Below are 69,514 nucleotides of genomic sequence, written 5' to 3' on the forward strand. Positions count from 1 at the left end.
TGTTCCAAGTGTTGGGGATACATTATAGTTCAAAAACAAACTCATAGAGAAAGAAATCTGATTTGTGGTTACCAGTGATGGGGGAGGAGGGAGAATTGGATGAAGATACAAACTTATAAGATAAATAAGTACTAGGGATGTAATGTATCGCATGATAAACTCACCCTGCTGTATGCTATATATGAAAGTTTTTAAGAGGGTAAATCCTAAGAGTTCTCATCACATACAAAATTTTTTTTTGTTTTAAATTTCTTTAATTTTGTACTTATATGAAAGGATGGATGTTCACTAAACTTTTCGTGATAATCGCTTCACACATACACAGAGCAAATCATTACGCTGTATATCTTATACAATGCTACATGTCAATTGTTTCAACAAAAATGTAATTTTTAAAAATTACTAGGAATACAGCAGTGAAAAAGACAGACACATTCTCTAATCTAATGGAATTTATTTTCTAGAGGTCGAGAGACAAATGAACGGCTTTCAAAATGCACAGGATGTGTGGGGTAGAGAGTTTGAATAGGGGCTAGGGAAGATCAGGAGATGTGGATGCAGAAGTAAGGCTACTTGGTGAAGGTCTTCAGCTGGGTTAAAGGGTAATGGGTAAAGGGTTCCTTGGGGTTGTTTCTTTGTTCCGAGGTTAGAAAGGGAAGTGATCACTGCTTTTTATTACTATTATTTTTTTTAATAGTTGAGGAATTTGAGGCATAGGGAGGCAATGTCTCTTGTCTAAGGACACACAAGTGTAAGATCAGGCAGGCTTGTTTGTCAAAGTCCGAGTTAGAAGCCCTTGACGCCTTCCACTCTTTTCCAGCAGCGCTGCGGAAGAAGAGCAGGGTGTCCGGGGACCCAGGAGAGATGGGCGCCACGCTCAGAGACAGCTCTGCGGAAAGATCGTGGAGGGAAGGACCCCGGGGCGACCGGATCGCGGGACAGTCATAGGTACCCTGCAGAGGATTTGTCCCGGCCGGAAGGCAGCGCAACTTGTTCCGGGGCGCCTAGCCGCAGCGGGTTCACCCTGAGGGCACACCTGGGCTGAGGTTAGGGCAGCTGTGTTCTGCCCGTCGATTTCCCCCCCGTCCGTCAGTGGTTCGTTCCGAACACCCCTCTCTGCGCTGCGGGTGCCGTGGTCCGCCCTGCTTCCGGTTGTTGCCGGGCCCTATATCCGGTGTCCGCCCGCCCTCGGCTCCGCCGCCGCCGCCGCGATGCTGTCCCGGTCCCGCTGCGTGTCCCGGGCGTTCAGCCGTTCGCTTTCCGCCTTTCAGAAGGTACGGTCCGGCCGGGCTGGGGCCCCGGCGGGTGAAAAATCCCCGGCAGGCAGACGGGCGGCTCGGGGTCAGGGGCGTGGCCCGCCGGCGAGGCCGGGCACCAAGGGCATCGGGACGCGGAGGCCGCGGGCTGGGTGGCCGAGAGCCGCTGTTGCTCTCGGGTTCTTTTGCGGAGCCCAGTAGCCCCTCGCCTGCCCGAGGCAGGCGGCGCCTGGTCCCTTGCTGTACCCCACCCTCCGCGCGGGGCGGAGGAGCCGCGCCCGCTCCGACACGAGACTCAAGAGTTGGGGAGGAGGCGCCACGGAATGCTCCGACGGGATCCAAGGGCCCGTTTCCTCTCTGTTAAAATCAGTGGGTATCAGCCCCGTTGGAAAGTTGAGATAGTTTGGCAGGCCCAGCGTGCTGACGGACTGAGAGCACGCCTAGGCTGTTGCCATTAGCTTTCGGCGTCATGAGATTTCACCTGTCACCAGCACCGGGACAGCTTTGAGTCTGTATTTAAGAGAGAAAGCTGTTTCTTTCGTCTGGGTGACGTCGATAATGTCTTCTTTCTCCACAGGGGAACTGCCCTCTAGGGAGACGTTCCCTGCCTGGTAAGTTCTGCCCTTGCTGTCACCTAAAAATGCTCTCCTCCTGGGCAGAGCCGTATGTGAGGAAATGGGGGTGCCTGTGTTTCTCCGCATGGTGTTCAGATAGATAGGAATGAAACAAGATGCTATTTAATAACAAACATCATTTATTCATTTAGCACGTAGTTACTCAGTATCCGCAATGTGTCAGGCACAGTGCTAGGCACTCATTAGGGATCCAGCAGTGAGTGGTTCTCCTTGTACTAGACCGTAGACCATACAGTCTAGTGGGAAGGACATGGTGTAAATTGTTAAACAAATGAACTATCATGAATCTTGGTTAAATGCTGAGAAGGAAACAAATGAAGCAGGACACTAAAGCTGTGACCCACAGGATGTGACAGAGGCCAGGGTGATGAAGAGCAGGAGAGGGAAAAGGAATAGCATGTGCAGAGTCCCTGAGGAAGGAAAGACCTTGGCAGTATTTTGTTACTGGAAAAAAAAAGGTGATTTGACCAGAGCATTTTGGTTAAGGGAGAGAGTGCCACGAGGTAGAGTGCCACGAGGTATCGAGACTAGGAGAAAGAATTTAGGTTTTATCCCAGTGGTTTTTTATACACATGATACAAATATTTGTTGAATGAGTTGATCGTATTATGGGCATTCTGTGTGCCAAGCATTGTTCTGAGTGCTTTCTGTACTTTTTTTCAGTTAATCATTAAAAAACAGTAAAAGAGAAATTTTCTTTATTTTACACATGTATCATTCAAGGCTAAGAGAGGTTAAGTGCTTTGACCAAGGTCACTTGGACAACTACTGGTCAAGCCAGGCCTACCTACTCTTCAGCTTGAACCCCTAACCCACCAGGTTATCATTTACTCATGCACTGCATAAATTATTTATTAAAATGTCACTGCATGCCAGGCACTGTCCTAGGTGACAGGGATATAGATGGTCTCTACCCTCCAGGATCTTATGGGCTACCAGGAGAGACAACAAATATATGTTTATGCATATGGAAGGACATAATTACATTGTAACTACTATGAAAGAGAAGTGGAGTGTAATGAGAGGGTGGGATGAAGTAGCCAGCTTGGGAGCGTGGAGAGTGCAGTGGTAGTATCAGCAAAGGCTTCCCCCACAGGAGTGACATTTAAGCCAAGTCTTGAAGAATCCATAGGAGTTGGCTGAGAGAACGATATTCTAGGCAAAGGGGATTGCTTGTGCAGAGGTTCAGGCAGGAAGACTTGACTCGTCATAGAGATGGAAAGGAAGCCTGTCTGGGAGGGCTGGGCAGGAATGTGTAAAGTTTTTGGACTTTATTCTAAGAGTCATGAGGTCATAGGCACCTGGCATAATGTTAGCTCAGGACTCTCAGTAATAAACTTTTTAGTTTGGAATCCTGAAAAATGTCAGTAAAGGTTTTCTCCATTTTAGAGACTAGCAGGACAATGGGAAGAGCTTTGTATTTGGGGTTTACATTGTGGTTCAGCACTTCTCCTTGGGCTCGTCACTTAACCTCCAGAAGCCTTTCTTGTGTATGAAATGGGGATCATGGCAGATGGTTGTTCCGCTTCAGGGAGCTGTGAGGCGAAAATCAAAATGAGGTCATTATCTGAAGGATTTTTATCAACTCCAAAGCACTGTACAAATGAAACTTGCTATAAGATGAATTCTGAGTTGGACTTAGGATTCCAGAAGTTGGTATGGGCTGGCTGTTCTAGCTCAAAAATACATGCTATGCTTGGGGTTTTTACTGCGTAGTCATTGGCTACTGGTCATGGAGGTGGGCACAAGAGAGAATTGTCTCCCGTTCAATGGCTCCTGTGCCCATGGTTCAGAAAGAGTTATTAATAGATCTGAAAAGGTAAGACCCAGGAGAGAATATATTCAGGTGAAGCAGATAGAGTGATTAGTTATTGAGGAAATGCAGTCATCCGTGCTAAGGACAGTTGGTGGGGCAGAAAGGAGCTCCCACCTTGTTGAGTGTGACCAAAGTGGAAGGTCTCAGGGAGGGGGGAAGACAAAACACTGAAAGAAGGGATAATGATTTGCTCAGTCCTAGAACCAGCTGGAGTCCTTGGGCCTAAAGTAGCCCAGTCTTTGCTGCTGAGGTACAGGCAACAAGACTTCCAGCTCAGTGTATTTTAAATAACCAGGGAAACAAACTCAGATCAAACATTTCCACTGCTTCTCTGATTAGGCTGTGTCTTCACAAGATAAGCCATCATGTGTTTTTCTTAAGCTTCAGTTGTATTTGAAGACTTGCAGAGTAGAGGCCCTTTATTATGAAAACATGTAGGGATAATGAAAGTTTATGAATTTTAAGGTAAATAAGATGATAGAATTCTCCCCTTTCTTCCTCAAACACCTTCCCACCCACAGTCCCACATACCTGTTCTCTGCCATTACAGTTACTTTGGTGGAAAAGTTTTAAGAAGCAGGACTTTCTGATAAAGATGCTATTGTTGCTTGCCGTTGATCCTGCTCTATCTCAGTTAGGGGGTGAACAGACGTCTTTTCCATTCCCAGCAGGTATCCTGTGTAAGATAAAGAGTTGGTTAAGAGTTGTTTTGTTTCTTGCAGGGATCTCCTTATGTCAGGGACCAGGTTACCCTGACAGCAGGAAGATTGTGTAAGTATCACTGGGGAGCATAGATATGTGGACACGGGGTATTTAAAGACATCAGTTTGACCGTCTGCTTTCTTCATTGACTTTCAAACCTAGAAATCAGACTGTTTGTGTTGAGTCCCTAGATCTAACCTTGATGTTAATTCATGACATGTGCTTGAGCTTCAGCTCCATGTTAAGTGCTGGACCAGGAGTGTGCCTGTCCTCAGGTGTTTAGATTATAATGAAGGTGAAGCTGGAACCCTCTTTTTATGAGAATAGATGTAGTGGGGTGCTCCTAAATATTCTGGTTGGATACAAGTGAAGCTGAAAAGCTGGAGGTTACATTTATTGCGGCGATTAAGAGCATCTTTTTGGTTGCATAGTTACTCCCTTTAAAAACAGTAAAAGCAAAGAGTCTTGCTAATTATAATTCTATTATTGCATAATGCAAGGTTTGGAGAAAGGCCACCCATGCGCGTTTGAGGTTAACTTCTGCTTATGAGTGTTGCTTAATGCATTCCAAGTGTTTTCAGGGTGGTGCTAAGAGGATGCTCTCTAGCACTGTCAAGCTACTTTCTCTACAGGGGGAATCTTCAAAATGAAGGGTCAGCAGATTAGCGCCTTCTTCACTGTGCATTACAGTGTTTGGTCTTTTGGTTTTTTAATTGAGAAACTGATGCACACACTACTAGAAGTATGAGTTCCTGTGTTATTTTTGGAGTGCAGTTTGGCATTCATAAGTATTTGAACTGAGTGAACCTTTTGATATAGCAATTCCATTTTTAGGAGTCTATACTGAAGAATGCCCAGCATACCCACATTTCTCTTAAAATGGCCAAATAACAGGGGATTGGTTAAGCTTTATTCATTCTATAGATGGGAAAAAGCAGGTTATAAAATGGTTCTCTTTTCTACCGTATGGTATAATCCCATTGTAAATGTTCTTTTTGCTGTTTCTAAGTGTCATACTGTGAACATCTACTGTGAGATTACTTTTATAATTTAAAAATTATTCAGGGAGATTCACAATATTACTCATCTGCAATTTAAATGAAAATTGGAGCAACCACAAATCTCCGAACAATAATAAACACAACAAATAACCATTTTAAAGTAAATTATTTTTAAAAACCCCTAAACTTTGAGGGATAAGGATTACACCTTGGATGAGAGTATTACTCTAATAACAGTTTTATGTTGTTCATTGTCTCTTTTCTGTGAATAAGATACTCATTTTACTTAAACCAAAAAAAAATTTTTTTTTTTAGGGGCACACCCGTGGCATATGGAAGTTCTCAGGCTAGGGATTAAATTGGGGCTACAGCTGCCAGCCTACACCACAGTCACAGCAACTCCAGATCTGAGCCACATCTGCGACCTACACCACAGCTCACGGCAATGCTGGATCCTTAACCTGCTAAGTGAGACCAGAGATCGAACCCACATCCTCACCGAGAGTAGTTGGGTTCATTACCACTGAGCCGCAATGGGAACACCCAAATACAGTTTTACAATAAAAGATTTTTATGTGTTTATTTATAGCTTACATGATTCAAAAGTAAAGAGTATCCATGGGAAGATTTTATCCTTGTTCTGTGGTGCCACCAAGTACCTCCTCCTGGGGACAGCCAGGACTGCATGTTCTCGAGTGTCCTCAAAGAGCAGTCTCTGCATTTACATGTTACCTGTTAGTTCTTGCCCTGAAACGTACCTATGTATGGTTTTGAACTTTACACAATACTTTGTACTCCTTTTTTTTTTTTTTTGCTGCCACTTGCAGAAGTTCCTGGGCTAGGAATTAACCTTTGCTACGCAGTGACAGTGTGACAATGCTAGATCCTTAACCCACTGAGCTATCAGGGAACTCCTATAATTTTTAATAACATACGTTTTTTTCCTTTGATTTTTACATAGACTTTATAGTTATTTTGATGTTAGAAAAGTAAAAATAATCAAAAGGCAACTTTTGGTAGAATGTTCAAACAACCTTGAAGTGTAGAAGGTGAAAGTCTCCATCAGATCAAATTACTTTTCCAAAATGCATGTGTATGTAACAGATAACCATAGGTGCCATATATTATCTGCGTCTGCCACTCTCCAGTGATAACCACTATTAATGGTTTTTCTTGGTGTTTTTGTTTGTTTGTGGGGGGTTTTGTTTGTTTTGTGCATAACACCTTTTTACTTGTTAACTGGCTTATCTTGCTGTCCTGTCTGATCTAAATCTGTAATCCTCCGGACAAAAATTCTTGTGTATGTGACAACTGGTGTGTACCCTGAGGGCACAATGTATTTTACTTGGATTTAAGTTAAGAAAAACCAGTCAGGAAGCTTAAGTCCTTTTGGTAGGTATGCAAAGGACTAAGATGGCTATCTTCATCTTCAAAGACCCAAACGTAAGTCTGCTCTGTGAGAGCTGGCATTTCACTGCAGCACAGGCTCTTGATCTTACCCAAGGAACTCACTGTTTAAGGCACCCAAGTCATCCAGGCTTTGTGCTAGACCCTCTGAGTCAGAATCTCTGGGAATGGGGCTGGATGTGTGTGCTTTGAAAAAGTTCCTCCAGGCAACACTGATGGGCACTCCTAGTCAGGAATCACTGATGTAAAGAGGGAAGGTGACGTGGGTTCCCATTGTGATGCAGCGGAAAAGAATCCAACTAGTATCCATGAGGTTGTGGGTTCGATTCCTGGCCCCGCTCAGTGGGTTAAGGATCCGGTGTTGCCGTGAGCTGTGGTGTAGGTTGCAGACGTGGCTCAGATCCTGTGTTGCTATGGCGTTGGCTGGCAACTTTAGCTCCGATTTGACCCCTAGCCTGGGAACCTCCATATGTCATGGGTGCTGCCCTAAAAAGCAAAAATAAAACAAAGAGGGAAGGTGACCCAAGGTGCCTTATCTAGACTGAAATATCACCCGCTAAAGTTTACTTTTATTTTTGTTTTGTAGCATTAGCAACAGTAGTGTCTTGAATGTTCGATTCTTCAGAACTACAGCTGTGTGCAGTAAGTATCTGCCTTCAGCTCCCTGCTTCTTGGGAATGGAGTTTTAATGGGAAGAACTATAATTGACTGAATTTAATTCAAGAAAAATTGAAAAGAAATATGGACTGTGTGTGATTTTTTTGTTTTGTTTTGTTTTGTTTTTAACCTCTTTTCCTAGAGGATGATGTGATAACAGTCAAAACCCCAGCATTTGCAGAATCTGTCACAGAAGGAGATGTCAGGTGGGAGAAAGGTAAGACTTAGTGTCCTCTCACTTCTTTAGGTTTAAATACCTTTGAAATGTCCCTTTTACGTCCCCTACCCTCACAGTAATCAGTGGAACCTATTGCTCCCCTCTTTACATGCAGCGACCTTCTCCTGGCCTGTAGGAAAGGGGTCTTGTAACATACCTGCCAGAAAGGATTTTGGAGCATCTCACTCCCCCCTGCCCTAATAGGTAGCCTTTGCCTGTCATTTCAGCTGTTGGAGACACGGTTGCAGAAGATGAAGTGGTTTGTGAGATTGAAACTGACAAGGTAGGCTTGTGCTATATTACTGCCAACTTTTCATGGTCTTCCTTTGGTTTCTTAACCTAATAGAAGGAACAGGGACTTAACTGTTAAATTTAAAAATAATTTTTGAGGAGTTCCTGTTTTGGCTCAGTGGGTTAAAAACCCAGCTAGTATCCATGAGGATGTGGGTTAAAGATCTGGCATTGCCCGCAAGCTGAGGCATTGGTTGCAGATGGCCTTGGGTCTGGTGTGGCTGTGGCATAGGCCGTCAGCTGCAGCTCTCATTCAGCCCCTAGCCTGGGAACTGCCATATGGCACAGTTGTGGCCCTGAAAAGAAAAAAGGAAAAAAAAAGAGCCCCCTCCCCAAATAATTTTTGACTGCTTCAGTTGTAAAAGTGTTTGAAGAGCTTATTAAAAAGAAAAAGCATTAGGAGTTCCTGTCATGGCTCAGCAGTAATGAACCTGACTAGTATCCATGAGGATGCAGGTTCGATCCCTAGCCTTACTCGGTGGGTTAAGGATCCGGCATTGCTGTGAGCTGAGGTGTAGGTCACAGATGTGACTGGGATCCCATGTTGCTGTGGCTGTGGTGTAGACTGGCAGCTATAGCTCTGATTCGACCCCTGGCCTGGGAACTTCAATATGCCACACCTCCGGCCCTAAAAAGACAAAAAAAGAAAAAGCATTAAAGTTTAATTTTAGATTGTTCTAGGTATATGTATTATACTTTATAGTACTTTAGTAACTTTAGTTTTATAGCTTTTGTGTGTGGGTGTGTGAGCTGTTTCCAGTTGTTTTTCGTGTATCACTTGGAAACACATTAACTGAATCTTGTTTTAATGTTTCTGAGAAAGGGCAGAAGGGTGAATCTTCACAGTAGTGTTGACTTGTCATTACTCTTACTCTGAAAGTGTGACCTCAGTGTTTCTATATGCAGGGTCTTGTACATCTGTTGCAACTCTTGTGACATGTTTGAGATTCTATACAATTAATTTGCTAATGCTGAGTAAAAATTTGGACTCTTTCTCCATCTGTCTTCCTTTTCAAGACATCTGTGCAGGTTCCATCACCAGCAAATGGCGTGATTGAAGCTCTTTTGGTACCCGATGGGGGAAAAGTAGAAGGAGGCACTCCTCTTTTCACACTCAGGAAAACTGGCGGTAAAGAAGTTCTCCTGGTTGTCAAGGTCTCCAGTGTTCCCCCTTGGAATTGGGGCTGAGCATAATATTCTAATTCCTTGGTACCTCAAAGACCATTTGGCATTCCCTCTGCATTTAGTGAGGCAGTAAGAGGGGAAACATTCATATAGAGTGAACTTTAAACGTCACGTTCTAGAAGAAAAGGGTATTAAAAAGATAAACCTCATAATTCTCTGCATTTTCGTGGGACTTTTTCTTAAATAGAAATGAAGATTCTAAGGACAATGATTTACATCCCCTCCCCCCCCCAGCCTGGCATCCGAGTCACATGGGGGCCTTAAAAATAATACAAGCGCCTAGACTCTGTGTCCCAGGAGTTCTGATATGTTAAATCTGGGGCTATCAGATCCTGGTTATCTTAGCGCCTTTTTTTTTTTTTTTTTTAAATGCTCTCCAAATGATTCTTATACACAGCCAGGGCTGGAAGCCACTATTCTCAAGTGAGAAGAAGCAATATTTCTTCCTATCTGTTATGGAGAATTTGGTGTTTTTTTCCACATCTGTTCTCTCATAACATTTTTGGGGAAGGTTGAAATAAGGAAATGAATTTGTGCTGGATCTTTTAGTCAGTATTAGAAATTAGAAAAGAAAATAACTTTGGTTCTCAAAGCTGTAACTGCAAAAAAGTCTGTTTCTTTCTCGTTGTTAACATAGTTAAGCAGAGAGATGGTAGATTGCATCATTAAGATTGATCTGGGTGAGACCAAAAACCCAGGATGGAAAGAACATGGAGCTGAAGGCAAGGGAGTAAGATTGATTGTTCTAGGGGGAGAGTTTCACCCTCTGAGCGTTCCTTAAGAGAACGTTATTTGAATTTCAGTATAAACCCAGATGTGATATCCTAATGGGTAAATCAAAATAAATATTTAAAGTTGTGAATTGATTGCTTGACTAACTCTTTGGTTTGTGAGAGTTATCCTAGAGGAAGTGCTTTGAAGTCTTAATTCTAAATGTGTCCTCAGAACTTATATTTTTTAATAGTTAAGAGTATTCTTCCACATGTGATGTTAAAATTGAAGAGATGCTCAGTATTACTGTAATCAGAAATGTGTTGCTTCTATGTATTTGTTTCAACATCTTAAATTGCCTGGGTTCCTTTTGTTTTGAAGTTTACTTTACCATGAACTTGGTGCTTAGAAAGTACTTCCTGAATTTGATCAATAGATATTTGTGAACCCGGGAAGGCAGCTGAATTAAGTCAGTTGCCTAATGTAGGACATCTAGAAGCCCTGAGGAATAGGAGGATAGAGCCTTGTATCAGTCTGTGTATCTCTTAGCCTTACATATATAGCAAGTACTCAGGAAGCATTTGTTAATTGATTAGAGATAGAGCTTTTGCTGCTAAATGCTGCATGGTGCCTGCAATATGGTTGCTTTCCTTTCCAGATAGTGCCAATGGCATCTCTTTTTCTTGTTTTCCAGCTGCTCCTGCTAAGGCCAAGCCAGCTGAAGCTCCTGCTGCTGCAGCCCCAAAAGCAGAACCTGCAGTGTCAGCGGTTCCTCCTCCCCCTGCAGCATCTATCCCCACTCAGATGCCACCAGTGCCCTCGCCCCCACAACCTCTTACTAGCAAACCTGGTAAGCCTCCGCCTCCATGTGTCTTTATGTGAGAGAAGGACATCTCTGATGTCATGTTCCCTCACAGGGCAAAATCATGGCTCTAAACAGGCTCCATTTGCTACTTTGTAGAAAGAAGGCTAGACTTAGTATCAGAAGACCTGGATTTGCATCCCAGCTTTCTGTTTATAGCACCGTGACTTTAGGCTAGTTATTTAACTTCTGGGAGCAAGTTGCTCATTTGTAAGGTGGCAATGATACTGGTACACATCAGCGTCTCTTGAAGATTAAGAGACAGTACTGTATGAAAGCAGCGGCATGTACTCATGTGTTTGTGTCTCATTTTCTGATGCAGTGTACCCTGTCTTCATTTTCAGTGTCTGCAGTAAAACCCACTGCTGCCCCTCCAGTAGCTGAGCCCGGAGCTGTCAAGGGTCTGCGTTCAGAACATCGGGTAAGCCTCTGAGGACCACTTCCTAGAAAGAGGCTGAGCGATGGTGCTGAGCTGAATGGAATGTAGGTATGCTGTGCCTCCCTTTGAATGGCCGGCAGCTGACTCTCTGGGCCTTGACAAGGAAATTGAGTTTAGGAAGTGACTTCTTCGGTCACGTAACTGTCAAATGATAGGACCAGAACCTGAGGTCTTATGAACACCTGTCCGTTGGTTTTTCTCACCGTTATGCTACTACTTAGATGCCGGGGGCGAGTAGATATATGCAGGGGATGGTAGCCTAGTAACACATCCCTTCCCTCCCAGGATAACACACACTTCGGAGAGGTGGTTTAGTGAATTCTGTTCCTGTACTTCCAGGATACTTAGCTGAGGGCTGTACAGTGGCAGACAGGGGCAGACATAAAACCTCAAGGAAGTATGGTCAAGAGTGTGGGTTCCTCTGCCTGAGAAAACACCCCCTGAAAATACTATCGCCTCCAAAGTTTGTTGCCTGTGAGTTGCCATTGCACGAGTACATCCCAAGTAGATATTCTCACGCAAGTCTTTAGTATCAGAAACTGCTTTTCTGTAATGACTCTTGCACTGGCTAGCTCTTCCTTTCCATAAACTGGTTTTGGTTTTTAAATCAAACCATTTCCTGGGCCTCTATTCTTGGTCAAACTTTAGGCACATCTGAGTAGTTTTTGTCTGCATTTCCTTGTTCTTGCTCAGAGGAGCAAGGCCACCACAGGAAAGAGGAAACATGGAGCTCCTGTATTTAGATACTGTAGTTCTTAATTATCCCCTCCGGGCAAGCCTAGTGCTCCCTCACATGATGTAGGAACGGCTAGGTCCAAAGACCAGGTTGTCAGTACCTGTCCCACTTTCCCTTTCAGGAGAAAATGAACAGGATGCGGCAGCGCATTGCTCAGCGTCTGAAGGAGGCCCAGAACACCTGCGCGATGCTCACCACTTTCAATGAGATTGACATGAGGTGAGAACTCTCATCCTTCTCCCAGTGCCCTTTTTCTTGGAGAACACGTGAACTTGCCCAAGTCCTTACTTTGTGCTGATTCCACCACTAACTAGCCAACAGGAAAGAAGTACTTCTTTGCACTGCTCAGTGACTTCACAGAGGGACCCGTTGGTTTCATTTCCTCATTGACTTTCCTAATGCTATGTCTTCCTCCTCTGTGACTTAAAAGACTTAGCCTTTTAAACTCGTATACCCAAATCTTGTGATTTCTGACCAGCGAGGCTGGTAATAGTCTTAAACTCAAATGATTACTGTCAAGTTGGCAACTAGAGATATGGCCACCAGGCCAACAAAGGCTCCCTCTAGGGATGGAGACTTGATAGCATTCCCAGGGGCAGGGTACCGCCCCTGCGTTCTCACTGTGCCTGCTCCTTATGTGTGTTCCCAAGCGACTCACAATGGGCTGGTCATATCGTTCGCCTTTCTCAGCTTTGGAAATGGAATGGAAAGCAAGTTGAACTTTTAAAGAAAAACCTTAGAATATTAACCAAAGGGGCTAATTGAGTATACCCATTTCTATAGTGAACTAACTGTTGCCTGACTTATCTTCTTTAAGACTTTGATGTTATAGGTATCAGCAATTGTAGGGAAGAGAATGTAGTTAAAGTCAACAAGTGTTTTTTGAGTACTCACTGTGTACAAGATACTCTATTCGAAGGGAGATGCAAAGATGAGTGAGAAAGAACCCCCCCTCCCTCCTAAGGCTACCGTCTGGTTTGGATAAATACAAAATCTAGAAAAATAGGAGTTCTCTCATGGCTCAGTGGGTTAAGAACCCAACTGGTATCCATGAGGGTGTGGGTTCGATCCCTGGCCTTGCTCAGTGGGTCAAAGATCCGTCATTGCTGTGAGCTATGGCATAGTTTGCAGATGTGTGTGGCTCGGTTCTGGTGTGGCTGTGGCCGGCATCTGCAGCTTGGTTTCAACCCCTTGCCTAGGAATTTTCATATGCCGCGAGTGTAGTCCTACAAAAGACAAAATCTAGAAAAATACGTATCAGAAGGATACAAAAAGTATGACGTGGAGGAGAGAATTAGATCATTTGTTTTTGAGGTGATGAGGCGCATAGATGGGGAGGGTGGGGTCAGGAAAGGCTTCCTGGAGGAAAGAGATTATTAACAGGCCTTTTATTAAATTTTTTTCCCTTTTCTTGGCCACCCCATGACATAAGGAGTTTCTGAGCCAGAGATCAGATCCCAGCCACACTTGCCACCTAAGCTGCAGGTTACAGCAATGCCAGATTCTTAACCCACGGTGCCAGGCTGGGGATGGAACCTGCATCCCAGTGCTCTCGTGACGCTGTTGATCCCATTGTGCCACGGCGGGGATTTCTAATAGGCCCTAAAGAATGACCAGCATTTTGACGTAGTCAGAAAGGCTGTTCTGAAGCTGTTAACAGTATGAACCTGGCACAGATAGGAAAATACAAGACGCATTTGAGAAGTAACCGACATGAAGAATAAGTGTAGGAAAGAATGGTAAAGAAAGTTGGATCTATATTTCAGAGTGTTTTAAGTGCCAGGGTAAGAGTTCATATTTAGTACAGGACGTAAAATCAAGTCTTTAGGTCATCTCTTTGCTTCCTTTGTCCCAGGTGTTCAATGTGCTAAGAATCTACGTTGCATTAGGGAAATTGGTTTCCTTTGGCAGGGGTCTGAAAAGTATAGATACGGGAATGGTTTCTGTGGCATTGTTCACAGTAGGGTTCTATGGCCCATTTCACTAGATGTCTTACGTTCTATTGGGAAGCTTCCTGAAGACTGGATGTCATTCAAGCTGACCATTTCTTTCCTATCCATAGGATGTAGAGAAAGACCTTGACTAATGAACCACAAAGACTGCAGCTTATGTTTCAGTGCATTAGGGCCAAATTGTACACAAATTGAATTGGGCTTTGAAATTCTACCCAATTCCTTAAGACAAAACATGTAAATATTTGTGCCTTGAAAGATGCAGTTGGTCCAGCAGCTTTGATTGGAAGGAAAGTGCAATAGCTGGATCTCCTTTCAGCAGCTAATCGAAGTGTCACTTAATGATGGCCTGGGGTCTCGCTGCAGTCAGTAATCTGGTTTAGATTGAGTGCCCTTTGGGTCTTGTGCTGATCAGCTAACCCATAAGGGACCTTTCTGAGACCTTCTCCTCTTCCCTGTTGTCCCAGCCTCTGCCTCCAAGGGCAGAGCTCTGAAATAGAAACTACTTAATGACCAGACAATAGCATTTGGGCAGTTTTGAGAGCAGAGATGTTTATCACTTCTCTTTCCCCCTTCTGCAGCTCTTGTGTCTTGGGAACCAGTAATGTCTTTAGGGTGGTAATCCTAGCACTAAATGAGGTTAGACTCAGGAAAACAAACATTTTAAACTCAGTCAGTCCCCCTAGGAAAACTTCCTTTTTCAAAAACAAAAGGTCTAAAGGGGGGAGTTAAAGTTATAGCATCTTATCTTTCGTGCTAATGTCAAATTAGGCCATTATAGGGAGAAAGGGAGAACCGAGCATTTGGGCCTGAGATAAAGTTAAATTCAATTTCCATCACGGAACTGTATTCCCATAAATACAGAGGTTTCTGCAGCAGAATGCTGGGAAAGCCATTTCCCACTAAGTCTGCAGTACATATGTTGTATGTATGTGAAAAACCAGCCCCAAAGAGCAAAGGCTGTTCTTATTGCAAAGGCTTCTCAGAGGCTTTGGCTGCTTGTACTTCAAAAGCTCAGGTCCGCACATGGTCAGTTTTCTAAGTACTGGGGAAACCACATGCATCAAACTAATCTTAAGGGCAAGAACTATATCTTTTATTATCTTTGTATCTTGGTGCCCTGCTCTGACTCCCACTTGTGATGGGTGTTAGTACCTGTTTGAAGGAACAAGTGGCTAGAAGTGCTAACTCTGGGGAGATGAATGAATCTACTGACTGTCTCATGAGCCTGAAATAACACTGGAGTCTACCCATCCATAAAGAGTCAGGACTGCTTTTGCTCACATGAAACCCATACGCCTGTAGGGTTTGGGGGTTTTATTTGGTTGTCTTTTGTCTTGGGTGTTTTGTTTTGTCTTCACTAGTCAGGAGTAAGGTCACAAGGAAGTCATAATCAGGTTTGGTGGTATTTTGAAAATAAATGAAACAAGAAATAAACAGAATAGTGTTTATTTTGTGGACTTTGTTTATGCTTAAAAACAATTTTTTTTTTCAGGGTAGATGCTCATGGTTTTAGTGTAGCTAGGAGTATCTTTGTTACCCAGGGTGAGGATGTTGGTGTGATCTCCTGTTCATATTGTCTACGAAATCTGTGACTTCTGGAAGGTCACAGTCTACTTTAAAGACGGACTGGGTCTCATTCCTTTGGATCCAGATTTTGTAAAGGAATAAAGTTATTGATTGTGTTGACCTCTAGTGGTCAAAACTTGAACTTGAACTTAGGTGGATGGTCCAGAGTAAGGGAAAAAAGCTTTCTCAGTTGTGTACATGGCGTTAGGAACCAGTATGAAAATCAAAATTAGGGCTTCGTTTCGTGGTCAGTTTGTTTTGTAATGTGTTTTTGCAGTAACATCCAGGACATGAGGGCTCGGCACAAAGAAGCTTTTCTGAAGAAACATAACCTCAAACTAGGCTTCATGTCGGCATTTGTGAAGGCCTCAGCCTTCGCCTTGCAGGAGCAGCCTGTTGTAAATGCAGGTGAGTTTGGGGTGGCCAGAATCCCAGAGCTCCTGGGAGGTATGTGTATCAACACAGATCTGCTCCCACACATGCAGCCACAAAGATGGAGGTCAGCAGACTAAGGCTTCTTATTTCATACGTGTGAAAACTGAGTACCTTCCCAGGAATTTCTTTTCTTTTTTTTATTTTTTTTTCTTTTTTCTGTCTTTTTGCTATTTCTTGGGCCACTCCCGAAGCATATGGAGGTTCCCAGGCTAGGGGTCGAATCGGAGTTGTAGCCACCGGCCTACGCCAGAGCCACAGCAACGAGGGATCCGAGCCACATCTGCGACCTACACCACAGCTCACGGCAACGCCGGATCCTTAACCCACTGAGCAAGGCCAGGGATCGAACCCGCAACCTCATGGTTCCTAGTCGGATCCGTTAACCACTGCGCCAGGACGGGAACTCCAGGAATTTCTTTTCTTTCTTTTTTTGCTTTTTTTTTTTTTTTTTTTTTTTTTTTTTTTGCTTTTTAGGGCCACATCTGTGGTATATGAAAGTTCCCAGTCTAGGGGTCGAATCAGGGCTACAGCTGCCAGCCTACACCTCAGCCACAGCACTGTGGGATCTGAGCCTCGTCTTCGACCTAACCACAGCTCATGGCAATGCGGGATCCTTAACCCACCGAGCGAGGCCAGGGATCAAACCCGCATCCTCACGTATACTAGTTGGATTTGTTTCCGCTGCTCCACAACAGGAACTCCATCCTCAGGGATTTCTTGGCTCACCTCTGAATGGGCATCATGATGGCTCTCTCCCTGCTAGCTGTACAGAACAGGCTCTCTTCTCAGTGCGTAGCTTGGCAGCTGCTCTGGCAACAGGCAGTTTTGAGCCAGCCCAGCTCTCCAGGCCTCTCATGTCAGAGTGGAAACTCATGTTCTGGCTGCTACCCGCCCTCCCACGAGCCCTGTTATCTTGGGTCCTGACTTCCACACTTAGCATAGCTCCAGGATGACCTTTGATTTCTGGTCAGTGGATCTCATTTGTGAGGCCTTGGCTTGGCCCGTCTATCATGGATTTGGTGCTCGTTTTCCTTACTTTTTGCTCACATACGTCATTGAAATGTTGACCTAACAAGGAGTTCTCTTTCCTATTGAGACAGTTCTCTGTTCCCTGGAAGATTAGAGGACTGTGGCACCTCTGCAGCCTTTAGCAGGGCAGGGCCCCTAAAGATCTAGAAATAGAAATCCCAGTCCCTTCCATCAGGTGGTGTGCCGTCGGTAGGTAGAAAGGCCGTCTTTGTCTCACCAAACGCAGACCTCCTTATTGCCTCCATTCTTCCTACGCTTCCCGATGACTCTCTCCATCTCTCTGCCTTCCCACACATGTAGGCATTTCTCAGACTTCCCTTGGCTTCCTTCTCACTTTACATACTTTTCAGGGGTGTCTTATCTGAATATAATATAGACTTTCTATGGAAGAGATTCCCAAGCCTGTGTTTTCTCATGACCACCAGAGCTAAATTTTCAGCGGCTGGTTTGCTCTCTCAGGCTAACATATTAAAGCCAGCTCACCCTGCTTCTGCCTGAGTTTTCTAGAAAGAGGCTTCCCTCACCCCTTGTTGAGAGTAGGCAGCAGAATGGGTGGCATCCCACCCCCCCCACCAACTTCCTTTACCAACTTGCTCTTTTTTGAGCACTTTTTAAGCCTAGCTGAGGGAGGGCTGGGGTAGAGCTAGCTAGCAAGAACCTGGGCACATGACTTTTCTCTGTCAGCCAGTGCATTGATCCTTCTGGAGGCTGCCATGGAAATGGATGCTCTATACTGGTGCTTAGCCAGGACACTTGGGAGAAGTTATGATTGGTTGGCATGGGAGTAAGTGGAGTGCCAGCTAGGTCTTCATGCTGGTTGATCAGCCCACACTGTACCAAGCACTGTGGATTTTTACTCCACTAATGCAGCTGTTTCCTCATTAGCCTGGGCCTGGGGAGTTGTATGTAATGTGTGTTTTCTCTCTCATAGTGATTGATGATACAACCAAAGAGGTGGTGTATAGGGACTATATTGACATCAGCGTCGCAGTGGCCACCCCTCGGGTATGTTGGGGCAGGAAGTGGGGAGCTCTGGTCTTTGACTCTCACCTGTGTGAGGAAGCAGACACGCAGGAGACATCATTTCTGTAATTCTGTCTTTTTAGAAGGCCGGTACTCGAAGAGTAACGTGTTTTTGACCACACCACATTCTCCAATCTTAATGTCAAGCCTAAATATCTTGGACTCTGTTAATCACATTGGGTGATTAAGATATTCTGGGAAGGGGAAACCATTGGCTTGAACTAAGGGAGTTATAACTGTAAAGGGTACTTACTATTTGCAACTGAAAACAGCTTTTCACCCTCATCAGGGTCTGGTGGTTCCCGTCATCAGGAATGTGGAAACTATGAATTACGCCGATATTGAGCGAACCATCAGTGAACTGGGAGAGAAGGTAAAGTAGAAAGAAAGATGTGTAGGAGCTGCTGGTCACGTCAGGGAGGAGAGCCTGGGGAGGCTGGGCCAGTGAGCGGCGCCCAGGGAGCTGGAGCCTCTGTTTATTCTGCAAGGAGCACCTGGCCCTTGAGAACACCCGTCACAAGCGAGAGCCAAAGCACTGATAACTGGTGGAGCTTTTCGTGCTCTTGTGACTGCAGATCTCATGAGATGAAATCTACTCAGAAAAGAAAAGGTCCTGGAGTCCTTTCCTCTGGTGGAGCATTAGTCCCAGGCATCTCAGCTGACCGCTTTCATGTTACAGCCAGAACTTGGACTGTTGACCTCAGATCCTTCTGGACTTCTTTTGGGTAAAGAAAGCTGTGCTGACCTTATCTTTCAATTATAAAATCTCTTTTAGGCCAGAAAGAATGAACTTGCTATTGAAGATATGGATGGTGGCACTTTCACCATCAGCAATGGAGGTGTTTTCGGCTCCCTCTTTGGAACGCCCATCATCAACCCCCCCGCAGTCTGCCATCCTGGGCATGCACGCCATTGTTGATAGGCCAGTGGCCGTGGGCGGCAAGGTAAGGACCATCACTGTTAAGGTCCTGGCAGTTAGGCGATGAGCAGAGGGAAGTCTAACTAAATGCTCATTATAAAAGAGTCATTATAATTTCAGGCATAGATTGCATCTCTTATAGTTTGTAATTAATAGCTAAGGCACTGATTCTCAAATTGTGCATGGAGCAGCAGCATCTGGGAACTTGTTAGAAATGCAAATTCTTGGATCCCTTCCCCAGACCTAGGGAAGCAGAAGGTACAGATGAGTCTTGTTTTTCTTTCTTATGATTTTTTTTGTCCATTACAGCTGGTTGAGTGTTCTGTCAGTTTCTGCTGTACAGCAAAGTGACCCAGCCATGCATAGATATGTATATTCTTTTGTTCACATTATCCTCCATCAGGTTCCATCCCAAGGGACTAGATCTAGTTCCCGGGGCTATACAGCAGAAATGATTCTGATGTATGTTAACGTTTGAGAGCCATTGAGCTGAGAAAAGCCTGCTCCTTCATCTGGGACCAGTCAACAAGCTTCATTCTCTAGGTGCTGTAGGGAGTGGGGGACGCAGTTTAAGACGTGCTCCTTGCCCCTGGGAAACAGCACAGCAATGCAGAGCTGTCTATAAGCTGCTAAGTTGTATGATAAGGCTTAGAGGTTTTCTGGAAGCTCAGGGAATGATGTCAAAGGGTCTTGAGCCTGCCCTGGAAGATTCGTTGGTAGGATAATGTTTCTGGGACCTCTGTGTCTAGAACCTTTTTGGTTTTTTTGTGTTTTGTTTGTTTGTTTTTTTTTATTTTTGTTTTTGTTTTTTTTTTTTTTTTGCTTTTCAGGGCTGCACCCATGGCATATGGAGGTTCCCAGGCTAGGGGTCCAATTGGAGCTACAGCCGCCAGCCTACGCCACAGCCATAGCAATGCCAGATCCAAGTCATGCCTGTGACCTACACCACAGCTCATGGCAACGCCCGATCCCCAACCCACTGAGCAAGGCCAGGGATGGAACCCGCAACCTCATGGTTCCTAGTTGAATTCGTTTCTGCTGTGCCACAACAGGAACTCCTAGAACCTTTTCGGATCTCTCCTTTTTGAACCCAAAATCATAGCTCTCCCCTGAAAATAGTCATATACCCAACTTGGCATACAGTTTGAGAGAATCTGTGGATCCCAGGTTTAGAAAAAAAATTTTTTTATATTATAACCCTAAAGAAGAAATTGCAGGCAGCAGAACTGAAGAGGAACTTTCCCTGTAGGGAGCAGACAACAGAAAGTGCAGAGCATGTTGTCTTTTTTTTTTTTTTTTAAGGCAGATCTAAGGAGACTCCTATTTTCCTGGATTAAGCTTTGTTTTTGAGTGTGGGAGCTTTGCTCTAAGCTAGGGCTTGCTCCCTCTGCTTGGTCATCCCTGCTGCGGGGCTGTCTCTGCCCTGCTGCAGACAGACCTGTCAACCTCTCTTCTCTGTAGGTGGAGATACGGCCCATGATGTACGTGGCCCTGACGTATGATCACCGGCTGATCGACGGTAGAGAGGCCGTAACTTTCCTCCGCAAAATCAAGGCAGCAGTAGAGGATCCCAGAGTCCTCCTACTGGACCTTTAGGAGGAAGCCATGCGCCCTACATGTCAACCACGCAGGAACTGAAAACCAGTCTTCTCCCTGTCCCCTCATGGCCCCAGGTTAGCCTGATGACAGACAGGCATATGCTGTTGGCCTCAAGCAAGGAAACCAGGGCACTATGTAACCAGCAGTCACAGGCCTCTTCTTGGTGTCTCCTGCCGGGCTCTCTCCCTCTCTGCACCCTTCTCTTACGCTCGAATATCTTATTTCCTTAGGCTTGAGGGAGAGAGAGAGCCTTAACAGATGCCGTTAATATTTCCGCCTTTCCTTCATTAGCCCTCCGCAGAGATGATTTTGTTTCTCCCCGGCGCCAGTATACTGGAGAGAAACTGCCAGGGAGGGACCATGTGACTAAGTTTCTGTCTTTTTAAAGTCTGTTCTCGAGACTCCCAGGAGGGAGCTGTGTCTCCCAGGCTCAGAGCAGCCTCTGTCCTGGCTGTGCACGTCCTCCCTCGGTTCCCCCTGGGTGGAGGTATTGACCACAGGCAAGAGGTGCTGCTTTGCTTCCTAAATGGCACCGCGTTCTCAACTGGCATTGACTTCAGGCTGCCTCTACTACCTCTTCCGGGAAGCACAGCCCAGGGGACCTGGTGGGGGGAGGGATGGGTAGGCAGTGTTGAGAGGGGAAGAGGGCAGATTCTGAGGTCCTATTTTGTAAATGAGACAGGAGCAGAATGGAGGCTTGCCCTCACATCCTGACTTTGCACCAGGAAAGACCCATTTTGGCACAGACACACACGGCTGTGGCTGCACCACCCTTTCTAGGCTGCTAGCTAGGAACCATCCTACCACATTGTTCTCATTTAGAGCAGATTCTAGCACATCTTGGCAGTGAGACAAAACATGTCACCACCAAAGGCTGGATGGTGCCTGGTAGAGATTGGAGTGAAGGAGGCTTCCTGTGAACTGGCTCAGATTGACTTGAGCTTTTAAATTCCATTGGTGTAGCCCGTGGGCTAAAGAGGCAGTTCTGTTCTTGCATCGTAGCCCTTGGGTAGTGGGGCCTCAGCCCTTCCTCTCCAGAACACAGGTCTGGGGAAGGATGGATGGTGGTGGAAACCAGCTCCCAAGATGCTAGTACACAGTGGGGAAATGACCAGTGTCACCTCGGAGGTCTGGGCACAGTCATTGGAATTCCTCGGAGCATGGGTAAATGCACACACCTTGTGGAAGTTCCTGGGTTTCGTGGCTTTGTATGCACTTGCATCCAGGCCTGAGGCTGCCAGCCTTGACACTGGGAGCCATTTATTCAGTGTAGTGTCTGTTTGTATCTCGAGCAAAGATGCAAGACCTGGGGGTTGGGGTGGGGGGAATGGATGGGAGCCAGTACTGAGTGCCTGCAGCATCTACTATGTCTTCACTATTCAGAACTTGTAACTAAAATATTTAAAGAAACTGATTTTAAATGCAAATTAAAGGGCAAATGTTCGCAAACAGGGTTCCTGCTTCTGTACTGCTTTTGGTCACTGACGTTGTGCAAGTTTCCAGCCCTGTGATTGTCATTAGTATTGAAAGCCATAGAATGTCCCCAGCCAACCAGGGAAGCGCCCCAGCTTCCTCCAGTGAGCCCCTCAAGCCTGGCAGGCTGCACTTCTGGAGAAATTGGCCCTACCCGTGGGAAGCCTGTTCAGACACCAACAGACACCTGCATTTTTGTGGGGGGCTTGTATTATTTCTGGAATGGACTGGGGAGAGGTGGGACGACTCTTAAAATTTCAGGTTTTGCACTTGATGGGCCACATGGGTATGCGATGCCCGAGGTTGGTCAGAACAGATGAGGTCTCCTCCTAGGAACAGGGGTCTGTGAGGGTGAGTGGGCAGAGCTGGGTGCTAGTATGCCCTGGCTCCTGGTGACAGGCCTGATGCCGCCCAGGCCGAAACTCAGCCTGCTTTTTCTGCACATAGTCCCTGCCTGGTGCTGCTCCTGTCAGTGATGCTGTTTTTGTACGAAGGTGTGTCCCGGGAACTTCTGGCTTCCAGAGGGTGGGAAAAGCTTGGGGCCAATGAAAGGAAGAATTTTAGAATGATCAGATCTGGGGCATGGGGCCCGAAGCTTTAATTTCTCTAGTAAACCTACAAATGAAGTATGTTTAGCCCTGTTTTTTATCAAATGGACTATAAGCCCCTCAAGGGCTGGGACCACAGTATTCTAGACTCACAGTTCCAGATGTGCAATGTTTATTGCACGAGTGAGGCCCCGAGGTTCCAAAAGCAGCTTGCACTTTGTATGGCAGTTGGAGGTGGTCTGGCCTAACTTAGCAAGTGTAGTGGCCAGGTCCTGTCATTTACCTCTTGGAATTCCAGTTTTCTCAGGAGCCACCATCTATCTGTTCAGGGGGTCACTGTGAGGATTATATTCCCCCCGCCAGGCACCAGGACCCCCTTCCATGACTCCTCTTCCCATTTCCCACAGAGCCTGGTGTCCCCTGCATGTGGGCTCCCAGCTGTTCTACAGGGTACAGGTTGCCCTGCTTCCAACTCCCTAGCAGGCTGCCCGCGCACTCTTGGTTACTACAGAGCTTCCTCTGGGGGAGCCTTCCCAGCTCCCCACCCTGGCACTGCCGACTGGCTGCATTGATGAGGCAGGGACACCAGAGGCAACAGCAGGCTTTATTGGAATGGGGCTGGAGTGATACGGGTGAGCCCCAGGGCAAGCCAGGACCATACAAAGGCAGGGCCTCCCCGTGTCCTCTTGGCCCCAGACTCATCCTGAGGAGCTGAGGAGCACTGTGGCCTCCGGACAACACAGGCCTCGGGCCCCAGAATTAGAGCTGGGCCTCCCCAGCCAGACGGAAGGACAGGGTCAGAGATGCCACCTGGTGCTGGAGACACAGGGAGGGAGGGAGGGAGTTGGGGCAGAGGTCTGTGGAGTTTTCTGTCTTAGTGCCACACCCCAGTGACAGCGTGAGTCCTGAGAGGAAGAAGAGGGCCCCCAGATCTGGGGAGAGATTGTCTTTGGGGGTAACTACTAACCCCAGTTTCTTTAGAGACCAGAAACATCTGGCTTCTGGCTAAAAGCTTGAGCAGTTGTTCCGTGTATTTTGTGGTTTCATTTCAAAAGGAGATGAAGTCACAGTGGCCAGGGAATTAAGTGGGTCTCAAAACTAAAACGCAAAATGGTCAACTGGACGAATGTCCAAGAAGGAACTCCTAATGGGTACAATGTGTCTTCAGCGGCTTCCGGCTGGAGGCTGAACCGTGGTCTCCCCTCAGAGCCATGGGCAGTGTTGCCTTTCTCTCCACATTGGTAGGCTGGCTGGGAAAGGGAGCTCTTTATTCTGTTTCCAAAATTTCTAAGTGGCAGAGCTGCGCATCCCCTGCCCCCATTCCTCCTTATCCTTATTTTCCTCCCCTCCTTGCCTTTCGCTCTCCAAAGTCTGCAGTCACCAGATAAGGGGCACGATGGGGGCTGGGAGTGGGTTGTCCTGTCCCCGCCCCACCCCATGCCCTCTACAGACTCTTGCCCGCTCCCCTGCCCTCCCAGCCCCCTGGTGGAAGAGGCTCACGAGGTGCATGATTAAGATGACCAGCCATGGCAGCCCTGGTTTGGGTCCACTGAGCCAGTGGACTGGGATCCTGAGATGAGTCTCCAAAGACATCCCCGCAGCGGGGCACATGGCAGATAGATAGTCACAGAATGTCACAGCTCAGCAGGTGGTCAGTAGCTCAGCGCTGATGCGAAGGAAGGCACCTTTTAACAAGGGAGGTCTGCGTTCAGGGTACAGGGTGTGCGCTTGGATGCTGATGTTGATTGATGGGTGGAGGGCTTCACGCTGCCCAGAATGCTGAGATCTCCTTCCTTCCACCCTCAGCACCGACTAGAAAGGGTTTCTCCAAAAGATGGCCAGGGGGCTCCCCAGGCCCTTCCTAGGCTGTGGCGATGAGACTTCAGAGGCCGGAGGGAGGGGCCTGAGCAGGAAAGGCAAGCAGCCTTGCATCCTTTGCCTGAGGGCCACTGATAAGAAGGGCCAGCTCTGGGTGGCAGGCAAAGAGAAGCGACCCAGACCAGTCCAGCTGCTTCCATCACCAGCTCCATCCCCTCCTACCCCACCAGTTTGCTCCACTGGATAGAACTGAAGAAGGGGTGGGACTTGAGTTTGTCAACACCGCCTGTTCCCGTGCCTAGGCGCAGGGTGGGCTCAAACTGCAGCAGCTGCGGAGAGAGGCCTAGTCAGCACTGGGCCGGGGGCAGCCCCACTGCCCCCCCGCCCAGCCCACAGAACCCCCTGGAGGACGTCAGTGTTTGGCCACCAATACAGAGAAATGTGTTGTCCCCATTACCCTCCTGCGGCCACCTCGGACCACCTAGTACGTGGCTCAGCTTGTTCACACAGAAGGGTCTGTCCTTTCCATCCACAGGCCCAGAAGCCGCCCCCTCTAGGCCGGCTGCACCTCACCTCAGTCAGCAGGGAGGCAGCGGGGCGACTGAGCCACTCAGGCAGCTGGAGCCGAGTGTGGGGCTGGATTCCTGAGGGGTGGCTCTGGGACAGCGCCTGGGAAGACAGGAAGGCAGTCTGAGGCAGCCACCCCAGGAGAGGCTGTACACCCCAGTGGTGGCCAGGATTTTATTTTTCCCCTGTGTTACATCTCAGGGGATGATGCTGATTGCTGCCTTTTGCTTGCGTGCCAGGCTGCTGAAGATGCCTGGGACCTATTATCCGTAATTTCTCCATCAACTTTCAGAGTAAGTATTAGTATCCTCATTTAAAGACAGGAAGCAGGCTCAGGGAGTGCAGGCTCCTGTTGTAGTGCAGTGGAAATTAATCCGACTAGGAACCATGAGGTTGCAGGTTCAATCCCTGGCCTCCCTCAGTGGGTTAAGGATCCAGTGTTGCCGTGAGCTGTGGTATAGGTCACGGACGCAGCTCAGATCTGCCATTGCTGTGATGTCGGCCTGTGGCTGTAGCTCTGACCCCTAGCCTGGGAACCTCCATATGCTGCACCCCTAAAAAGCAGAAAATATATATATATAAAGACAGGAAGCAGGCTCAGGGAGGTCAAGGGATCTGTGCTGAGTTCAGGGTTTAAACCCAGATCCCTCTGGCTCCAAGCTTGCTAGAAGCATCGGTCTTACCTACGGTTGCAATTAGGGCAGGTGCTCTAGCAAGAGTAACATTGAAACTTGTCTCCTTACAGAAAAAATATCTCAACAGGTTACTCATGTGACAGCAGGCCATGGCCATGTGACAGCAGGCCATGGCATGCTACTGTCGCAGGGCTGGGATGAGGGAAGAAGGCAGGACCTCTCTGGGCTCTAGAAGGGTGCAGTTGGAGGGAAGCAGAGAGGCCTGTCGGAGGCAGGAAGAGAGGCAGGTAGCGCCTGGGAGCCCTGGGCTGGAGAGGTGGCGGGAGGCCAAGAGGAGAGACCCACTCCGCGGGGCTGTTTGCAGCCAGGGGTCCCAGAGGAAGCCAGGATGGACTGGTCAGATCTGGACTTCAGGTCACAATGCAGCCACTCAGGACATTTCCTGCTCAAATGCAGCTAGGCCTCTCCCTGCTGCCTGATCTAAGTGGCCCTGGGCTTATAGGGAAGGAGAGGGCAGAGGCCGCCCTCCTGAGAAGGGGAACTTTAAGCTCCGGGCTGACAGGCTGGACAGGCAGCTGCTGGCCTGGGATGAAGGATGCCCTCTCTCCGGCCTTCCAGCCAAAGTCCTGGAGGTTACGTCTCTGAGGGGTGTGGATGAGGAGAGCGAGTAGTGGGGAGAGAAGGCTCGGGGATCCTCCAGGGGCCTTCCAAGTAAAAGGTCTATGTCAAACTCCACCCTCCCTCCAGATCCAGGCCCAGGCGCTCTCTTCTAGAACCCCCCCCCCGCCACCTTCCCGACTCAACGCTCATTCATACAAATGGGCAGTCTCATTAGCTGTACCCACTCGTCTGGAGGGGGTGCTCAGTGTGTCCTTGGCCTGGGTGGGAAGGGCTGCTTCTGTCTCTCATGGCCTGGGCGGCGGGGGTTAGTGGTGCTGGCAGGACCTTGAGCCCAATGGCCAGGACTTGGAGAACCAGACAGGCTCATCCCTGACACTGGCTGGTTGGACAAAACCCAGCCCGTCCTACACCCTTCAGGCTCCACACCCGGCCCAGCTACTCACCGTTCCAGTCAGCAGTTCATACAGGAGAGACCCAAAGCTCCACCAGTCACAGGCTTCCGTCAGCTCAGAAATCCCACCCACCTCTGTGGGAATGAGAACATCCGCGTCTCAGTCTCGCCCCCCTCCACCCACACCTACTCATCCTACCAGATGCGGCTCCATCCACACAGACATCCAAGGTCCACCTCCCCGGCCCTCCTTGCCTGGGGCACCATAGAGGTTGTCCAAAGCCTCCCGGCAGCACTGGGGCTCCACTTCTGACCACTGGCCAAAATACGTGAGCCGGACGTGACCTTGTCATCCGGTGTGTTGCAGGGAGGAATAAGAGGACAAAAGTTCTGAATAGTCATCTTTGAGCTGCTGGCACTGGGGCAGGGGACATCAGCGCTTCTCTCAACAGCCACAAGGAGGAGCCAGCAGCCCGGCTGGCCAGAGCCTCCCTGAGGGCAGGGCCCCCCCAAGGCCAGAGACAACCTGGTCTTCGCAGGAGCCACTGCCCAGAGGTCCGGGGGTGGGGGGGGCGGGTCTGTTTTGTAAGCTCGACCTTGACCAACCAGGCTCGGCAGAGTCCTTCCTGAAAAGGCTAGGGGGAGGCAGGGGAAAAAGCAGATAACCCCTGACTTTGGGGAGTCCTTGTTCACTGATTTGAGGCCTTAGGGGCCTCCTGCCTGAGGGGTGGGGCAGGGTGAGGGTGGCCCACTCCTCTCCCCCTGGGCCCGGGGCTCCTACCTGCCTGGTCCAGGAGCAGGTTCTGGGGATTGAGGTCCCGGCATAGCACCCCCTGCTCGTGCAGTGCCTCCAGGGCCACCAGCATCTCAGCCGCCCACTGCCGCACCTGCTCCTCCTGCACACTCCAGGCACCCCTGCCAGACACCGGGCTGGCCCCATCGGCTGAGGGGCGGCTCTGACCTCTGCCTCGGCCGCAGCCCCCCAGCACCCGGCCAGCCCCTGCACGAACCCAAGGGAGCGCCCAAGAGTCTGAGCCCTGGCCAGGTCCCTGCCTGGCTTGGGGGTGCAGGCGGCCACGGAGGGCCTTTGGAAGATCCAAGGAGCAGGAGGTGCTGGTCCTAGCTGAGGGGCGACCTTCAGCCTCTCTCTGGGGTCTGATGGATGCGGGCTCCCTGGCTGGGGTGAGGCTCTGAGAAGTCCGTGGAAGCTCCAGAGGTATTCCATCCTGCAGGTGGGTGTGGCCTGGGGGGAAGAGCACTGGGGTCCCCGGGTTGAGGCGAGCGTTGAGCTGAGCCTTCTTCTCCAGGCTGGAGCCAGACCCAGTCCCAGGCTGGTGGGTGTGCGGCTGGGAGAGCAGGTGGGACCAGAGAGTGCCTCCTGGGCCGTGCGGAGGGAGCAGCAAGCATGGGGACAGGGAGGAAAAGAACGTGGGCACCGGGTCCCTGTCCTGCCTCCCCTCTGTCTTGAACGAGGACCTTTCGCCTTCCAGGTCCTCACCTCTGCTCCCTCTGCTCTCAGCCTAGGATGTCCTGCCCCTCTCCACCCACCTAGAGGACCCAGCCTCACAATCCGGCATTAAATGGGTACGTAACTCCTAAGGAGATGTAAATACATTATATTTACATATATTTATATATACATAAATTATTATTATTATATATTACACACACACACACACACACACACACACACACACACACACACATATCCACCGCAATGCTGGATCCTTAACCCAGTGAGCGAGGCCAGGGGTGGAACCCGCATCCTCATGTATCCTAGTCGGGTTCCTAACCCACTGAACCATAATGAAAACTCTGATGTAAATTATCGTTTGGAATTCCCTTCGTGGCGCAGCAAAAACGAATCCGACTAGGAACCATGAGGTTGTGGTTTGGATCCCTGGCCTCGCTCAGTGGGTTAGGGATCTGGCGTTGCTGTGTGCTGTGGTGTATGTTGCAGATGCGGCTCAGATCTGGCGTTGCTGTGGCTGTGGTATAGGCCGGCTGCTACAGCTTCGATTAGACCCCTAGCCTGAGAATCTCCATAGGCCGTGGGTGTGGCCCTAAAAAGACCAAAAAAAAAAAAAAAAAGTTAATTCCCTTGGTTGAGGTGATGGGTTTGCTGGTGTTTAATATATTTTAATTTTTAAAAGACAGAATCGTGTAATAAAATTTAAGTTAATAAAAGAAGGCCAGGCACGGACCTGCAATGACTCTCATCTTGACCCAGGGATGTGTACCTCATGTTAAAAAAAACCATAGCTGATCAATAAATATCTGCTACGTGACCCATTCCTGTCTTCCCAGTTTCAGCACCACCATCCTATGTGGCCTCTCCGAGGGGTCAGCACAGACTAGAAAAGTGAAAAGAGCCAAGACTGGAGGAGATGGTGCCAGAGGGGACATCTGCATAGACGCCCTCCCACCACCCAAGATGCAAACATCCTCCCAGGATGTTCCCTGCCTGCTTGGCACCACACAGAGGCCCATCACGGCCTGGTCCTCCTATCGGCCTCCAGAAAGCCTGGGTCCCCAGGTCTGCGCTGGGCATCTGGGCTCAGCGAGTTAAGGGCATGAGACAGGACAACATCCCAAAGGCCTGAGGAGCTGGCGGTTCCCCCTTGGGCCCCCTTACCTTGCACGTGCTCCAGCTGCAGGAAGATGGAGTCCTCGCTCACAAAATAGCGCAGCAGCTTGGTCATGTAGGGCACGCCATGCGGGATGATGGTCAGCCGCTCCCGGCTCGCCACGTGGCACCTGGGCAGGCTCTGGGAGGGAGCAGGGCAGGCAGATCAGCTGGGGACCGGCTCAACCACGGAGGAGGAGCTCCCTGAAGAGCCGCTGCCTCCCCCCGGTGCCTGGGTCTGGCCCTCGATCCTCTTTCCACCATGGAAGGCAGGCCCTCCCCTCTCCAGGCCAAGGGAGAGGCAGTGTGTGTGTGTGGCTGGGAAGCAGGGCTCATGCTCAGGGGCAGAACAAGCAGCTGTTGGGTTTGGAGGGAGCATGGGCTTCAGATTTGGGTTCTGGGTAGGGGTCCCCAGAGGGTAAGGGATTCCCAGAACTGAGAAAGCCCCAAGGGGAGGGCAGAATGGCAGGGGACTGGGTGGCACCTGCCTTCACCACAAAGGTTCCTCCAGTCGCTGGGTCCTGGACCAGCTGCACCTGCCGAGGTCCAGGAGGCACAGTCAAGGCACACGTTAGTTCCCCAGGGCTCCATGGCCCCAGCCCCAGCCCTCAGGGTCCTCCACCAGGGCTGAGCAGGGAGGCCAGGCTTTGGTGATGCCGGCTACAGCCCCACTGCCAAGCTGACACTGATCCTGACCTGCCCATCCATGCTTGTTAGACCTGTGGGTCTTAGCTCAGGTATGGCCTTCTCCAGGAAGCCTTCCCCACCCTCAGGTTGGGCTGGGGCTCCTCATCTGTCTCCAGTGCTCTCTGGGCTCACTCTTTCACACTCTAATTTCCTCTCTCCCCATGAGCTCATGAGGGCAGCTCTGTATTCCCAGAGCATGGCATGAGCAGGGCATGGATGCTGCCCACATGCCTGGTGAGCAGTCCATACTGCAAGGTCTGAAGGTGTCACAGCTGGAAAGGACCTCAGAGCCAGTCCCCTTCTCTGATCTCTTATTTCACAGGCAACACAGCCGAGGCTTTGAGAGCACGGCCCTGGTGGTGCCCAAGACCATGTAGGCTCGGCGTGCAGCCTCAGGCCCCAGTCATCCCCTGACCCCTTCTAGTCTTTCTCTCTGGAGTCTGTCTTCAGAGAGCAGCCCATGGCTTCTCCTGCTAGTGTTGCTTGAAGGCCAGTTTGCCACTCAGGTCTGAGCCTTGTTTGGAGTGGGGTCCTAGACGCATCTCCGTGGTGGGCAGGGGTGGACCTCAGCCACAGGAGAGGACACGGCAGACCCACTGGGCCCACCACGGCAGGAAGGTGGAGACTTGGCCCAGATGAGGAGCACGTGGGGCCAAGACCAGCACCGTGGTGTTGGGACTTAGCCGTCAGCCTGCCTTGCACACATTCCCCGAGGGGGCAGGTGGGAGCTGGGCCCTGATGCCGGGGCTGGGCAGTGATGAAGGTTGCAGCCTAGGCTCGGGGTTAGAGCTTGGAGAGTGAATTGACTTTCTCATCTTCCAAACAGGAATTAGGCATGCCCACCCTCCCTGATCGCTGGTTGGTTGAGGCCCTTGGTGAATGTAAAGGCGTCAGTTGGAACGTCAGTTATCACATTTACAAAGTCACGTGGCCTCGCAGAACTTGGTTATTCTTCACTGCAAAACGGGTCAAGGCCATAGCTCCTTCAGAAGGCCACGAGGAGGATTCTGTTTGAGCAGACAACTCCCATCCAAATACTAACCGGGCCCAACCCTGCTTAGCTTCTGGGATCAGAAGAGATTTGGCATGGAGTTCCCATTGTGGCGCAGTGGTTAACGAATCCGACTAGGAACCATGAGGTTGCAGGTTCGATCCCTGGCCTTACTCAGTGGGTTAAGGATCCGGCATTGCTGTGAGCTGTGGTGTAGATCACAGATGCAGCTCGGATCCCGTTGCTGTGGCTCTGGTGTAGACTGGTGGCTACAGCTCCGATTAGACCCCTAGCCTGGGAACCTCCATATGCCGCGGGAAGCGGCTCTAGAAAAGGCAAAAAGCACCCCCCCCCCAAAAAACAGATGGGGCATGTCCAGGGTAGGGCCGTAGACCGAGCAGACAGCTCAAGCAAGGCAGCAGTCTGCCTGCACATAACACTCTCAAGAGCCTAGAGCCTAGAGTGATGCTTATTATCACAGGGGAAGCCCACACTGGCTACATGGCATTGACTCCGTGCTGAGGGCTTTATCCAGATTAGTTAATTTTATTTCTACAGCCCTACCAGATATTACTAATGACTCATTTTACTGATGAAGAAATTAAGGTTCAGAGAGGTTCTGTTGCCTAAGGTGCTCCTGCTAAAAAGTGGTAGAGCCAGGATGTGAAGCCAGACAGGCCGATGCTGGAGCCCTGGAGACGTGACTAAAAACAGGGGCATGACCAGGTGACCAGACACCCCCCCCCCCAACCCCTATCCCCATTTCCCCATCGTCAGTGAAAGGTTCTAGGAGCACCAAGCAGCAGGCGTGAGACATCCCTTCTGACCAGCAGGGGTCTCTCCTCTGACAGCCAGAGACGGCATCCAGCTTGGCCCTGGATCCTTGGCCCAATTTGTGAAAAGTTTGAAAAAGAAGGGGAGAAGGCTCTGGGGTCATTTAGGATAACACAGTTTCCCACAAGTACTGACACCCTGGGTAAATTCCCCACCATCTCTTGCCAAGTGGGATTCCCCACCACCTTGTCCTGGGCAAGGCTTCTTATTGGCAAAGAACAAAAAACCAGCAGCGAAGCTCAGGGAAGCCAGGAATCAAACTCGATCAGTATACTGAAACGAGTGTGTTAAAAATAAAATAAAATACATCTATACACACGCAAACACACCTATCAAGAAAGAATTACACCAGGAGTTCCCATGATGGCTCAGTGGTTAATGAACCCAACTAGTATCCATGAGGACACGGATTCAATCCCTGGCCTTGCTCAGTGGGTTAAGGATCCAGTGTTGCTGTGGCTGTGGTGTAGGCCAATAGCTATAGCTCCAATTCGACCCCTAGCCTAGGAATCTCCATATGCTAAGGGTGAGGCCCTAAAGACCAAAAAAAAAAAAAAAAAAAAGAAGGAAAAAAAATTACACCAAAATATCTCAGAATTAGGATGGAGGGGAATATATGTATATACATTTATAAAATATAAATATATTCATATATAAAATATACAAGTACATAAATATAAAAAAATTTTTCCCCTGTAACTTCTTTCTCTTTCATTATATTTCAAAAGGGTAGCAGAGGGGTATTTTCCCATTAAACCAAGCAAATAAAACCCCCCTTCGTCCTCTGCTCTGTGCTGTGGGGGACAGGGGGCTAGTTTGTCAATTGACTTCTATGAACCTCAGTTACATGCTCTGTGAGACAGGGATTAAAATGCAGCACAGTCCAAGAGAACCTTCCGCCATGATGGCAAAACCCAGCAGGGCCCTGTGGGGCTCCTGGGCACGAAAGCCTGTGTCCCCCATTTCTGGTTTTTAGGACAAGGGCCTCCTTCAGCCAGCATGGCCTTTCCTGAGTCCAAGGGGCAGGTTCAGCCAGCTGCTGATCAGGGCAGGGCAAGGAGGAGACAAGGAAGAGTCGAGAAACAATAGTGCAGCCTTGCGGCCGGATCCTGGCTCCCCCTCAAGGGATACATATGATGCTGTAGGCATCCCATACACCTAAGAGAAAGTTACATTCCTTATGCTTCTTTTTGAAGTGAATACTTTTACTTGCTTTTTTTTTTTTTTTTTTTTTTAGGGCTGTACCTGCAGCATGTGGAGGTTCCCAGGCCAGGGGTCAAATCCTACAGCTGCCGGCCTGCACCACAGCCACAGCAACACGGTAACTGAGCCACATCTGTGACCTACACCACAACTCACAGCAGCCCTGGATCCTCAACCCATGGAGCAAGGCCAGGGATAGAACCTGAAACCTCATGGCTCCCAGTCAGATTTGTTTCCACGGTGCCACAACAGGAACTCCAGAAGTGAATACTTTTTTTTTTTGTCTTTTTTAGGGACACACCTGTGGCACATGGAGGTTCCCAGGCTAGGGGGTCTAATTGGAGCTGTAGCTGCTGGCCTCCACCAGAGCCACAGCATCGGGGAATGTGAGCCATATCTGCAACCTACACCACAGCTCACCGCAACGCCGGATCCTTAACCCACTGAGCAAGGCAAGGGATGGAACCCACAACCTCATGGTTCCTGGTCGAATTCATTAACTACTGAGCCATGACGGGAACTCCAAGAAGTGAACAGCTTGGAGCCCTTCCTTGTGCTTCTCCCTCCTTTGATTGCGCCCTAAATGCAATCACATGTAAGCTAAGATTAGGCACCCTGAGCACAACTGCCTGTGGGTTAAAGATTAGAAGCACTTGATGTTCTTCAGGCGCTTTCCTGTTTTGTTCTAGTCTCTGATCAATATGCTCTTTTCAGTGTTGTTATTCTAAAACAAGTCAAGATGCCGAATCCCAAAAGACCACCACCAGGATCACGGGATCATAGGATCATGCTATGATCTTCTGACACTAGCTTCGGTGACTAAGAGTCCCGAAAAGAAAGAAGAATGCATGTTTGCCCCAACCCTGATTCTTATCTGAAACCCTGTTTTTCCTCCTTTTAGACTATAAAACTCCCTGCAATTCATCCCCAAAGGAGGGCACAGTCTTTAAGGCATTAGCCTGCTGTGGCCTCTTTTGCCTGGCAAAGCAATAAAAGTTATTTTTTCTCCTTCCTCCAAAACTGTCTCCACATTTCTACTTGGCACCAGTGGACAGAGGCTGAGTTTCAGCAACAATGGAAGTATATTTTGCACCGTGCAGTACAGAAGCCATCAGCCGCAAGTGACTCTTGAGCCCTTGAAATGTGGCTGGTGCCACTGAGGAACAGAATACTTTAACTAAATGTAAATCGTCTTATGTGGCTCGTGGCTACAGTATTGGCTGTGCAATATAACCCTTCTCCCCCCAACCCTCAGGGTGACACAACAGCTTTGCAAACCAGAACTGGTCTTAAAAATGGCAGGTGAGTATTGCTATCGGGAAGGTAGAAGGCAGTTCTGGGGGCCTGCTCTTTTTGTTGTTGGTGTTTCTGTTTTTGTTTTTTTGAGGCCCACACCCTAGGCATATGGAGGTTCCCAGGCTAGGGGTTGAATCGGAGCTGCAGCTGCCAGCCTACGCCACAGCCACAGTGATGTGGGATCCAAGCCGCATCTGTGATCTATATCGCAGCTCATGGCAACACCGGATCCTTTAACCCACTGAGTAAGGCCAGGATCAAACCCACATCCTTGTGGATACTACTCGAGTTTGTCACCGCTGAGCCACAATGGAAACGCCTCATCTTTTTTAAAAGGGAAATTTTTCTTTAAAAAATAAAACCCTCTGAGATGCAGGAACAAAGCTTTGGTGAAATACATTAACCCTTTCATTTAAAATGCCTGAAGTGGAGCTCCTGTTGTGGTGCAGCAGGTTAAGAATGAGACTATAGGAGTTCCCATCGTGGCGCAGTGGTTAACGAATCTGACTAGGAACCATGAGGTTGCGGGTTCGGTCCCTGCCCTTGCTCAGTGGGTTAAGGATCCGGCGTTGCCATGAGCTGTGTTGTAGGTCACAGATGCGGCTCAGATCCCGCGTTGCTGTGGCTCTGGCATAGGCCAGTGGCTACAGCTCCGATTCGACCGCCAGCCTGGGGACCTCCATATGCCGCGGGAGCAGCCCAAGAAATAGCAAAAAGATGAAAAAAAAAAAAAAGAACGAGACTGTAGGAGTTCCTGTTGTGGCTCAGTGGTAAGCAACCTGACTAGTATCCACAAGAACGAGGGTTTGGTGGCTACAGTGGCGCAGAGGTTGATACCTGGCCCTGTGCAGTGGGTTAAAGGATCCAGCACTGCCGCAGCTGTGGCTCAGATTCAATTCCTGGCCCAGGAACTTCCATATGCTGTGGGTGCGGCCATAAATAAATAAAGTAAAATGCTCAAAGTCTCAAAGGCCAAGAGGAATCTCTCCTGGAGCAAACGAACCCAGAAGTTTCAGACAGGTTCTCAAGCATCAAGCCCACAGGGGCCGGGCAAGTGAGCCAACGAGCAGGACAGGAAAGGGGCAGACGGAGGGCTAGTGCCCCATCAAAGCGGGCAGCACTTCAGCACCAACACTCAGAAGTGTGAGCTAGCCTTTCCAGATCTTCTAGTTTTTCTCGAGAAGTAGGAAGTCTGGACTTCTCTATGAAACCTGCCAAATTTTTAAATGCTGATAACTAATAATTATAAAAACACCCCCATGTTTGAGCCAAAAACACAAGAAGGGACTTGGCTGGCTTTCTCCATCTTCCTCATCCCTGACTCAGGGTCTGGCTCCTGGTCAAAGCTCAGCAAACTGGCAGCGTTGCCTCCCAAGAACAGGCTCCCCGAGAACAGACCCTGGGTAGTCCAGCCAGCTGCCTACCTGGCCTCTGACCCACCCACCTCACTGTCCCTTGCCATCCTCCACCTGTGCCAGTATCTTTCCAGCCCCGAGAGACCCCTCCCCAGGCCCTCTAACCCTCAAAATGGAGCATGTCTGGGAACGCTCAAGGCTTCCTGAGCAGGGTCCTGGGTTCCCCCTGAGCCTGCGGGCTGCACTCCAGCCGCCTGGATCTGCCTGGGCAGAGCTGTGGAACGGAACTCTGGGACAGCCACCCAGGCCTGGCTGCAGGGACCTGGGCCAGGCGCTCTAACACATCTCCTGATTTGGGGACACTGGTCTTCCTGGCTTGAGAAGGACACAGGAAAAGGAACTGGATTTTAAAGGAAGGTGGAGAAAGTAAGCTGAGTGCCCAAGAAAATGTAGAAAAGGAAAAAAAAGAGGGCAATCTGGAGACAGAACGGTTGGGTTTGGCCTGAATTTGCACTTCCCATAGGCACAGGCCTCAGAATATGGAATTCCAGAAATGCTTTGCACATGCGTGTCCCAAGGTTAAACAAATTCAAATTCGGGGAATTCTGTCATAGACCTCCCTCTTAGAGACTCACTGTGTACATCTGCATTCTAAAAGCTTGAAAATTCCTATAATTGCAAAAAAGAAAAAAAAAAGTAATTTTAACTCACTGTTTCCCAAACTTATTTGACCCAGAACCCTCTCTCCAGAACACCTATGGTTCAGTGGGATCCCACACGGGGCAACGGCGGTGGCCGTCACCTCCTCAGTAAGCCACGCGGACTAGCGCACTGGGAAGGAAGGGCTGGGCAGATGGAAGCTGGCTGGACCTTGGCTGATGGACTGGGGCCTGTTCCAGGGACCTGGGAGCAGCAGCTGGAGGAAAGCTTGCTCGCCTCTGACCTGCTCTTGTCATTAGCCTTCACAGCCATCAAACTTGCATCAAATGCTTTAGCGTGTGCCAGGCCTTTCCCAAAAATTATTTCATTTTAGTTCCCAGTCACCTCGGGTGGGAGGGTCCTTACCCACTTTCAGATGAGGAAACCAGCGCCCAGGGAGGGGAAGGGGCTTGCCCACGGCCACACGTTGCCAGCCCAGCCAGCACATCATCCCTGGAGTGTGGGGGAGCACACGCTGGTCGCTTTTTCTCTGTGGGCTCCCAGATGCGTGCAAATCTTCCACGAGTGTTTTAAATTACAGATGCCTAGGCTCAACCCTAGAAATTCTGACTCAACGGGTACGGGACGGGCCCAGATGTCTGTAGTGTTAGGAAACTCCCCCAGGTGATTCTGATAAGCAGCCAGTTTGAGAGGAAAAAAAAAAAAAAAACCTTCAGCAAATACTCAGGGATCCCTGGTTGGGGCAGAGGGATTATGGGCTCAAATCTCACCTGACCCAGCTGTTTGTCCTTCTGATGAGTGTCCCAAGTTCAGGTTGGGCTGTGCACCCCTATCTTTTTTTTTTTTTTGCCTTTTCTAGGGCCGCTCCTGCGACATATGGAGGTTCCCAGGCTAGGGGTCTAATTGGAGCTATAGCCACCGGCCTAAGCCAGAGCCACAGCAACTGGGGATTTCAGCCACATCTGTGACCTACACCACAGCTCATGGCAATGCCAGATCTTTAACCCACTGAGCAAGGCCGGGGATCGAACCCACAACCTCATGGTTCCTAGTCGGATTCGTTAACCACTGTGCCACGGCGGGAATTCCGAGCTCGTATCTTCTTGTCCCTGAATTGAGGGAAAAGATCCTGGATCCATCAGGTCAGGATGGGGGGAGGGGCGGGGCCAGGAGAAAGCGGGCAGAGCTGCGGGACCCTCTGCAGGACAGGTTTCTGGAGATGAAGCGCATTCCCACCACAGGCACTTCTGGGCTATGCCGGGTGGGGATACTCTTGGCTGCAGCCCCGGGGTGCAGAGCGAGCGCGGGGCGGGGCCTGCGGGAAGTGGGAGCCAGCAGGGCAGCGCATGCTGGCCGGGTGCCCTGGCCACAGCTTCTCCTGTGGCTTCTGTCTTGAATCTCCGGGGGAGCGGCTTGCTGTGTCTGAGCTGGAGGGCTGTGCAGTGGAGCTGTCTGCCTCTGCTTGTTCCTCACTTTTTCCTTTCCAGGCCTGACTGGTGTGTGCTGGGATGGAGTGGGGGATGGGGAACCACTGGATACCAAGGCTGTTCTCCCCTTGGACCCTCTGACCCCTGGCCAACATCCTCTCGGGAAGCAGGGGCGGCTGCCCTTTCTCCCCCGAGTCACGCACACCATCTCCTCCCGCACCTTCGGCCTCGGTGGTCACTCACCTTCTCAATGACCGCAACCACCCTGCAGCCCCTCAGCTGCTCCAGGGCAGAGCTCAGTGTGCGGATGGGCCGGAGCCTCAGGCTGCTGAAACCCTGCGGAGATGGAGAGTCACATGGCAGCCTCAGGCCATGCGCAGGGCCCGGCCTGCCAGGAGAGCAGTGGCCACAGAAGGCAGGACCCGGGTACAGGCAGACCCCACCTCACAGGGACAGACTGAGTGAAGCTGGCCTTGGACCAGGGCGGCCAGGTCACCCTCTCAGCTCATTCTCCACCCAGCCCTCCTCCCAGACCAGGGAGTTCTCAGGGCTTCAGAAACCCCCTCTCAGAAGCTCCATCCCCAGGCGGCAGATGCTCCCGGGGTGGGGAAATAACCTCAGAATGTGTGTGTCTCTGGGAACAGGCCTCCGAGACCAAGGCATGTGGCCCCGGCACCTGCTTTGGAGGAAGCAGCTTGCAAGGTGCAGCGAGCCTAGAGGGGGTGGCGTGTGTGTGTCTGCACGTCTGTGGGCATGAGAAGTGTGCAGGCGTTTTCAAGCCCCTCTGAGTGCCCACTGGGTTAGGAAAAGCCCTGCGGGGAGAGGACTTTGCACATCTGCATGTGAATGTATTCATGTGTGTCTCTGTGTGCATGTGCGCACGCGGGTATCTGCATCTGCTCTAAATACTCACTGCAGCCCAGCCAAACACAAATAGATCTGGGAGCCTGAGTGCGCACATGGGCAAGCATGTGTATGGGCCACGTGTGAGAGTGGGGAGGGGTGTGTGTGCGCGCGCGCGCGCATTGTGTGCGGACGTGAGACTGGACTGGAGACGATTCCCTGAGTGTTTGAAAATGAATGAACCATGGAGCGTGTGGGAGAGACAGGAAGCCAGGAGGAGGCGGGCGGGAGGGCTGCCCTGCACTCTCCACCGTCTGCCCTGCCACGCAGGAGGCAGGTGACAGCTCTCTGGCCTGGGGGCGCGGGTGGTGGAGGCCTCAGCTCTCCCTCCTCAGGGCCCTCAGGCCTCTGGGGTCTCCTCACCGTGCCAGAGCTGGTTCCGCTGCCCAGCGTCCTCTGCAGGTGGCAATTAAAGATCTCCTCTGCCCGCCGCAGGTACTTGGTAATTTTCAGCTTTACAGCCTCACGTCTCTCCTTGTTGGGGTCAACTGTGGGGAGCAGGGCATTGCCAGGATCCACCCCAGTCTTGGGAGGAGGCTGGGGGTTTGGGCTCCCATGGCCGGCCCTTTGCCCTCCACGGGAGGTAGTGCCTATTTCTGCGGCCGGTCAGGGGCTTCTGACCCCACGCCTGTTCCTGGGTCCTCCTCTGGGTGGGAAACGGGCAGGGGAGGCAGGGAAAGGAAGGTGGCCGGAGAGGTTGGGAACCAGGGCCACCCCTATGCCTGCATCCTTTCCAGTTAGCATCCACACCTCGCTGGCCCCCATCACACCCTGGGAAGGGACAGAGAGGGGATTTCCATGTCTGTTTTCCAGAGGAAAAAGAAAGTCCCAGAGAGCACATGCCTTCTTCTGTCTCTGATGCCCCGTGTGAAAGAGGCCAGAATGGGGGTCAGGATTGGCGGGCAAAGGAATTCACTGGGCGGGCTTGAACCCCAGGTGTTGAGAGGTCTCCTCTGTGAATCGGGGCCTGACTCCAGCCTCTCTCCCAACTTGGAAATGCTCCCCTTGCCCTGAACAGGCCTCTTCTCTCACCTCAAGGCCTTTCCTGTTCTCCCTCTGGAGCCCTTCCCAGCCCTTCAGCTGGACAACGTGCCCACCATTCTCCGGGGCTCAGATTAGGGTTTTGAATTCTAGAAAATGCCCTAGGCTGGACTAGCCTGGCCTCAGTTTCCCCCTATCCTCCCTTCCCTTCCTCCTCATTGTTTGTGTTACCCGGGACTATAATTGCCCATCATCGACTCATCCGTCTCCCCCCATTAGAACCAGGGCAGGACCCCGGCCCAGCTCCAGGGGCAGCCAGCAGACTGGGCCAAGCAAGCAGCCTCTGGAGCCAAAACTGGTCAAACCCCAGCATGGCACTTGATAGCTATGGAATCTTAAGCAAGTTATTTAACTGCCCCGTGCCTCTGTTTCCTCATCTGGAAAAGAGGAATACAAAGAACTCTTATAAACTTGGAAGTACACACAAGAACACATACAGTGGTTTCTGTTACTGTGAAGCCCAAATGAGCTGCTATAGGTAAAGCCCTTAGACCAGTGCCTGGTGTATAGCAACTCTGCCATAAATGAGCTATTACCATTGTCCTTCACAGAGGCCCTGCGGGCCAGCAGAGAGCCCTTCTCAGAGCCCAGATAGACAGATGACGGGGTGCGCCCTGAGCTGGCCCTTCCCCACTGGCCTCCGTACCCGCCCTGCCCTAGCCTCACCATGCACGCCTCGGAGCAGGACGTCCACGCCATTCTGGTAGTGGTTGAAGGCCGCCTCGTAGTCCTCACTGACATCGCGCTCCAGGGCCAGCCTGATCTGTGTGGCCGCGTCCACCAGGTAGTCTGGCTTTGTCATGTCAGGCGCCCCCGGAGCCACCCGGCTGCGAATCTGCTCCAGGTACAGCCGGGCCTGGGACCGTGCTCGTGAGCAGGGCTCGGGCTCCGGGCCAGGACCGGGGGGGCACTCACAGGCCACTAGGCTCATGGCTGTCCTGGGGCTGGGACCTGGAATGAACAGAGGCATTAGGTTAAACCCAGCTGGGAGCAACATTCCATCTGCCCCCTGGTTTCCTCCAGTGAATATTGGGGAGACTAATACTCACCTCCAAAGGCTGGAAGGATCAGAGCTAATGTGGGTTACATCCCTTCACTGAGCTAGATCTTTCCCAAGTGGTGGCAATAACAGAGTAATAATATGCTTTGGGTGCTATTTTTTTTTTTTTTTGAATTCAAATTCAGTTCAGCAAGTATTTCCTGCGCACCTACTATACTGGAGCAGCATGATCCAGAGCTGCTTTAAAGGGCCTCCGTGAGGCAAAGCCAGCGTCTACTACACATTAAACACACGGAGGTCACACACGCTGCGGCTGAAGCCAGGACCCAGAGCCCAAAGGCCATTCCTTCTACTGTTCTCCATCCTGCCTGTTCTCCCCTCCTTGCTCCTCCCACGGTAATTTCATTTATCCTCCAACGTTCAGCGCAGTGGCACCTCCCGGAACCGGATGGATTGCCCCTACTTCATATCATTTCCCTTGGTCTGGAGCTCAGTGTGGCCAGGAAGTGAGGCCCCCCAAGGAGCCAGCAGAGAGCTGGGCACAGCTGGGCCTTAAAGCCTGTGGGCAAGCGAAATGACTGAGCAGCCGATTCGGTGCTATTCCGGATGGGGTTAAAGGAAGCGGATCAGAGCCCATCCAGTCCTCTGCAAGAGATGGCTCTGTTCTCCTGGCTCTGGCTCTGGCTCTGAGAAGGTCAGGAGGCCACGTGGTGGCCAGGGACCAGACTGTAGCTCCTCCCTGAGCAATGTGTGATAAAAGTGGCAAAGGGATAAGAGCAGTAGCTGCAGAAAGGGCAAAAGGCTCAGTGAGAGGCCAGCAGAGCTGCCTTGTCCAGTCACCACAGCCTCTGCCCTTTTGCTCTCTCAGGCCGCATTGGGAAGGGACAGGGGCCAAACTGCCAACCCCAGACCATTTCAGCCTCTGTGGAGACAGGGAGGAGAGAGCAGGATGGGGAGTGGGGCAGGGAGGAAAACCACATCCTCAAGCCAGCAGGGAGCTCAATTCTGGCCAGGAAGCGGCAGGAGCGTGGGGGGAGGGAAGCCGCACCCTCCCCCCTGGGCCCAGTCACCGGGGCCCTGCACCTCTGAGGCTGGTGCTCAGGCGCAGCAAGGCCAACAGGCTGGACTGCTCCAGTCAGGGCTCGACTTCAGGGGCCACCCGCCAGGCCTGTCCTTGGGGGCAGAGCCGCAGGTCGGCGCCTGGACCCAGAAAGCGGCTCGTCTAGCCCGCAAGTCTCCAGCAGGCCAAGTGCACTGCCCTGCGGGGGTCAGCAGAGGAAGGCCGGCCCGGGGAGTAAGAGGAGGGGGCATCCTCCCCGGGGAAGAGGGGATGGAGGAGGAGCCAGGCAAACACCGTACCTGCCCTAGCCTGGAGCTCGGTCCACGCGGCCAGACCTAGCTCTGCAGCCACCGCCCCTTCGCCCCCGCGGGGGACAAGAGCACCGTGGGCGACTGCTTTCAGCCCTCCAGCCAGGTGCAGGGGTCTGGCCGGGTGCGGCCCGGTCATTGGTTGTAGATGAGCTCATCCTCTATCCGTTAGAATAAATCACCAATCAGCGCCCTGCTCAGCTTCTGCGGGTCCTTAAAGCCGCAGAGGCCCGCTTTGCCGAGCATGGGTTTTGGGTGGGGGTGGGGTGGGGTGGGGTGGGGGGTGGGGAAGGCCAGTGTTGGAGGTGAGGGAGAGAAGGTTCAGAATCACCCCTAGATGCCAGGAGGCCTTGCTTCAGAAATCTAGGCTACCTAAGAGCACACATGCCCCCCTTCCAGGATTTTCTCATTATTTCACTCATTTATTCAACTATTTAAATGTTGAATAAATGCTTTTTTTTTCTTTTCCTTTTTGGCTACGCCTTCCGCATGCAAAAGTGGGCCAGGGTTCAAATCTGCACCACAGCAGGACCCCAGCAGCAGCAATGAAAGCACCTAGGTCCTTAATTTACTGAGCCACAGAGGAACTCCCTAAATATTATGTACTGAGAAACTATTGTGCAGGAGGAGCGAGGTGCCAAGATGCAGCCACGGAGTAGACAGCCTCTGCTCATGTTTTCATGGGGTCTAGTGAGGGGTACAGCGATTAAAGAACTAAAGAACACAGTTGATATTTCATTCCAGTCGTGGTCAGAGTTGTGAGAGAGAAGCACCACAGGGGCAGAGGCCATGAGACTTATAACAAGGGGAGTGACCTAGGCAGGGGTCAGAAGGCTTTCTGGAGGGTGTGTTTCTGAACTGGGCCCACGCACCTCACCTGCTGCCTAATTCTGCCTGGACTCATACTGCCCCTCCCCAGGGCAGTTGCTCTCCCCTAGATACCTTATCATTGCATCCCTTCAATGCCTCCCCCTCCTCACTCTCAGCCAGAGACCCTGCTTCCGCCTTCCCTTGGAAACGTGGGAGCACAGATGACTACCCTGCCTGCTATCTCTGCCTGCTGTCCAGGTCTGCACCCACATACTGCCTCCCCGCCTCTTTTCATAGATGACCTGTCTGTGCCCCATCAAAGGCCAGCCTTCCGGTTGGGATCAATCTTGTCCTGTCACCTACTCAGGGACCCTCCCTCCAGCCATTCTTCCCCCTATCTCTTATGTCATTAATTTTTGTCTCCCACTGCACCATTCCTTCCCATCTGATACAGACATCATGCAGGTTCTCCTGTCTTAAAGGCGAAACAAGAAAACAAAACAAAAAACACTCTTGGCCTCCCTTCATCCATATATAATTTCCAGAATGGGCAAATGTGTGGAGACAGAAAATAGGTCTCAGGGAGAGGGGAATGGGTCATGGATAATGGGTGTGGGTTACTTCCGGGGGTCAACAAGTGTTCTGGAATTAGATCATGTGATGGTTGTGCAACTCAGGAATATACTAAGAGCCATCAAACACATTTTTTTTCTCTTTTTTGGCTGTCCTGCAACGTATGGAGTTCTGAGGCCAGGGATCGGATCCAAGTTGCAGTTGCAATCTATGCCATAGCTGTGGCAACACTGGGTCCTTTCACCCACTGTGCCTTGCCAGGGATCGAACCCGTGTCCTGGCGCTGCAGAGATGCTGATTCTGTTGCACCACAGCGGGAACTCCAAACTCACATTTTAAAGAGATGACTTGTATGATGTGTGAATCATAACGTAATAAAAAATTGTCATGTAAAAGAGAAAAAGAAACTGACCTCTTTCTTGATCCTCCTCTACCTGAAAGCTTCTCCACCCGAAGCCTCTTTCAGCTCTATTCTTCCAATCACTCAGGTCAAAATTTTAGCACCATCTTGGCTTCTCTTATTTTCTCACACACCAATCCAATCCATTAGAATATCATCACAGTTTTTCCTTCACAATATATCCAGTATCTGAGCTCATATCATCATGGTTTTTCCTTCACAATATAGCCAGTATCTGAGCTCCTCTCACCACCTCCCCGGCTATGACTCATGTAGGAGCATCTTCATCTCATACCTGAGTTACTGTAGGAGAGTCCACCTATTTTCCTATTTCAACTCTCACAGCCCTAAAAGGCAGTGCTCAGCACTGCATGGGGCAGGGGGCAGCGGGGGGGAGGGAGGGGTGGATTCTTTCGAAGCACAGTCAGCTTCTGTCCCTCTTCTGCGCAAAACTCTGCTAGGGCTCCCAGCTTCGTCCACAAAAAATTCAGTCTCTGCTATGACCTCCAAGGTCCTCATGGTCACCTCCACTATTTCTCCAGCTTCATCTCTTACCAAGTTCACTCACTCAGCTCCAGCCATCTGAGCCTCCTCACTGTTTCTAGAACACACATGGCAACTCCCACCCCAGGGCCTTTGCCCCGCAGCTGCTCTCTGCCTGGAACAGCCTGCCTCTGGATGCCTACCTGGGAAACTCTGCCCCTGCTTTGAGTCATTGCCCAGATGTCACCTCTTTGAAAGACCCACTCAGACTACACCTTCATTACACTTCCATTTCTCCATTGCTCCACATCTTTTGTTCTCAAGACTATTGCCATGCTATCTAATTTATTTATTTTATCTGTTTATTTTCTTTCCTCCCCCGCAGTGTGAGATCCACATGGGCAAGGGCCTTTATCTGCTTTGTTCACTGATGTATCCCAAATGCCTAGAACATCTGGCACGGAGCTTTGCTCATTCAATATTGGCTATATGAATGAGTGAGCTCTAAAGAATGAGAAAGAATTAACCAGGAGAAATGTTTGATGAGGGCAGTGGAGGAGAATGTTCTGGGTGGAAAAATGGCATGTATAAATGCCTCAACAAATTAAGGGAGAAAAATAACATTTGCACATCAAACAGATGACATAAAACCAGTTGATAAAGTTTAACACTCATTCATGATAAGGACAAACTCTTTACTTAGCAAATTCTAAACAAATGCATGGACTTACCCTAAATGTGATAAAGGGTTATCTACCAGAGACTTAGAACAAACACCATGTGTAATTGTGGTGCTTGAGAAGCATTCCCACGCTCCAGTTGTCCTTCTGGCCTATGGCAGAATCACACTTTCTTACCCCTTTGGAAGTTAGGCTTGGCCATGAGACTTGCTTTGAAATGCTAGTGGACAGAATATGAGTTATATCAGGGTGGAAGCTATCAAAGCCAGTGCATACTTCTTGCCACAGTGACTGTAGAAGCATACGTGATGGTACAGAGCCTCCACCAGTTTGAGTCTCTGAGAAACAACAATGAGGAACTCCTCCCTGCCCCATGACTTGTGTTGGGTGTGAGGTATAAGCGAGAAATATAATTTGATTGATCGTATTGAACCACTAGAGTTTGGGACTCTTTGTTCCTGCAGCATACCCTGGTCTGTCTTGCATAATACCTCCCATGCAGTCAGAAATTGGACCGATACCTCTGCTCAGCAATCTACTGGAAGTTACAACTAACACAATAAGAAATTAAAAACAAAGAAAATGTTTAAAGATTGGAAAGGAAAAAGGCCAAATTGCCATTACTGGTGGTCATGTGATTACCCACCTAGAAAACCCAGAGCAATTATTGGTGAGTTCGCCAGATCAATATTTACAAATCAAGAGCTTTTGTATATCTCAACAATAACAATTTGAAAATGTAATAATAAAGTTTAAATCCCATTCATCACAGTAACAAAAACTATGAAATACTTAGGATATACACATAATCTATGACCTATAAGTTCCACTTCTAGATATTTATATAATATAAATATCTATATATTATATATCTATAATATATAGATATTATATTAAATATATATTTATATTTATATAATATAAATATCTATATATTATGTATCTATAATATAAATATCTATAACATATGGATATTTATATAACTATCTATATATAATATAAATATCTAAATATTCTATTTATATAAGTACATAGATATTTATATATATAAATGTCTAGATATATATTTTATCTACATATTTATATTATATAAATATCTATATATAATGTAGATATCTATATAGATATTTATATAATATAGGTATCTATATAGATATATAAATATCTATATATTATTTATATTTATAATATAAATATCTATATATCTATAAATATCTATACAATATATTGCCCAGATACATAAGGATATAGGATATATAAGGATATATATATATTGCAGCATTGCTTGCAATATTAAAAAATTCCAAATTTATTAACTTATGGCATCTCGATATAGAAATAAATTAATAAAATGTGGTATATTAATATATTGAGTTGTTATTATTATTATTCAGCATTTTTTGGCCATCTCCCCAACATGTGAAAGTTCCAGGGCCAGGGATCAAACCCAAGCCACAGCAGTGACAATGCCAAATCCCTAATGGCCAGGCCATCAGGAACTCCTACTATTCAGCATTTTAGAAGAATGAACCAAAATGAAATCTATGTGTATGAACATGCGAGGTCTCAAAAATGTATTGTTGATTAAAGAGTTCCCAAGAGGGCGTTCTCCTGTGGTGCAGTGGGTTAAGGATCTGGTGTCATTACTGCAGTGCTGTGGCGCAGGTTTTATCCCTGGCCCAGGAACTTCCACATGCTGCAAACATGGCCAAAAAAAAAAAAACAAACCCAAAAACAATTCCCAAAGCTACCTGCAATATGATGCCATTGTATTTTTAAATTACACTCACAAAAAAACCCTATACATGACTGATATATTATAGATTACTAGGATTCTCCAGAGAAACAGAAACAATAGGGTGGATAGACAATAGATAGATAGATAGATTTATTTTTTCTTTCTTTCTTTTTTTTTTTTTTGTCTTTTTAGGGCCGCACCTGCAGCATATGGAGGTCCCCAGGCTAGGGGTCTAATTGGAATGACAGCTGCTGGCCTACATCACAGGCCCAGCAATGCCAGATCCAAGCCACATCTGCAACCTACACCACAGCTCACAGCAATGCTGGATCCTTAACCCACTGAGCGAGGCCAGGGATCGAACCTGAAACCTCATGGTTCTTAGTCGGATTCGTTTCCGCTGCGCCACGACGGGAACTCCCTAGATTTCTTACTGTGGGAAACTGACTCGTACAATTACAGAGGCTGAGAATCCCATGACCTGCAGATCTAACATCTGCAAGCTGCAGACCTAGACAAGGCCGACATAGCTCCAGTCTGAGGCCGAAGACTTGAGAACCAGGAGCACTGATGGCCTAAGTCTCAGTCCGAGGGTGGGAGAGCAACACCCCAGCTCAGTCAGGCCGGGGCAAGGAACCCTCCCTTCCTCCGCTTTTTTGTTATGGGGCCCTCAGTGGATTGAGTGAGGTCCACCTGCACTGGGGAGGGCAGTCTGCTTCACTCAGTCCGCTATTCCAAATTGCTAATCTCATCCAGAAACGCTCGCAGACACCTCCAGAAATCATGTTGAAGCAAATATCTGGGCACCCCATGACTCAATCAAGTGACACCAAAAATTACTATCACATGCAGTAACAGCACGTACTATGAGCTTGGCACTATTCTTGCCACTTAACATGGAACATCTTATGTATATCTTTTTTTTTTTTTCTTTTTGGCGGCACCCACGGCATATGGAAGTTCCTGGGCCAGGGACTGAATCTGAGCCAGAGATGCAACCTATGCCACAGCCGCAGCAATGCCGAATCCTTAACCCACTGTGCCACAGTGGGAACTCCATCTTGTGTAAATCTTAAACCTGCACTATTAGTTACTATTATTAACTGCCCCCCTTTTTAATTTTGGCCAAGCGCAGGTCATGCGGAAGTTCCTGGGCCAGGGACTGAACCTGCACCATAGCAGCGACTGGAGCCTCTGCAGTGGCAATGCCAGATCATTAACCTGCTGTGCTGCAGGAGAACTCCAAGTTACTTTTTTCTTTTTAGGGCCATACCTCCAGTACATGGAAGTTCCCAGACCAAGGGTCAAATTGGAGCTGCAACTGCCAGCCTATGACACAGCTTGTGGCAACACCAGATCCTTAACCCTTGAGCAAGGCCAGGGATCGAACCTGCATCCTCGTGGATACTAGTGGGGTTCTTACCTTTTAAGCCACAACATGAGCTCCCCAAGTTACTATTATTAACCCTTACTTTACAGATGATGAAATTGAGGCAGAGGAGTTCCCGTCGTGGCTCAGTGGAAACGAATCTGACTAGTATCTGTGAGGACGAAGGTTCGATCCCTGGCAGTGGGTTAAGGATCCAGCATTGCTGTGAGCTGTGGTGTAGGTCACAGATATGACTCAGATGTGGCGTTGCTGGGGCTGTGGTGTAGGCCGGCAGCTGTAGCTCCTATTCGACCCCTAGCCTGGAAACCTCCATGTGCCTCTGTGCAGCCCTCAAAAAGCAAATACACAAACAAAAAACTGAGGCAGAGAGAAGTTAAATAACTCGCTCACGCTTACACAGTTCATAAGTAGTGGCACTAAGAATCAAATTTTAGCAGTTTGGCTCCAGAACCCGAGCTCTGAACCACTCTGCTAATCATAGTAAGTGCTTACTCTCTCTCTCCAGAGAGAGGGGGGAGGCAGGGACCTAGACTTGGGGGGCGGGGGCAGTGGTCAAATAAAGCTCTACAATACCTGTAATAGTCTATGTGTTTACAGGGCAAAATAAACTGGCATATTACTTGTGATATTAAATTTTTTTTCAAAAATTACAAAGTAAATATATGTACATGAAATACATAATTACTTTTCAGAATATGGTGCTTCGTGCTATAAGGAAGCAGACAGTGGTCCACAAGCCTCTAACGGTGAGCTGGACGCCCTTTGAGGGGGAGGGATGTTTGGGAAACTTTCCCGAGGAAGTGTCTTTGAGCTGAGCTGTGGATGATGGGAGTAATTAGTCAGCAAGGCTGAGGAGCTGGGTGTGGGAAGGGGGGAAGTTTTCCTGGCAGATGAAATAGCATGAGCAAAGGCCCTTCGGGGGCACCACCAATTCCCAGAAGTAAGAAAAGGCAAGTGTGTTGGACTTGAGAGAAAGAGGAGGCATAGCTTAAGATTAGCGGGCAGGGGTCTGACCTCAGGGAGGCTTGCAGGCTGAGGAAAGGATTGGGGGTTTAATTCTCAGAATATGTGTGCTGTTGAGTAAGATGAAAACTGGACACTCTGATTGGCACCATGGAAATCCCTGGAGTCACTTTTGCAGAGCTGTGTTATGCTAGTGAGTAGAAATGCCGAGAAAAAGAGCAAAAGTGTAGATAACTCTCAAAACCCACATGGGTCTGAAGCACAGGCTGGAACAGGGAGGCGCCTGGGGGGTGAATGTGCCATTAAGGGCTGGGTGTAGTTTGGGCTGCTGTTATTTTGGGATGGGAAAGAATTTTACACACACAGACATATCCACACAGATGTTCATCATAGCATTATTACGACTACAACAACGAGCCCAATTACTCAAATTATCGAATAGCCAAGTGATGCAATGAAATTCAGTACTTCATAACCATATGGGAGGGGAGTTCCCACTGTGGTTCAGTGGTAATGAGCACAACTAGTATCCATGAGAATGTGGGTTGGATCCCTGGTGGGTTAAGGTACTGCTTTGAGCTGTCGTATGTGTCGAAGATGTGGCTCGGATCCTGCTTTGCTGTGGCTGTGGTGCAGGCAGGCAGCTGTAGCTCCAATTCAACCCCTAGCCTGGGAACTTCCATATGCCACACCTTCGGCCCTATTAAACAAATAATCATATTATAGGGAGTTCCCACTGTGGCACAGTGGGTTAATGATCTGTTGATGCAGCTGTGGTATAGGTTGCAGCTGCACCTCAGATTTGATCCCTGGCCCAGGAACTTCCATACGCTGTGGGGATGGCTGAAAAAGAAAAAAAAAATCTTATCATAGAAGAATATCTATTGTAACAGGGAATGTCTATAATAAATTTATTACTATTGTTGTTATTGTTTTTTGTCTTTTTAGGGCTGCACCTGCAGCATATGGAGGTTCCCAGGCTAGGGCCACAGCCATGCCAGATCCAAGCCGAGTCTGCGACCTACACCAGAGCTCACCAAAATGCCAGATCCTTAACCCACTGAGCGAGGCCAGGGATTGAATCCATGTCCTCATGGATACTAGTCAGATTCATTTCCACTGAGCCACTACAAGAACTCCTATTATTATTGTTTTTTGGTCACACCATGGCATGAGGAAGTTCAGGCTAGTGATCAAAACTTTGCCATAGCAGCAACCCAAAGTTGTAGGAGTTCTCTAGTGGTACATTGGTTTAAGGATCTGGCATTGTCACTACAACAGCTTGGGTCACTGCTGTGGCTCAGGTTGCTTCCCTGCTCCAGGAACTTAAATGAATAAGGAGTTCCCGTCGTGGCGCAGTGGTTAACAAATCCGACTAGGAACCATGAGGCTGTGGGTTCGATCCCTGACCTTGCTCAGTGGGTTAACAATCCGGCGTTGCCGTGAGCTGTGGTGTAGGTCGCAGACGCGACTCAGATCCCTCGCTGCTGTGGCTCTGGTGTAGGCCGGTGGCTACAGCTCCGATTCGACCCCTAGCCTGGGAACCTCCATATGCCGCGAGAGCGGCCCAAGAAATGGCAAAAAAAAAAAAAAAAAAAAAAAAAAAAGACAAAAATAAATAAATAAATAAATAAAAAGAGTTATGGCGTTTCTGCTGTGGTTCAGTGGTGACAAACCCAATTAGTATCCATGAGGACACGGGTTGGATTCCTGGCCTCACTTAGTGGGTTAAGGATCCGGCATTGCCATAGGCTGTGGTGTAGGTCAAAGACAAGGCTCGGGTCTGGTGTTGCTGTGGCTGTGGCATTAGGCCAACAGCTGCACCTCCAACTGGATCCCTAGCCTGGGAACTTCCATGTGTTGCAGGTGTGGCCCTAAAAAGACAAAAAAAAAAAAAAAGCAAGTTATTAAAATAACATATCAAGGTGTCTCCTCCACCTCTTCCTTACTTCTTCACGCTGGTGGCGGTGGGAGGAGGGGGATCTTTGGATATAACGCACGCAATATGACAAAAATCATGCCAAAGGGAGTGATCCACTTTAATCAAAGAAAGGCTTGCTTGTCTTTTGGGTGCTCCATTTGGCTTCAGGATGGAGCTGGATGTTGGGGGAGGGCAGAGGAATAAGAAGGAAGGTGCTTCTGTCTCCAGCCTAGGCTAACTTTATAACAAAGCTGAAAAAAATGTATTGCTCATTCTCTGGTTTTTGGAAGCATGTGAGATCAATTATAAGAAAGATTTTGGGGAGTTCCCATTGTGGCTCAGTGGTAACCAAGCCAACTAGTATCCATGAGGACGTGGATTTGACCCCTGGCCTCGCTCAGTGGGTTAAGGATCCCGTGTTGCTGTGGCTGTGGTGCAGGCCGGCAGCCGCAGCTGCAGCTCCTAGCTTGGGAACTTCCATATGCCGCTAGTGCAGCCCTGAAAAACAAACAAACAAACAAACAAAAAGACTTTGGGGGAAAAGTGTCAAAAGACATTGTGACTACTCACCACTGTGAGAGCGTCCTTGCTTAAGCAAGAGAGAGCTGTACTTGCGAGGCAGTATCTGAGCAAGGCGGGGAGTGAATCTCACGCAGGCTTTGGGGAAGCGAGGCGTCAGGGTGGATCCACTTCCTGAGTGTTTAGAAACGGCTGACCTTTGGCTCTAGAAGCGCAGTCAGTGGATTGAGGCTGCGGTTGACTTGTTATTCTCAGAAGGGGGGGGCTGCCTCTGATTGAGCGCACGGTTCCAGGATCACGGTTACTGAAACAAGGGATCACATCAGCCAGGGTTCTAACGGGTACCGAGACTTATTTATTTCACCGCACCTGTGGTATATGGAAGCTCCTGGGCCAGGGGTCCAATCTGAGCCCCTACAGCTGCAGCAGCCGCCAGATCCTTACGCCACTGCGCCAGACTGGGGATCCAACCCGTGCCCTTGCAGTGACCCGAGCTGCTGTAGTCAGATCCTTAATCCACTGGGCCACTGTGGGAACTTCAAGAGGTACTTGTTCTTATAACTACACAACAATTCATCTTTTCCTAAAAGAATGGGGATGTTTTATCTTGGGGAGCAGGGAGGAGATGGCAGGGCAGCCTACACACACACATGAAGATGAAGGATCCCAGTGAAACAGCTCGGCCTCTGTGCTGATACTCATCTCCATTGGCCAGGACTGGTTTCTCAAGGAGGCTCCCAAAGGCACCCAGAGTCCCCTGGATTTGGACTGGGGTCTTAGTTGCGAAAGATCTGTCCTGCCCCCTCCTCAACCTCCCCAGGTCTGCTGAGAAGTTGTGTTTCCAGTTGATAGAGTGGGGGGGATGGAAGCTCCTGGGAGCCCCCTACCCCCAGGTTCCGTTGGGCTCTCCTTCCTGAGCCATGATCCCCACGACCCCACAAGGCTGGCCCTGGGTCTCCAAGTGACACAGAGCCTTCGGCCTGGCTGTGTGGCAGCCGCAGCCAGCTGTCAGCCCCCTGAGCCTCCAGACTCCCCGGGCTGAAAGTCCTCGGGCAGAGTTCTCACCCTCTCCATGCTTCCTTCCAGCCTGTCTGGCAAAGGAGAAAACTCGACAGGCTTCAAAAGGGGGCTGCGGCTGAGACAGCGCGGAGAGGGATGAAGTGCTCAAGGAGGGGGGATATCACCATTACAGTCCAAACCTCAGACCCCCGCCGGGGGCGTCAGGCGGTCACATGTCTGTAAACAACCAGCGCCGTCGGCCTGCGCTGTGTGAGCACAGAGGCTCCCGTTACCGTTAGCGAGTGGCCCACACGGTGACTCATGGGTGGCCCAGGCTGACGCCTGGGTGGGAGGGGCAGGGGCCTCAGAGGAGAGAGAAGCCTGGCAGACTTAGAGATGGGGGTTGGGGGCTGCGGGCGGGGACGGGCCGATTCTCCCAGGGCCTCAGTGAGGGGCCCTCTCCCTGTCACGCAGGTGACACCCCCTCAGTGAGAGAAACCGGGTGGGGGGGAGCCCAGCTCTGCGGGGAAGCTCTCACCCTCCTCCTCGCTGACTGTCCTGCCTGGTGGTTTCCGTGGTAACGAAGTTACTTCAGGGCCTAGAAACACACCATCTTTTTTGGCCTGGGGCCCCATGGCCTGTGAGGTGGGGCCCACAGACGTAGCAGGGGCCAGGCTCTCATCTGCCTCAGTCACAGCCAGCGTCAGGGGGAGGGAGCGGGGGCGCTCCAGGCTTCCTCAGGAAAGGGAAGGGTCGGCCTTCTCTAGGAAAACAGCTGCTGGGCTCTGGTGCTGACAGAGCCATCTTTCCACACCAAGGCTCTGTCCTGTCACCGCCCTGTCTGGAGCCTTGGTTTCCCACCAGTCTGTGGAGGGGCCGAAGTCTGTCGACCCACCCCTCGGATGTCTGGCCTGCTTCTCAGGTTTATAGACACCCGTCTCCTCCCTTCGCCCCCTGCTCTCCATCCTGAGAAGAGATGATGCGGTGAGGAGTAGAGAGCACAGGTTTTGGATTCAGATCTGGCTTCAGTTCCATCCCGGTCCCTTACTGGTAAACTGTGAAATTCTGGGAGTTCCCCATGAGGATGCGGGTTCAATCCCTGGCCTCACTCAGTGGCTTGAGGATCCGGCGTTGCCATGAGAGGCAGTGTAGGCTGGCAGTTGCAGCTCCCATTCGACTCCTAGCCGGGGAAATTCCATATGCTGCAGGTGCAGTCCTAAAAAGCAAAAATAAAAAATAAAAATCAAAAAACAACAAAAAAAAACCCAAACCCAAAACACTGTGAAATTCTGGCTCACTTAACTTCAATGGCTTTGGATACACCTGACCCTCAGCTTCTCATTCGTAAAATGACGAGGTGGAATTGGATTATTTGCCAATTTCCCTTCAGCTTTCAACTCCAAGATCATACCACCTGCTGCTTAAAAAATGTCAGTTCCTCCTGCTGCCTAGGAAATTTTGGTCTCCCTAGAATGGCATCCAGGGCCCAGCCCACCTCCCGGCCTTATCCTTCACTCTGCTTCACATCCCTTAAGCATCAGCCAAACTGAAACACGTCAACATCGCTCTGCAGCTCCTGGGTTTCCACCTCCTGGTCTTTGTTAATGGGATGCTTCCACCTAGAACGCCTTCCCCAGGCATCTCTCATGCTCAATCCTGCCCATTCCTCAATGTCACTGACTTTGCAAAGCTGACCCTGATTTTCTCCATGTGTAAATCATCTCAGCTCCGATTTCTTTAGCAGCATGTCACCTGCATTTGTGTAAGCTACGTGGCCTTGTTCTCTTATGATCACCTGCGCACATCTCATACTTTGGGGAAACTTTTAGGATCGGGGCAATGGCTCAGCTGTCCCTGTGTAACCCCAGCCAATCCAGGTGTTCCACTAGGTTCAGTCTCTCCCTAAGAACATCAGGGCCTTCAGGAGTTCCCGTCGTGTCTCAGCAGCAATGAAACTGACTAGTATCCGTGAGGACATGTGTTCAATCCCTGGCCCCACTCAGTGGGTTAAGGATCCTGTGTTGGCCGTGAGCTGTGGTGTAGGTCACAGACAAGGCTCGGCATCTGGCGTGGCTGTGGCTGTGGCATAGGCTGGCAGCTCCAGCTGTGATTCGACCCCTGAACTTCCATACGCCATGGATGCAGAGAGACTGAACCCAGTGGAACACCTGGATTGGCTGGGGTTACACAGGGACAGCTGAGCCATTGCCCCGATCCTAAATAAAAAACAAATAATTAAATAAAAAGAACAGGGCCTTTAATATCGGGGAAGTTTCCAGGTCAGGGATCAAACTTGTGCCATAGCACTGACAATGCCAGGTCCTTAACCAGTAGGCCACCAGGGAACTCCTCCCCTTACTGTCTTAAATCATGAGAAACTACAAACAGGACACCAGGCTCTTTCTCTAGTTCTGACCCTGACATCTTTTATTTCCCTTTCCCATCATGCCTTCTCTCAGTTCTTAGGTAGACAACTTAGCCTTTCCAGCTGAGACTTTCTTTATTCTTATTTCTAACAAAATGGGATGTTCTTTAGTAAGTGGGGGAGCCGGGAAGACGTTCACATGGTAATATACTTTGCCCCTTCACACATGTATCCTCTACAAAGTGCTGTGTCCAAGTGGACTCAAAAAATATAAGGAGTTCCCGTCGTGGCGCAGTGGAAACGAGTCCGACTAGGAACTGTGAGAACTCGGTTTCGATTCCTGGCCTCGCTCAGTGGGTTAAGGATCCGATGTTGCTGTGATGTGGGTCGCAGACGCAGCTTGCTCGAGTCTGGCGTTGCTGAGGCTGTGGTGTAGGCTGGCAGCCGTAGCTTTGATTAGACCCCTAGCTTGGGAACTTCCATATGCCATGGGTGCGGCCCTAAAAGGACAAAAGACCAAAAAAAAAAATTCATGAATGAATGAATAATCAGGATAAGCAGCCCACATGCATAAATAAGACCAACTCCAGACACAACTTAGAATAGATTTACAAGGAGATCCTGCTGAATAGCATTGAGAATTATGTCCAGACACTCATGTTGCAACAGAACAAAGGGTGGGGAAAAAAATGTAATTGTAATGTATACATGTAAGGATAACTTGATCCCCTTGCTGTACAGTGGGAAAATAAAAAAAAATAAATAAATTTAAAAAAAGACCAACTCTCTCGCTTTTGTCCATCCCCAGTGCTTTTTCCTAGACCAAGCCACTGTAAGTAAGTGCCTGGATTTGCTATAGCCTTTTTTTTTTTTTTTTTCCGTGCCCTCAGCATTTGAAGTTCCCAGGCCAGGGATTGAACCTAAGCCACAGCAGTGACCTGCACCATAGCAGTGACCCGAGCCACAGCAGTGACAATGCTGGATCCTTAACCCACTTGGACACCAGAGAACTGATACAGCCTTCTAAGTGGTATTTGTACCTCTGATCTTGTGCCCCTCGTGTCCATTCACCATGCAGAAGACAGATCTTTCAAAAATGCACATAATATCACTTCATGCCCCTGCCTGAAACTCTCCAACGGTTTCCCTCCGCAATATAACAAAATTCCCTCCTTCCCCTGCAAAGCCCTTCATGATCTGCCTGCCTCTAAGGTCACATCTCAAGGCGCTTCCTCCCCTGCCTATCATGCTCCAGCCACACTGGGATTCCTAATAGGCCGTTGCATCAGCTGTGTTTTCTGTTCGGAGGGCTGCCGTTCTGTTTTGGAGCGATCCTCACATGACCAGCTCCTTGTCCTTCAAGTTCAGCATAAATGCCACTTCCACAGAGAGTCTGTCCATGACCTCCTGGTCTAGAGAAACGTCCCCAAATACTATCTCATTACCTTTCTTTGTTTTCCATGCAGCCCCCTCTTGCTGCATAACAAACTGCCTCCAGACACTTTGCTGTTATTCTCATTATTCTATGGATTAGGACCTCAGCTGGGCCGTGGGTATAGCATCTTCCTCTCTTCTCCATGGGATCTGGGGCTTTGGCTAAGATGCCTGGAATGCCTAGGCGCTGGAGCACCTGGAGGCTGGCCGAGCCTGTCTTTCTCTCTCTCTCCCCACGCCCCCCCTTCTCCTCCCCACACATCTATATTGCTCGCTGGGGCTTCCTTCCAACACGGTGACCTCACAATAGTTGGACTTCCTACGTGGAAGCTCAGGGTTCCAAGAGACCAAGGCAGAAGCTGCCAGTCCTCTTTAAAGGACTTGAAACCATTACAGGACTCCCTCTGCCATACCCTACGGATCAAAGCAGAGCCAGGTCAACTCAGATTCACAAGGAGAGCCATCTCTAATATGCCAGAAGCATATTCTGGCAATAACATACTTCCTCATTAATGTCTTTGTTTACATGTATAAATTGCTTATTGGACAAACAGCAAGATTACAAACAAACAAGTTTCTTTCTCTCATCATTACGTCTAGATGAACTATGTTGATTCTCCTTTTCCTGTTTCTTAATAGCATCTTGGGCAGATCTTCTAATGTTTCTGCCACTCTAATTTATTAAAGGTCCAGACCTTTCTAGGCTGGTCCATCCAGCTTAAGACTAACCCCTTTCTCCTCCCTGGATTTGACTCAAGGGAGCAGAGAGAGGCGTGGTCTGCCCCTGTCCTCCTCTCCCCTCTCCTCTCCAAAGCCCCTTTCTCCTTTTTCACAAGGTCAGGAAGGAGCCATTAGGGGAAAGTCTCTCTTAGCTGTGGCCATTTCTTCTCTGGCTATGAGTGTCCTATGCATGAAAACCTTCAGATGCCTGCCCTCCCTGGGGTGCCCTGCAAGGCCACCCTACAGTACCTTTCCCTGCTGTGTTCCCTCTCCAGCCCGCACCTGACATCCCTACGCAGCCATTGCCCCAACTCCACACACAGCCTATAGCCTGTGGGGTCTCCTCACTTGCACGTCCCCTCTTGGGAGGACATGGGCAAGGCAGCTCATGGCTGTTCACCTTCCCAGTGTCCCCCTGACCCATGGGAAACTCCTGCTGGATGCCCTGAGGTGTCCTCATTCTCCATCCTCTGTCACTGCTCAGTTCCCCACTCCCTCTAGTTCCCAGCCAGATAGCACACGGGCTAGTCTGAAGGACAGGGGTTCCTGATGTGGCGTGATGGAAACAAATCTGACCATCCCTGAGGATGTGGGTTCCAGCCCTGGCCTCGCTCTGTGGGCTGGAGAGCCAGTGTTGCAGGGAACCTTGCTGTGTAGGTTGCAGACGCAGCTTTGATCTGGTGTTGCTGTGGCTGTGGCGTAGGCCAGCAGCTGTAGCTCCCACTCAAGCCCTGGCCTGGGAACTTCCATATGCCATGGGTGCGGCCCTAAAAAGCAGGGGGGAAAAACAATCTGAAAGGCAAATCCAGCTCTGGGGATCTAGCAAGCCAGGTTTCTGATGACCATACCTCCCCCTCTCCCTTCCCCCTCCCTGGTCCCGCGGTTTATGGAGACAGAGGAAGCGGGTGCTGGGCGACATCTGAGCCAGCAGGATTACTTCAGCCATCTCTTAATAAATCCTGTAGGCAGATGTAGCCAGCCTCAAATGGCTTCTTCTTTGTTTTGGAGTGTGGGCTACTCAAGCTCCCTTTTTCCCTAAGCTCTGGTCTGGTCACGGATTTGAAAGACAATCAAGTCCGCTGAGCATCCTGTTACCCATGACTGTGGTCTGTGTCTCCACCCAAATTCAAGATCCATGAGAGCAGGTCCTGAGGGGGTTTGATTCCCCACTCGGTCAGGGACACAGGTGGGGTTCCACAAATACATCAAGAGCAAAAGAAAAGGACCTTCTAGGACCTAAATTATCTGTGTGGTCAGAGGGACCAGGCAGCTCCTTTCCTACTGTGAGGCTCTGGCCACGGAAGCAGACTTTTCTTCTGGCCTCAGGCTGCTCCCCTGGTCGCTATCCAGCTCTCTCCAGGGGTGGCTGCTCTGGAAGGGGAGGTGGACCTCCATGCGGGTAATTTTGGAAGCGGAGAGCCGTGGAGATGCTACAAGGGCTGGGCTAGTGTCCCTGAGGCCGTGTCAGAGCCTGACGAAGGGGAAGGGGTGCTCGTCTCAGCTCTCAGCCCCCAGAGGCCACAGCTCAGAAGCGGTGCCGCCCAGGAATGAAGAAGCAGGAGAGAAAGTGCGTTTCTTCCGCAAAGTGTGGGTTCCCTGGGACTGGCCCATGCCCACCCTGTGATCACCAGCCAGAAGCACCTAATGACCAGAAAGTCCTGGGGGCCTGGGGGTAGGGGGCGGGCCTCGGTGAACAGCTCACTGGGGGCAGCTGCCTTGGCAGGGCCACCCCACCCCACCCCACCCCATCCACCCACTGGACAGGCCATGGCTTCCCTCTAAAGCCTGAGGTGGGCCCCTGGCCCCTGGGCCCTGTGACTTCGTCCTGAGCAGCCTGCAGGGAGAGAGAATGGGGACTCCCCTTCCCACAACGCGACATAAAACAAACACACCTTGTGGGCCAGAGGCTTAAGGGAGTCGGACAGTGTGCAGTTTGGACCAAAAAAGAAAAAAAAAAACATCTTCTTTTCTTTCTCATTTCATGCCAAGGTGCTCAGGAGGAAGACAGAGGAAGACGGGAGATAAAAGGAGCAAGAAATCAGTTAACAAACACCTGCCAATCCCTGCCCTCAGCAGCCAGAGCGGGCTGGAGAGCTGCAGTTCAGGCGCTGGGGCCAGGAGGTGTGGAATCTGGGCGCCCCCGTTCAGTTGGGGTCTAGAGGGCCAGGCACGGGGTGGGGTGTAGGGTGGCCCTGTGGGGAGAGGAAGGGGACCATGCTCTTTTTTTTTTTTTTTTTTTTGCTTTTTAGGGCCGCACCATAGCATAGGAAGGTTTCCAGGCTAGGGGTCAAAGCAGAGCTGCAGCTGCTGGCCTACACCACAGCCTCAGCAACTTGGGATCCGAGCTGCATCTGCGACCTACACCACAGCTCAACGCAACGCTGGATCCGCAACCCACTGAGCGAGGCCAGGGATCGAACCCGTAACCTCATGGTTCCTAGTCGGATTCGTTTCCGCGGTGCCACGACGGGAACTCCAGGACCATGTTCTTGAATTTGAGAGTGTTCGGGGTTGACTGGGGTCAGGTGCCCCAAGGCTCCATCTTAGGAAACCCTCTTTCTGGGAGGCATGGGCCTCAGGGTGGTGCCTAAAGCAGCTGGAAGAAGAAGGCCAGGAAAGGGCAGGGGCAGGCTGGAGCCAGGCCACGGGCAGCCTTGAGGCCCACGGTCCCTTTTTGTCCCGTACTGCTCCCATTCCCGCTGTTGCCTTCTGCTCTGGTGGTCACACTCACTCCCCCGGAAAGCCGCTTCCAGACTAGAGTACTTTATTCAAGAGAATCTGGCTTGGCGGTCAGACGGCCCTCGCGGGGACAGCTTGCTCCATGACCAGCCTGGGCCCTCTCTGCCTGCGTCCCCGAGAGGGGCAGGTGGGGATGCCTTGGCGTAAAGAGCAATGTCCCAGCACAAGCGGTGGTAAGATATGAGGCGAGACCTAGGGGACAAGGAGTGGCAAAGGCCCCCAGGCAACCACTGGTCTCCAGAGCTGAACATCCTGTCTCCAGGGCGCGGGGCTGCTGCCTGCCCGCCCTCCCGGCAGGGGCCACGGCGGCCAGAGAAGGCTCCTCCACCCTCATCCCGGCAGGGAGCTCCCCAGGCAAGGGCTGCTGGTCCCGGCAGAGCCCAAGGCCCTGGGACAGGTGGCATGTCCCCCCCGTCCCTCCCTCTCCAGCACCCTGGAGACCCTCAGGCCTCTGGGGTGTGACACGCCCCTCCACAAAGCCACAAGTCTTGCTTCTTCCCCAGATGACGCACACGTGGATCTGTCTTCTTTCTTTCTCTCACGTTCTGTTTAAGGCACTGAATTCCTGAGGGTCCTGTCCCTTCCTGCCCCTCATCTTGAAGGGAGTGAGTCATTCAGCAGGTATACACTTGGGCTAATAAATAGAGGGCAGGTGCCAGCAGGGAGGTAACTGAGAGTGTAACGGTAATAAATACACGAGCCGGGCGTGGGGTCTCCGTCTCTCTCCTCCGAGGGGCTGGTTACCTCCGGGGAACTGTATCACCGCACCTGCCAGAGACCAAACACAGAAAGGGGGTGTCAGCCCAGTGTCAAGGGTGGGGGCCCTCCTATGGGAGGGGTACAAACCCAGAGGGGAAGCTTGGACAGGGAGCACAGGAAGATGGCAGCGGGCCTGGTCTCTGCTTGCACGAGGCCAAGAAGAAGCTGGGAGCTACCCTGCACCAAGCACTTACCCAGCTCTGCGCTAAGCCCTCTCGTTGACCCTTACCAGCCTCCCAGGAGAAGGGCACTGTTACTATCACCCTTTTGCCAAAGAGGAAAGTGAGGCTCAGAGCGGTTAAGAAACTGGCCCAAAGTCACACAGCTAGTCAAAGACAGAGCCAGCTTTGAACCCAGGCTGGCTCCACGCACCACTGCCTCTGGTTACTGAGGGACAGCAGTCTTCAAACGAGGAGGTGGGAACCCCTAGATGTACCTGAAGACTGTCCCAGGGGTGTGTGAGGATTGCTGGTCACAAAGGGATATCATGCGTTTGCAGCCGTCACACGGACTCGGCCTGAAGCCCGTGGGAGGGCTCTGCTTCCCTGCGGTCTGCCCCACCTGAGGTCTGCCTCCCTCCTGCTGTTCCCACCTGCTCTTCTCCCTTAGGAAGGCAGGAAGCATCTAGTCCATTCCCAATCCTGTTAAGGTACTTTGCCCCAAGGTAAAAAGGGTTGGGGGGAGGCCCCCAATAAGAGAACAATTGGGGGCATTGGTGTAGGCGTTGAGAAAGGAAGTATGCTGCGTGACTGGGTAACCAAGACTTTTGCAAGGCAGGTGGTTTCCAAGTCTGCTCTCAGCAAAAGTGAAGAACGGCTTAACCAAATTGTCAGCTAATAGGTCACGAGAAGTCATTTTTGTAGCAGAATCACCTTGAGGTTTTTGGCAAATAACTTGGAAGGAGTTCAAGCGATTGAATGACATACGGTCCCATCTGCTTATTCATGTGAACGTGGTTTCGCAACCTTTGCATCTACTTAAAAAATGCTGAACAGGAATGGAACTCTGTTGAATCCTGTCTCAATCTGGCAGGAAGTAAGATTCAATACCGGGTTCATTAACTAATTGAGAAGAATGGCTAAGCCGCCTCATTGAGGTGTCTTCCCTATAAGATTGACTGTGCTCTTGGGATTAGCAGTTAATAAAATACGGTGTGTCTGTGCTGTTTTGATCAGATGGTAGTCCTAATAATTACTGTGATCATTCATTCCACGAGAAAATTTACTTTGGGGTCTTCCGCTCACAGGAAATTGAAGATAATTCAAACTTATATACCATGGTTGTGGCGGATACATCTGACAAGGTGATACATAAAAGACTTTTGAATATTAAAAAAAATATTACATTAGGCTGAATTCTGTGGGGAAAGTAAAATGAAAGACAAGTTCAAGGAAAAAAGAAGCAATGGAAATATGCAATTATTAAAGGAGAGTTCATCCTCTTTTGCTATTGCTGTTGTTCATTTTTTAAAAACTAGATGATGATAAGTATTAACTTAGGATGCCTTATTCCAAAGGGATACATCTGGAGAGTGATGTAATGGCTTTCTATTAAAATATTAATATTTTTAATAGGCCAGAAATTATATCCTTTGCAACTATTTATAACATTGGTGAAAATTTTAATTTTTTCTTTCTTTCTTTTTATTTTTTATTTTTTTGCTTTTTAGGGCTGCACTCGTGGCACATGGAAGTTCCCAGGCTAGGGGTTGCATTGGAGCCACAGCCACAGCAACGTGGGATCTGGGCCAAATCTGCGACCAACACCATAGCTCATGGCAATGCTGGGTCCTTGACCCACTGAGTGAGGCCAGGAATCGAACCTGCATCCTCATGTAGACTAATTGGGTTTGTTAACCCCTGAGCCACGACGGGAACTCTGAAAAAGTTTAATGTCAACTTAAAAATGAACGAAGGAGCACATGGGTTTTTGAAGTTCTTTCAAGAGATTCCCGAATGGGACGAATGAAACGTTTGAAGACTGCTGCCCCCAGATAGAGGACCGGCACCCTCTCTCTCTGGGCTGCCTGGTGGGGGAACCCTGCACTGACTACACTGCCAGCCCCCTTGCCCCCCAGTTGCTGCTTGGGCCCAGGGAGAAATACGGGCCAGGAGCCTGTGGGGGCCCAACCTCCTCAGCCTCCCCATCATCAGGGAGGAGGTGGAAGTCTCCGATGTGGGCTCAGGGGTCACAACCCCATCCCACAGCGGGAGATGCTTTTCCACGTCCTGCTGCTGGGAGGAGGCGGGCCCTGAAGGAGAAGCGCTGTGTGACTGAGTTACTGCGCAGGGGAATATTTTTACTATTTACTCTCCCAGATTTGGGGTTTCCCTCCTCAAATCCTTGACTCCCAGTACGCAGGCCTGGACTCCAGCCTAGGCCTCCAGATGTGACGCCAAGTGGGCAGGTAACTTGGAGAAGGAAAGGGAAGCGAGTGGACCCCCAGGCCCAGGAAGGTGGAAGAAACACTGGCCTGGGAGCCAGTGGGGGCTGCACTTTCCCCAGGGCCGACAGGAAATGGCCCTGGCTAAGTTTTCAGCTGCTAGGCATTTTCTTTTCTTTTCTTTTCTTTCTTTCTTTTTTTTATTTTTTTTTAAGGCTGCACCTGTGGCATATGGAAGTTCCTGGGCTAGGAACCTCCACAGCCATAGCCACGCAGGATCCAAGCCGCGTCTGCGATCTACACCACAGCTCACGGCAATGCCGGATCCTTAACCCACTGAGCAGGGCCAAGGATCGAATCTGCAACCTCATGGATACTAGTCAGATTCTTAACCCACTGAGCCACAACGGGAACTCCTGTTGGACTTTTTATCGCTAGAATGTAAGCACTGAAAGAGCAGGAATCTTGTTGGTTTGCCCACTGAAGTACCTGGCACATAGGAAGTACCTGGAAAATGTTTGTAGAATGACTGAATGCTTAAGGGACCCCCTGACTGCTCATTCTACACAGAGAAAAACTGGGCTCAGAGAGGTGACATGACTTGCTCAAGGCCACACAGAGACTTAGAGCTAAGCCAGGACAAGGACCGAGGCTTCCTGATTCTTGTCCTGGGTCACCTGAGGCTTCCTAGGCCCTAGAATCTCTAGGTGTGCAGCTCGCTGTTCTGGCCCCCACGACTGCCCCAGCCTGGCTCTGCCCCTGCCCGACCACTGGTCCCTGCCAGCAGGGCGGGGCTCCCCTCTGGCCCAGCCTCCTTGCCATCCCTGGGCCCCCGCGCACTCACAGGTGGCAGTCTGTGTGTCTCTGCTTCTCTCTCTTCCTCTTCCCCCTGCCCTTGGGTCTCCTCCTGCAATAAGCCAAAAGCGTCAGGACAGAGTGGCTGGGGGCCCCCATGCTAGGACAGGGGCTGGCAGGCCCGAGAACAGCCCGGTGCCCCAGCCAGGCCACTTACCTTTCTGGCTTCATCTTCTCCCGCAGAGGTCTGGGAAAACAGAGACAGGGACAGGGCAGAGTCAGAAAAGCAGCAGTGGGGGCTGCCTGGCCCCCCCCATCTCCCCTCTGACCTCGCTAGTGCCGATCCTGTAGTTGGCATTGAAGCCACTAGGGGTAGCATGGAGCCAGTGAGGGAGGGACGCCCAGAAGCCTGAGGCCTGGGGCTCCCACTCTAGGCTCTGGTGACCCCATGCAGAGAGGTGTGAATGCCCTCTTGGGGTCCTCTCCACATCCTCTGTTCTACTCTCCCTCTTGGCGTCAAATCAGGGGACTGACTCTCCTTTCTGCCACCTTTCTTGTTTCACTCTCTTCCCTTGTGCCTGCTCTTCCTTCCAGAATGCCCTCTGGGAGTCTCCTCAGACCATGAACGAGGGGCAAGGCCACCTGTCAGGGCATAGCTGCACCCCCATCCTGGAGATGCGTGACGCTGCAGGCAACAGCAAGGGGCGCAGGTGAGGAGTGGGGTGAAGGGAGGGGAGCACAGGCCCCACAGTCGCCAAGCTTGTCCTGGCTCTGCCTCTCAGGGCTGTGGCTGTTGACCCCGAGAGAGGAGAAAGGTAGCCCTGTTGCCCAGCCCTCTGAAATGGGACGGAGCCTCAGTCTTCCCTGGAAACCAGGGTGAGGGCATGGGGCAGTGTGGTGCAGTCAGCTTTAGGGCTGGGGGGAGCCAGGATAGGGTACCAGCCCTTCCTGAAACTGCCTGGTCCTGTCTCTGCCATCTGGGACCAGTCAGAGACACTCTAGGGCCCTCAGTCTCCTCATCTACCTGCCCTAATAGAGCAACTGTGAGGGCAAAGGTGATGTGGGAGGTGAAAGGTCATTGTCCAGTACTGTGTCTGAAAGCGTTCATTACTGAACTATTGTTACATGGCTAAGGACGGACAGGAGGAAACAGACTGAGGCAGGGCCTCTAACAGTGGTACAGGTCCACGAGGGTGGCCAGTGTCCTGGACTCTAGGCAGGACCAAGGCCAGGGCAGTCTGGGACTCCTGGAGAGTGAGGCCATGGCCATGAAAGGGAGAAGGAAAGGGGCAGGCTTAGGAGTCAGACAGACTGGGGTTCACTCAGTAGCTGTGACAAATCACAGAATCACACCGAGCCTCGGTTTCCTCATCCGCACAATGGGATGCCAATAGTACCTACCTCCTGGGGTTGTTATGAGAGCAGGGACCTGGTGTGTCTTGCTCACTACTGTACCCCAGGCATCTGGGACAGTGCCTAGCATACAGTAGGTGCTCCATAGATGTTTATTAAATAAATGAGAAAACACATTCAAGTGCCTAGCCTAGCGAGCCTCAAGGCACAGAGTAGGTGCCCCATAAATGAAGATCCTCCCTCTTCCTGCCCCCGGATAGGGCTTGGGACCTCTGGCCTGGTGCCTCCATCCATGGCCGAGGGGCACCAGGAGAGCACCTGAGCCCATTTCTCTCTTCCCTGAGCCTGGGTGGCAGTGCCGGGCCCGCCGCTCCCGGTAACTAACGTGCAGAGTGCCTTGGGCACCCACAGCAAGACTGGTGCCAATGAGAGGCTCTGCCAGGCGGGGGTGTGACTTGAAAGAAAGCCAGGGCCTCCTTCCCTCTGTCCCTTTCCTCCCACCCGGGCTTGTCGTCTTTGTGCTTCTCAGCCTAGCTACCCCTCCTGTGGGCACCAGCCTGGCCTACAACTAAATCCAGGCACCTCTGCTAGGGCTGTGGCAGCCACCTTCTGCTCAGGGTCAGAGAGGGTGGGCCCCGAGCCCCCTGCAAGTCTGGGAGGGACCCCGGCTCCCTTTGTCCCTGTGGCTTCTTGGTAGCTGTGCTCCAGCTGCTGGGACCACTTCCCGGGGCAAAACCAGCTGATGGGGAGACACAAGGCTACTGCCCCTGGCCCCCGGTCTCCCTGGCCTGCCTCAGCCAGGAAGGAAGTGTGGCCTGAAGCAGGAATGGGCAGCCCCTGGGCTGAAGCTGCCAAGTGCGCGGGGACTGTCCCTGCCACACCCCAGGACCCACCTGCACTCGCAGCGCACGTGCTGAGAGAATGTCAGCTCCACGTAGGAGGGCCGGTCCCCAGAGCGGATCTTCAGGAGCTGCGGGGAGAGAAAGGTTGGCCGCCTGAATTGGGGGGTGGCCCGTGGGTTCCCAATACTCCCTCTACCCTCCTCTGGGGAAGCACCAGCCTCCCTATTTCCCACCAGACTTTGAACTGCACACCCTCATCCCGCTTTGAGGGCGAACAGCCCTCCCAGCTGCACATGGACCTCCCCTTTCTCTCCCTTCCCGGGGCCACCGCATCGCAATAGTGTAGCCACGGGAGCCCACGCTCTGGAGGCAGCGAGACCTCTGTTCAAATCTTGGCCCTTCGACCTGCTGAGCAAATGAAATAAGATCCTGCACCTCGAGTTCCTCATCTGTGAAATGGGACTATCACTTGGCTCCAGGGCTGAGTGCCAAGGTAACAATATACGAAGCACTAGCACAGTGCTTGGCATTACTCAACAAGGACTCAAAACCCCATTGTGTGTGCTGGTGTGTAAGCGAAGTTCAGGAGGACACCGAGTGTTCCTGGTATAAACAAGGACTTCTCTTTTATTTTTGGCCCTGCCCATGGCATGTGGAAGCTCCCACACCAGGGATCTAATCCGAGCCATAGCAGGGACCCAAGCCCCAACAGGGACAACCACTGGGCCACGAGGGAACTCCTAAAGAGGGACTCCTGGAATCTGAACGGATTTCTTTTCCAACCTCAACCAGGTATCCCAGCATCTCAGGAAGGAAGGGCCCTGTGGTTAAGAGCATGGACCTGTGACCCTGGCCCGCCCTCCTTCCCTCCCCAGGCCCCCTCTTGGGGCAGGTTCAGTGGCCTTCTGAGCAGGGTGTGGACGTCAGGGCCCAGGGAGGAGAGCCTCGCTACCTGCATGGTGACATTGACCGTCTCCACGGGCACACAGTGCAGGTTCTCGTCGCCACAGCAGCCGGTGCAGCGCAGCAGGGAGACGCAGGACGGGCTGAACATGTGCTCCACCTCACTGGGGTACACAGACACGATGTCCACCAGCCTCTCCAGCGCCCGGCAGTAGCTGCGGCCCCACACCTCCTGGAAGGGCACCACTGCAAGGAGACACACAAATGGCGAGGTTAGGCCAGGAGGGGCCCTGATCCTTGAAGCCCCAGGCCCGGCTCCCCAGGACCTGCAGGGGCCTTCCAGGTTCTGCCCACATGCCCTCCTCCAGGAAGCCCCCAGCCGCTGTGAACTCCCTCTGTTCTGAACTCCCGATGTGATCCCTCTGGGACAACAGCTGGCCCTTTAGCTCATCTGCTGATGAAAATCCCAGCGGAATGGAATTCCTCAGTGTCTTGAACTCTCGGCTCTACTCTCTGCCATGGTGCCTTGGAGCTGCGAGGAGTGTGCCCTGGCAGCTCCCCAGGCCCTCTGGATCTTTCTCAGGCCCCACCTGGTGCTTCCTTGGTCCTGGGGACTTGGCAGAAAACAGGCAGTTCTGCAAGTTCTGCAAGATGGGCTAGCAGAGTCCCACTGGTGGGGGTTGGCCTTTCACTTGGTCCTTCTCTCCTGCCCTACTCTGGGCCAACTCCTCTGCCTGGTGGCCAAGACAGGCAGCCAGCAATGTGCCCCGCTGCCGCGCTCCATTTTGGTCGGACCACCCTTGCACGAGCTCGGGCCGCACCACTGTGCTGCCCAATTTTGGTCCACGATCCTGGCCCCCTTCTCATTTCTAACCAAATAAAGCCCACCCCCCCCACACTTCTCAAGGCTCATCTCCCTGACTCCCCCCCGAAGCCTTCTCCTACTTGTCCAGTGTGAACAGATGTTCCTCTTTTGAGCATAACTCAGCCCCAAGGGCCGCCTTATCTCCATCACTGGTGGCTCTTATCTCCTTTACAAGCAAGTTGAGTCTCCTTGAAGACAGGGATCCAAGCACCCAGTAAACACAGGCTGAGCGATTACCGATTGGTTGGATGATGGTTCACTGAAGATTATCAGGGACATCCCCGACCCCCACCAGGTCCTGGTGGTCGTGACTGGGATATTTTGGGGGCTGATCTGGAGTCTCTCAAAAAACACTGCTCCTTCACTGGAGGGACCGGAGCCTGGCCCCAAACAGAGGCTCATAGGAAGTCAGGAGACAGAGCCGGGAGACCTGGCTGCTAACCCTAGCCGGGCACTGGCTGTGTGACCTTGGGGAGGTCACTGCACCTTTCCGGGTATATCAGTTTCCTTAGCTGGGGGAATGAGAAGCAGGTTGGGATAGAAGGGCTCTCCCAGCTCGGACAGCCAGCCTATGATTCCAGGCATGCAGCCCAGCCCAGCCTTGAGACAGCGGGCACAGACACATTTCCAGTCATGGGTCATCCTGCCCTGCGTCTGATGGCTGTTCTCAGCTGGCGGGGGAGGACAGGGAAGCTGGGCCACCTGGGGACCCTGCTGCCTCTGCCCCCGAGCACTGGCCTCTCCTGGCAGCCCCTGGCTTCCTTCCCTGGCCCTTCCTAGGAGGTGGCTGGGGCCGAAGTCCATTCCACTGAGCCTACGAGGACGTGAGTCTCCGGGTAATCTCAGAGGAAACATAAACTTCAGCCCTAGCAGAGGCCCTTGGGAAAGGCTGCAAGCGGGTGAAAAACACCCGAGAGGCGGTGTGTCCACGTGGAGCTGGCTGCGGCGGCCACAGAGCAATAAACCATGCTTATCTGGGCGTCTGCGGCTCCATTCTGCCCCGTCTGCTTAGGGGGCACGAGGGCTGGGCCCGGGGATGGGAGGGGGACGAGAGGTCTCCCTGATCCTCCCTCTCCGGGCCCTGGCTCAGCCTTGCTGGACCCCAAGTGGGAAGCAAGGCCCTCTCCCCACGGGCGGCCCAGAGCCCCAGGGAGGCTGGCTTCCGCATGGAGAGGCCGGAGGAGAGCGGCCCTCTCGTAACTGAACTGAGTGCGTGTTCGGTCTAAACTCTCCACGAGCACGATGTAACTCTGAACGTTTCATCTCCGCCTTCGAAAACATAAACAGCGCAAGACGAGCCAGCTGCCAAGGTGCCATAGAAGGATCAGGCTGCCGCCTGGGGTGCAGCCATGTGAGAGTGGGACAGCAGCAGAGAAAGGACAGCCCAGTCCCCTCCCCTCCTCCAGGCCAACTCCCACCCGGCTGGGCTGTGGGGCCACGGCCAGGTTCCATGCAGCTGGCAGGGCCGCCTCGGAGGCAGAAAAAAGGATTCCTTCCCCCACACACCCACCATGCGGACTGATGTGTCAACAGGCCCCGGGCTCCAGGGCCCTGAGGTTTGCCCCTTTCTGGGCCACGTGGCCGGGCAGTGTGGGGAGAGGGCTGAGATGGAGGAGGGCTGGGCCTGCCTCACCTGGCAGCCACTGGGAAAGAGGGCAGCTCCTCCCTGGGGGCTGTTGTCTGGGCGTGTTGGGGAAACAAAGGGGACCAGGTGAACGGCCTACTGCAGGGGCACCGTGACCCGACCGCTCCCAGAAGCAGGCTGAGCCCCTCGGCAAAGAGCTCCGCTCAGCTGCTCCTGAGAGAGCACTTCCTCTGGCCCCAGACCTGCTCGGAGGCCCGGGCTTGGGGACAGGAATGGGAAGCTGTGGCCCAGGCAGGCGCCTGGCTGCTCCTGGGGCTGCTCTCAGCTCCCTTGCCAGCCCTGCGGGTGAGCCTCCTTGTCCGGCTCCAGCTGCCTACTACCCAGGATGAAGGAGACCCCAGGAAGGAAAT

General features: G+C 50.8%; 3 protein-coding genes across 5 annotated transcripts in view; 1 reads left to right on the forward strand and 2 right to left on the reverse strand.

Moving 5' to 3' along the window:
* The first annotated feature begins 1,148 nt into the window (after nucleotides 1-1,148).
* Nucleotides 1,149-21,895, forward strand: DLST (dihydrolipoamide S-succinyltransferase). Its single transcript, XM_047794712.1, is given in 16 exon segments — nucleotides 1,149-1,274; nucleotides 1,834-1,867; nucleotides 4,430-4,478; nucleotides 7,404-7,459; nucleotides 7,617-7,691; nucleotides 7,919-7,974; nucleotides 9,000-9,111; nucleotides 10,573-10,728; nucleotides 11,085-11,161; nucleotides 12,037-12,134; nucleotides 15,714-15,844; nucleotides 17,832-17,905; nucleotides 18,213-18,296; nucleotides 18,699-18,800; nucleotides 18,802-18,867; nucleotides 20,304-21,895. Coding segments are annotated over 16 exon segments (1,368 nt in total). The 5' UTR covers nucleotides 1,149-1,211; the 3' UTR covers nucleotides 20,439-21,895.
* A 1,152-nt stretch (nucleotides 21,896-23,047) lies between these two features.
* RPS6KL1 (ribosomal protein S6 kinase like 1) lies at nucleotides 23,048-42,004 on the reverse strand. 2 transcript variants are annotated; one of them, XM_047794711.1, is made up of 11 exons: nucleotides 41,877-42,004; nucleotides 40,184-40,468; nucleotides 38,840-38,964; nucleotides 37,817-37,909; nucleotides 29,609-29,656; nucleotides 29,130-29,262; nucleotides 27,276-27,872; nucleotides 26,750-26,839; nucleotides 26,547-26,629; nucleotides 24,854-24,949; nucleotides 23,048-24,609 (listed from the first exon to the last, which is right to left on the reverse strand). In XM_047794711.1, exons 2-11 carry the CDS (start codon nucleotides 40,446-40,448, stop codon nucleotides 24,499-24,501), a joined length of 1,641 nt encoding a protein of 546 aa, XP_047650667.1. In that variant the 5' UTR covers nucleotides 40,449-40,468; nucleotides 41,877-42,004; the 3' UTR covers nucleotides 23,048-24,498. The 2 variants fall into 2 exon arrangements, with proteins under 2 accessions (XP_047650667.1, XP_047650666.1); XM_047794710.1 differs by lacking the exons at nucleotides 23,048-24,609; nucleotides 24,854-24,949 and having other exon boundaries at nucleotides 26,548-26,629; nucleotides 26,750-27,129.
* A 17,623-nt stretch (nucleotides 42,005-59,627) lies between these two features.
* PGF (placental growth factor) overlaps nucleotides 59,628-69,514 on the reverse strand; it is a 13,274-nt gene continuing 3,387 nt past the window's right edge. Inside the window, exons 3-7 of one of the 2 annotated variants that reach the window (XM_047796692.1) lie at nucleotides 66,704-66,900; nucleotides 65,803-65,879; nucleotides 63,774-63,803; nucleotides 63,606-63,668; nucleotides 59,628-60,387 (exon numbers count right to left, since the gene is read on the reverse strand). In XM_047796692.1, the coding sequence (XP_047652648.1) occupies nucleotides 60,360-60,387; nucleotides 63,606-63,668; nucleotides 63,774-63,803; nucleotides 65,803-65,879; nucleotides 66,704-66,900 (395 nt within the window). In that variant the 3' untranslated portion in view covers nucleotides 59,628-60,359. The remainder of the gene's footprint in view (nucleotides 60,388-63,605; nucleotides 63,669-63,773; nucleotides 63,804-65,802; nucleotides 65,880-66,703; nucleotides 66,901-69,514) is intronic. The other variant, XM_047796693.1, reaches the window with a different exon arrangement.

This window comes from Phacochoerus africanus, chromosome 9 (assembly GCF_016906955.1).
Source record: "Phacochoerus africanus isolate WHEZ1 chromosome 9, ROS_Pafr_v1, whole genome shotgun sequence".
NCBI classification, from domain to species: Eukaryota; Metazoa; Chordata; class Mammalia; order Artiodactyla; family Suidae; genus Phacochoerus; species Phacochoerus africanus.

Coding starts and splice junctions, on each gene's coding strand:
- RPS6KL1 (XM_047794710.1), bottom strand. CDS start 40,448: ATGAGCCTAGTGGCCTGTGAGTGCCCCCCCGGTCCTGGCCCGGAGCCC. Junction 38,965..40,183: donor CCTGCTCCGAGGCGTGCATG/GTGAGGCTAGGG, acceptor TGCTCCCCACAG/TTGACCCCAACAAGGAGAGA. Junction 27,130..27,275: donor CCTGCTCCTGGACCAGGCAG/GTAGGAGCCCCG, acceptor GCCTCCCCCTAG/CCTTTTCAGGAAGGACTCTG.